A 72,089-nucleotide genomic window follows, 5' to 3' on the forward strand; every position below is an offset into this window, starting at 1 on the left:
AAAGAACCCCTTCTGACTCGATGGACGCAGCCAGGCATAGGAACCCCCCCTGACTCGTTTCACACGGACAGGCAAAGGAACCCTCTCTGACTCGTTCGACGTAGCCAGGCACAGAAACCCCCTGGCTCTCTTGACGCAGCCAGGCACAGGAACTCGGACTGAAAAGGAAACGAGAGAATAAAGCATGACTCTCTCACCCAATGCTCAGGTTACTGTGTGACACCCACCCCCTCCAAGAAGAGGACTCACCGGACTCTTAGGGCCTTGGGACTGTATACTGCAGGAACACTGGAAACTTCGCTGCAGGCACACTTGGGGCTCTCCCACTCTGGACTCTGGAGCAGGAAAGCTGTAGAGGCTGCAAAACAGGGAAAGAATCAAGGATGAGTGAGTGACCGCCTTTGCTTACACAGAGACCTCCATCGCCCCACTTAGGAGATTGAAGAAGAAAAGTAAGAACTCACCAGGCGATGAATCAGCCAGGTGTCACAGGAACACTACTACTACTTAACATTTCTAAAGGCGAAAGAACCCCTTCTGACTCGATGGACGCAGCCAAGCATAGGAACCCCCCCTGACTCGTTTCACACGGACAGGCAAAGGAACCCTCTCTGACTCGTTCGACGTAGCCAGGCACAGAAACCCCCTGGCTCTCTTGACGCAGCCAGGCACAGGAACTCGGACTGAAAAGGAAACAGAGAGAATAAAGCATGACTCTCTCACCCAATGCTCAGGTTACTGTGTGACACCCACCCCCTCCAAGAAGAGGACTCACCGGACTCTTAGGGCCTTGGGACTGTATACTGCAGGAACACTGGAAACTTCGCTGCAGGCACACTTGGGGCTCTCCCACTCTGGACTCTGGAGCAGGAAAGCTGTAGAGGCTGCAAAAGAGGGAAAGAATCAAGGATGAGTGAGTGACCGCCTTTGCTTACACAGAGACCTCCATCGCCCCACTTAGGAGATTGAAGAAGAAAAGTAAGAACTCACCAGGCGATGAATCAGCCAGGTGTCACAGGAACACTACTACTACTTAACATTTCTAAAGGCGAAAGAACCCCTTCTGACTCGATGGACGCAGCCAGGCATAGGAACCCCCCCTGACTCGTTTCACACGGACAGGCAAAGGAACCCTCTCTGACTCGTTCGACGTAGCCAGGCACAGAAACCCCCTGGCTCTCTTGACGCAGCCAGGCACAGGAACTCGGACTGAAAAGGAAACAAGAGAGAATAAAGCATGACTCTCTCACCCAATGCTCAGGTTACTGTGTGACACCCACCCCCTCCAACAAGAGGACTCACCGGGCTCTTAGGGCCTTGGGACCGTATACTGCAGGAACACTGGAAACTTCGCTGCAGGCACACTTGGGGCTCTCCCACTCTGGACTCTGGAGCAGGAAAGCTGTAGAGGCTGCAAAAGAGGGAAAGAATCAAGGATGAGTGAGTGACCGCCTTTGCTTACACAGAGACCTCCATCGCCCCACTTAGGAGATTGAAGAAGAAAAGTAAGAACTCACCAGGCGATGAATCAGCCAGGTGTCACAGGAACACTACTACTACTTAACATTTCTAAAGGCGAAAGAACCCCTTCTGACTCGATGGACGCAGCCAGGCATAGGAACCCCCCCTGACTCGTTTCACACGGACAGGCAAAGGAACCCTCTCTGACTCGTTCGACGTAGCCAGGCACAGAAACCCCCTGGCTCTTTGACGCAGCCAGGCACAGGAACTCGGACTGAAAAGGAAACAAGAGGGAATAAAGCATGACTCTCTCACCCAATGCTCAGGTTACTGTGTGACACCCACCCCCTCCAAGAAGAGGACTCACTGGACTCTTAGGGCCTTGGGACCGTATACTGCAGGAACACTGGAAACTCCGCTGCAGGCACACTTGGGGCTCTCCCACTCTGGACTCTGGAGCAGGAAAGCTGTAGAGGCTGCAAAAGAGGGAAAGAATCAAGGATGAGTGAGTGACCGCCTTTGCTTACACAGAGACCTCCATCGCCCCACTTAGGAGATTGAAGAAGAAAAGTAAGAACTCACCAGGCGATGAATCAGCCAGGTGTCACAGGAACACTACTACTACTTAACATTTCTAAAGGCGAAAGAACCCCTTCTGACTCGATGGACGCAGCCAGGCATAGGAACCCCCCCTGACTCGTTTCACACGGACAGGAAAAGGAACCCTCTCTGACTCGTTCGACGTAGCCAGGCACAGAAACCCCCTGGCTCTCTTGACGCAGCCAGGCACAGGAACTCGGACTGAAAAGGAAACAAGAGAGAATAAAGCATGACTCTCTCACCCAATGCTCAGGTTACTGTGTGACACCCACCCCCTCCAAGAAGAGGACTCACCGGACTCTTAGGGCCTTGGGACTGTATACTGCAGGAACACTGGAAACTTCGCTGCAGGCACACTTGGGGCTCTCCCACTCTGGACTCTGGAGCAGGAAAGCTGTAGAGGCTGCAAAAGAGGGAAAGAATCAAGGATGAGTGAGTGACCGCCTTTGCTTACACAGAGACCTCCATCGCCCCACTTAGGAGATTGAAGAAGAAAAGTAAGAACTCACCAGGCGATGAATCAGCCAGGTGTCACAGGAACACTACTACTACTTAACATTTCTAAAGGCGAAAGAACCCCTTCTGACTCGATGGACGCAGCCAGGCATAGGAACCCCCCCTGACTCGTTTCACACGGACAGGCAAAGGAACCCTCTCTGACTCGTTCGACGTAGCCAGGCACAGAAACCCCCTGGCTCTCTTGACGCAGCCAGGCACAGGAACTCGGACTGAAAAGGAAACAAGAGAGAATAAAGCATGACTCTCTCACCCAATGCTCAGGTTACTGTGTGACACCCACCCCCTCCAAGAAGAGGACTCACCGGACTCTTAGGGCCTTGGGACCGTATACTGCAGGAACACTGGAAACTCCGCTGCAGGCACACTTGGGGCTCTCCCACTCTGGACTCTGGAGCAGGAAAGCTGTAGAGGCTGCAAAACAGGGAAAGAATCAAGGATGAATGAGTGACCGCCTTTGCTTACACAGAGACCTCCATCGCCCCACTTAGGAGATTGAAGAAGAAAAGTAAGAACTCACCAGGCGATGAATCAGCCAGGTGTCACAGGAACACTACTACTACTTAACATTTCTAAAGGCGAAAGAACCCCTTCTGACTCGATGGACGCAGCCAGGCATAGGAACCCCCCCTGACTCGTTTCACACGGACAGGCAAAGGAACCCTCTCTGACTCGTTCGACGTAGCCAGGCACAGAAACCCCCTGGCTCTCTTGACGCAGCCAGGCACAGGAACTCGGACTGAAAAGGAAACGAGAGAATAAAGCATGACTCTCTCACCCAATGCTCAGGTTACTGTGTGACACCCACCCCCTCCAAGAAGAGGACTCACCAGACTCTTAGGGCCTTGGGACTGTATACTGCAGGAACACTGGAAACTTCGCTGCAGGCACACTTGGGGCTCTCCCACTCTGGACTCTGGAGCAGGAAAGCTGTAGAGGCTGCAAAACAGGGAAAGAATCAAGGATGAGTGAGTGACCGCCTTTGCTTACACAGAGACCTCCATCGCCCCACTTAGGAGATTGAAGAAGAAAAGTAAGAACTCACCAGGCGATGAATCAGCCAGGTGTCACAGGAACACTACTACTACTTAACATTTCTAAAGGCGAAAGAACCCCTTCTGACTCGATGGACGCAGCCAAGCATAGGAACCCCCCCTGACTCGTTTCACACGGACAGGCAAAGGAACCCTCTCTGACTCGTTCGACGTAGCCAGGCACAGAAACCCCCTGGCTCTCTTGACGCAGCCAGGCACAGGAACTCGGACTGAAAAGGAAACAGAGAGAATAAAGCATGACTCTCTCACCCAATGCTCAGGTTACTGTGTGACACCCACCCCCTCCAAGAAGAGGACTCACCGGACTCTTAGGGCCTTGGGACTGTATACTGCAGGAACACTGGAAACTTCGCTGCAGGCACACTTGGGGCTCTCCCACTCTGGACTCTGGAGCACGGAAAGCTGTAGAGGCTGCAAAAGAGGGAAAGAATCAAGGATGTGTGAGTGACCGCCTTTGCTTACACAGAGACCTCCATCGCCCCACTTAGGAGATTGAAGAAGAAAAGTAAGAACTCACCAGGCGATGAATCAGCCAGGTGTCACAGGAACACTACTACTACTTAACATTTCTAAAGGCGAAAGAACCCCTTCTGACTCGATGGACGCAGCCAGGCATAGGAACCCCCCCTGACTCGTTTCACACGGACAGGCAAAGGAACCCTCTCTGACTCGTTCGACGTAGCCAGGCACAGAAACCCCCTGGCTCTCTTGACGCAGCCAGGCACAGGAACTCGGACTGAAAAGGAAACAAGAGAGAATAAAGCATGACTCTCTCACCCAATGCTCAGGTTACTGTGTGACACCCACCCCCTCCAAGAAGAGGACTCACCGGACTCTTAGGGCCTTGGGACCGTATACTGCAGGAACACTGGAAACTTCGCTGCAGGCACACTTGGGGCTCTCCCACTCTGGACTCTGGAGCAGGAAAGCTGTAGAGGCTGCAAAAGAGGGAAAGAATCAAGGATGAGTGAGTGACCGCCTTTGCTTACACAGAGACCTCCATCGCCCCACTTAGGAGATTGAAGAAGAAAAGTAAGAACTCACCAGGCGATGAATCAGCCAGGTGTCACAGGAACACTACTACTACTTAACATTTCTAAAGGCGAAAGAACCCCTTCTGACTCGATGGACGCAGCCAGGCATAGGAACCCCCCCTGACTCGTTTCACACGGACAGGCAAAGGAACCCTCTCTGACTCGTTCGACGTAGCCAGGCACAGAAACCCCCTGGCTCTTTTGACGCAGCCAGGCACAGGAACTCGGACTGAAAAGGAAACAAGAGGGAATAAAGCATGACTCTCTCACCCAATGCTCAGGTTACTGTGTGACACCCACCCCCTCCAAGAAGAGGACTCACTGGACTCTTAGGGCCTTGGGACCGTATACTGCAGGAACACTGGAAACTCCGCTGCAGGCACACTTGGGGCTCTCCCACTCTGGACTCTGGAGCAGGAAAGCTGTAGAGGCTGCAAAAGAGGGAAAGAATCAAGGATGAGTGAGTGACCGCCTTTGCTTACACAGAGACCTCCATCGCCCCACTTAGGAGATTGAAGAAGAAAAGTAAGAACTCACCAGGCGATGAATCAGCCAGGTGTCACAGGAACACTACTACTACTTAACATTTCTAAAGGCGAAAGAACCCCTTCTGACTCGATGGACGCAGCCAGGCATAGGAACCCCCCCTGACTCGTTTCACACGGACAGGCAAAGGAACCCTCTCTGACTCGTTCGACGTAGCCAGGCACAGAAACCCCCTGGCTCTTTTGACGCAGCCAGGCACAGGAACTCGGACTGAAAAGGAAACAAGAGGGAATAAAGCATGACTCTCTCACCCAATGCTCAGGTTACTGTGTGACACCCACCCCCTCCAAGAAGAGGACTCACCGGACTCTTAGGGCCTTGGGACTGTATACTGCAGGAACACTGGAAACTCCGCTGCAGGCACACTTGGGGCTCTCCCACTCTGGACTCTGGAGCAGGAAAGCTGTAGAGGCTGCAAAAGAGGGAAAGAATCAAGGATGAGTGAGTGACCGCCTTTGCTTACACAGAGACCTCCATCGCCCCACTTAGGAGATTGAAGAAGAAAAGTAAGAACTCACCAGGCGATGAATCAGCCAGGTGTCACAGGAACACTGAGGCGTAGCAAGCAAGGAGCAAGAACCCCTTCTGACTCGTTCGACGCAGCCAGGCACAGAAACCCCCCGGCTCTCTTGACTCAGCCAGGCACAGGAACTCGGACTGAAAAGGAAACAAGAGGGAATTAAGCATGACTCTCTCACCCAATGCTCAGGTTACTATCTGACACCCACCCCCTCCAAGAAGAGGACTCACCGGGCTCTTACGGCCTGGAAACTCCACTGCAGGAAGGTGCACAATCGTCATCGTCGGGTATCAACATCACGTCATCCTCCTCCTCCTCCTCCTCCTCCTCCTCCTGGGTCTGGCTTGTACTCTCATAAATATCAGACTTGAATAAACTCAGCATCTGATCTGTAGGAACAAACTCATGGCAGCATATGCCTTTACGCCCCATGTAGCTACGAATACGCAACAAGGCTTCCAGAGTGCCTTGTCGCATCCTGTTTCTTAGTTTTGTCTTGATCAGATTCATCTGAGAAAAGGTTCTTTCCACAGCTGCATTGCTGAAAGGCAAAGCCAACATAGATAGGGCAAAATTCCCTAGCAGGAGGAAGTCATGATCTCCTGTAGCATCTGTGTGATTTGCTACAGTCACCCAAAACTGCTCAATCTCATTGTCCCTGTAGGTTGGCCATAACACTGTGCTGATCCGCAGCCACTGTTGCTCCAGATCTCCAATACTACCGTTATACAGAGGTAGAAATGACAACTTCGACAGCTGTGGTTTCAGGGCTCCAAGGACAACAGATGGAGAAAGATCTGACAGAGACTGTAGCAGCTGGACATTTGACGGTAGCCTCTTACGCATTTCCCTCAGCAGTTCAAATAGGTAATCTCTACAGCGTTCTTTAATGTGTTCTGCAGATGCGGGTTCAAGTCCAGAGTCATGCAGCGCCAACTGGAATTCGATACCAAAGTTCATCGCTGCCAGCGGTAGATGCTTAGACCTGTCTTCCAAATCATACGTGATAGTTGCGCCCCACGATGTTAATGTGATCGGTCGCACAAGTTGCAGCAGCATGGTGTGATACAATGTCATCAGGTCGTCAAGCAAACGGACAGGGCTGGCTTTATCAGACTGAAACAGCTTGTTCACTCGGTTGAGTTCCTGCAGTATGGGCCTCAAAAATATCAAGTACAGCTTGTTTTGTGGTGTGTTGTACATCTGGTACAGCTGGTCAGCGATGTAGCTGCGTGTCTCATCCTTCGCTACCTGGAAGTGAAGCTTCAGTTCATCATATTGGTCAAGCACACGCTGAACACAAGCAGCTATGGACAGCCAGCGAGTGTCTGACAACCTCAGGATCTTTAGTGGTTCTTCACCAACATTAATGCATTGATATATCTGTTTGTATTTCTGCTGGCGAACAGTACTATGGCAGAACCAGTTATAGGTCTCAGAAACCATGAATTCAATGTTCCTTGGCAGCACCATCAGCGCATGTGATGAACTCAGCTGAATTGAATGGCAAATACACTTGATATGTACAATGTTGGGGCACACTTCACGGAACCTTGTTATTACTGAATTATTTCTGCCACACATGGTGCTACAGCCATCAGTTGCTAAGCCAATGCATTTGTCTATTTGAAGATGATTTGCTGTAAGAAAATTGGTTATGGCACTGAATATTCCTTCTGCAGTACCAGTCTCAAGGGCTAATATTCCTAGAAATGCGGTGCTAATAGACTTCAAGGAAGTACTGTAGTAGCGCACCATCACACACAGCTGCTTCTCTAGGCCAATATCTGTGCTTTCATCGATGATCAAGGAATAAGACGCGTCATTTGTGCCCAGGTCCGAAATTAATTCTTGATGGAGTGCAGGGCCAAGTACATTCTTGATCAGTGCAGAACATTTTGTGCGGTGTATAGCTATGTCTTTGCCCGAAATGGCTTTGACAACCTGGCCTAGGTGATCGATCGTTGCAATACTGGAATGGCACGCAACGTGTGCCGCCAACTTCAGCTCCGCTATCTTGGTCGATTTGTCAATAGTGGTAGGCTGGCAGCCCATATCAAATAAAGTCCTAACACTTGAAAACGGCGCTGCATTCCTCTTATGTTTGGCTGTATTGGCATGGTTAACTAAGTCAGCATGATGTGGACGTATCTCAGCTTTGCAAAAACGACAATATGCTTTTTTGTCATCTCCTGGCACACTCCTTATCCAGTCTTTTAAGAGTGCCTCTTTCTCCCAGCTCTTGCAGTACTTCTTTGTATATGTTGCCCACTTTCCCATGATGATATTATGAATCGGAACAGTCGGGAAGTAGCAAACGATCAGGACTGTCTTTTTGTCTATATGGTGTACAGCGCTGCGTATGACTTATAGCGCTATAGAAATGATAAGTAGTAGTAGAAAACAAGCTGTAGTAAAGAAATACAGATTTGTTAACCATGTGAACCACAAATATATGCAATAAAGTGCCATACATAACCCCTTCCCCTCCCCTTTTACATTAGCAATCTTATGCAGATGCATGCCTATCAAACATAAAAAAGGCGAGTGACTGACTCACTCGCAAATGCACAGTAGAGACTTCCCTCTCTGTCCCGCTCCCGCGTCAATACATGATAAGGGGGGGAGGGGGCGGGACAGAGAGGGAAACTACGCCGCCGAGGTTGCTACCGCTCCCCCCCCCCCACTCGGAGTCGCCACCGCCACTCCTCCACCCGGCCCAGGCCCTCTCTTCCCTTCTGAACTTACACATCCATTCGCCAAACGCAGCAACGCACATCAGCTGAGCTGCCCCTTCCTTCTCTGCCTGTGTCCCGCCCTCGCTGACGTAACGTCACAGGAGGGCGGGCCCACAGGCAGAGAAGGAAGGGCCCATGGCAGCTGAGCTGATGTGCGTTGCTGCGTTCGGCAAATGGATGTGTAAGTTCAGAAGCGAAGAGAGGGCCCGGGCCGGGTGGAGGGGTGGTGGCGGCGGCGACTCCGAGGGGGGGGGGGAGCGGTGGCCACCTCGCGGGGGGGGGGGGGGTGAGGGGAAGGAAAACCCCCAAAACCAGCCCATTTTTACGGGCTCAACGGCTAGTATAGCAATAAGACAGTATATGACAATCTCTCTTAATGTAATGCATCTTCATTGTGGATATTCTGAAAGCCCAACTGGTTGGGTGTGCCCAGCTCAGTGTACCCCTGTAATCCTCCTGAGTATATTTATTTTAGAAAAAGGGAACACACTTTACAAATAACACGTCAGCAAAAGGCTCTCTTAATAGCTAGTCCTTATGAGGACAGGCCCTAGAGCACCTAAATAACCTGCTATTATGAAACGTCATGTGCAGTACATCTTGCCTTTTCTTTTCCAATGTAGCATTTCATCCTCTCCCTCCGCTTCTTCCATCCATGCCCATTACCATTACCCTCCCCCTCCCTTCTATACATGTGCATTTCCCCCTCTTGGTCTCCCCCTGCCCAATATCTTGCACCTCTGCTGTCTCTCTTTGCTCCTGATGCAGGTTGAAATACTGTAATTGTCCCTAATCGTAATCTTAAGCAGCATCATTATAATTAGCATCAAACAACATATATATCCAGCAGCATAATCATCACAATATGAATATAATCAACATCTGCATCATAATCAAACCTGCAGCATTATCATATATATAATCAAACCAGCAGCAAGAACAAAAACAAGTTCAAAGCAAATGCCCCCTGTGTATTACTTGGTAGCAATAAAGTAATATTCACATTGCGAGAGGCCTGAACCAACAGCTGTTTTCCACTAAACATATGAAGGAATTTGGAAGCCCTTCCCTCATTCAATTTGAACCTGTAGAATAGAGATAAAAAAAAGGGAAGTGCATTTTTACAATATACAAGCAGCCAGTGGCGTACCAAGGGGGGGGGGGGCAGTCCGCCCTGGATGCACACTGCTGGGGGGTGCCACGCGCCAGTCAGCTTCATTAGTTTCCATGTTCCCTTTGCCCCGGAACAGGTTACTTTCTGTTCTGGGGCAGAGGGAGCATGGAAACCAACGAAGCAGACCGGCACAAGGCACCCCCCCCCCCCAGCAGCGTGCGTCTGGGGGAGGGGGGGTTCTTTCGCCGGGGTGGGGGGGGGGCAGGGCGCATCGGCGATCCGCCCCGGGTGTCAGCCACCCTAGGAACGCCACTGCAAGCAGCACTGCAAATTGCAATCCACAAAACAAAATGAGCAAGATCCCACACATACATGCCATCTTTTATTTTGATCTAGGCACAGGAAAAAAGGTTTTAAATGCACCCAGGTTTCAACTTCATTCATGTTTAATATGTGATATAACTGTTATACGCCAATACATGAGCACATGATTCTCATAACATGCCTGTTTTAGTGTCCCTTTTATCAGGAGAAAACAAGAAAATTCACATGCTAGGCTAGGATGTCCCCCCTATTAAACCAGCCAAATCATCACGGACGTACATAAATCTGCACTACCCAAGTTGAAAAGGACTCAAATACAAAACAACCAACGCATCCAGTTTTTCATACATGGGCACACAACTGTGGAACACATTACCAAAAGCCTTGAAAACTATGAATAGCCACCGAAACTTCCAGAAAACACTGAAAACCAACCTGTTTAAAAAGGCATACCTAGCCAACCCAACATAAATGCCCAAACTATGCAACACAAGAAACTAAGTACAGTATGGACATAACACAACTCTCCCGTGACATGATCCCTTACCGTACCACAACATCACTCTATTTGTTTACACCAGAGTCTGCAAACGCTACCCCGGAACTATGTAAGCCACATTGAGCCTACAAATAGGTGGGAAAATGTGGGATACAAATGTAATTAAAATAAATAAGTGAAAATAAATATAAATATTTTATTTCATGAAAAATGCAGATTTGTGTCCCTAGTCATGCATCTAATCTAAAGGTTATATAATCATTTCAAGACAGCCAGTGAATGGTTTTACTTATTAGTAGAACATAACCACAGAGGCATCATTCATAGGGCTGCAATTTCAGCTAAGAAACAGGTTATAACTTATTTTGAGTTAGTCTTCAGTGGGCCAAACTTGCTTTCATTGTGCCATCACCATCCAGCTGGATAGGCAGTGTCTTAAAAGATAGGAGGATAAAGGTATATTTGTTGTACATTTTTTTTGGTCCCACATTATCTCAAGCAAACTCAGGTTCAATGAGGCTTACATTTGAAAATACAGTAAGACAGAATAACAGAATTCAGTTATTATATCATGGCAGCAAGTACATGGATATGTCAAAACATTTAACAAAAGATGAGATTATTACCACATATGCCCAGATGGTCATTTAAAAGTCTGCCCTTTAATGTGTAGAACAAATTAGTAGTACTGTAACCGATGATACCAATACTCCTCTGTGTACATCCATATGCAGCACAAGCCAGCAATGCATGTTTGAAAATATAAGCTGCGGAAGAAATAAAAATGGGTGCGGGGTCCAGCCACCACTGGTGGCGACTCGGAGAGTATGGGAGGGGGTCAGGGGGAGAGGGTGGGAGGGTCCAGCAGTGAGTTGGGACTAGGGAGAGGAGGGGGTGGATCCAGAGAGTATGGGAGGGGGTCAGTGGGAGAGGGTGGGAGGGTCCAGCAGCGAGTCGGGACTAGGGAGAGGAGGGGGTGGATCCAGAGAGTATGGGAGGGGGTCAGTGGGAGAGGGTGGGAGGGTCCAGCAGCGAGTCGGGACTAGGGAGAGGAGGGGGTGGGTCCAGAGAGTATGGGAGGGGGTCAGGGTGGGAGGGTCCAGCAGCGAGTCGGGACTAGGGAGAGGAGGGGGTGGATCCAGAGAGTATGGGAGGGGGTCAGGGGGAGAGGGTGGGAGGGTCCAGCAGTGAGTTGGGACTAGGGAGAGGAGGGGGTGGGTCCAGAGAGTATGGGAGGGGGTCAGGGTGGGAGGGTCCAGCAGCGAGTCGGGACTAGGGAGAGGAGGGGGTGGATCCAGAGAGTATGGGAGGGGGTCAGGGTGGGAGGGTCCAGCAGCGAGTCGGGACTAGGGAGAGGAGGGGGTGGGTCCAGAGAGTATGGGAGGGGGTCAGGGGGAGAGGGTGGGAGGGTCCAGCAGTGAGTTGGGACTAGGGAGAGGAGGGGGTGGATCCAGAGAGTATGGGAGGGGGTCAGTGGGAGAGGGTGGGAGGGTCCAGCAGCGAGTCGGGACTAGGGAGAAGAGGGGGTGGGTCCAGAGAGTATGGGAGGGGGTCAGGGGGAGAGGGTGGGAGGGTCCAGCAGTGAGTTGGGACTAGGGAGAGGAGGGGGTGGATCCAGAGAGTATGGGAGGGGGTCAGTGGGAGAGGGTGGGAGATTCCAGCAGCGAGTCGGGACTAGGGAGAGGAGGGGGTGGATCCAGAGAGTATGGGAGGGGGTCAGGGGGAGAGGGTGGGAGGGTCCAGCAGTGAGTTGGGACTAGGGAGAGGAGGGGGTGGGTCCAGAGAGTATGGGAGGGGGTCAGGGTGGGAGGGTCCAGCAGCGAGTCGGGACTAGGGAGAGGAGGGGGTGGATCCAGAGAGTATGGGAGGGGGTCAGGATGGGAGGGTCCAGCAGCGAGTCGGGACTAGGGAGAGGAGGGGGTGGGTCCAGAGAGTATGGGAGGGGGTCAGGGGGAGAGGGTGGGAGGGTCCAGCAGTGAGTTGGGACTAGGGAGAGGAGGGGGTGGATCCAGAGAGTATGGGAGGGGGTCAGTGGGAGAGGGTGGGAGGGTCCAGCAGCGAGTCGGGACTAGGGAGAGGAGGGGGTGGGTCCAGAGAGTATGGGAGGGGTTCAGGGGGAGAGGGTGGGAGGGTCCAGCAGTGAGTCGGGACTAGGGAGAAGAGGGGGTGGGTCCAGAGAGTATGGGAGGGGGTCAGGGTGGGAGGGTCCAGCAGCAAGTTGGGACTAGGGAGAGGAGGGGGTGGATCCAGAGAGTATGGGAGGGGGTCAGGGGGAGAGGGTGGGAGGGTCCAGCAGTGAGTTGGGACTAGGGAGAGGAGGGGGTGGATCCAGAGAGTATGGGAGGGGGTCAGTGGGAGAGGGTGGGAGGGTCCAGCAGCGAGTCGGGACTAGGGAGAGGAGGGGGTGGATCCAGAGAGTATGGGAGGGGGTCAGTGGGAGAGGGTGGGAGGGTCCAGCAGCGAGTCGGGACTAGGGAGAGGAGGGGGTGGGTCCAGAGAGTATGGGAGGGGGTCAGGGGGAGAGGGTGGGAGGGTCCAGCAGTGAGTCGGGACTAGGGAGAAGAGGGGGTGGGTCCAGAGAGTATGGGAGGGGGTCAGGGTGGGAGGGTCCAGCAGCGAGTTGGGACTAGGGAGAGGAGGGGGTGGATCCAGAGAGTATGGGAGGGGGTCAGGGGGAGAGGGTCCAGCAGTGAGTCGGGACTAGGGAGAAGAGGGGGTGGGTCCAGAGAGTATGGGAGGGGGTCAGGGTGGGAGGGTCCAGCAGCGAGTTGGGACTAGGGAGAGGAGGGGGTGGATCCAGAGAGTATGGGAGGGGGTCAGTGGGAGAGGGTGGGAGGGTCCAGCAGCGAGTCGGGACTAGGGAGAGGAGGGGGTGGGTCCAGAGAGTATGGGAGGGGGTCAGGGGAGAGGGGGGGGGGCTGGGGCGTCCAGCAGAGAGTCAGGACTAGGGAACGGGGGGGGGGGGGAGTGGGTGCAGGGTCCAGGAGGATTTGCATGCAGTGGGGACTGGAGTAGCAGGAAGGTTTGCTTTGCTTGCTTGTTAAATAGTAGTAGTTGTTGCTTTGTTTTGAGTGTACTGCTGTAGCAGCATTACACTCAGAACAAAGCAACAGTGTAGATGAACTGGTGGTGGCTTCAAATTGATGACGTCACGTACATAACCCCGCCCTCCCTGTCGGATCCGGAAAATAAATGAGTGAATATGTGAAGTGAGTCCTGCTGCAGTGCTGCTGGTCTGAGTCGGTCGGAGAGTAGACGACGGTCTCGGGACAAGGGACGGAGTCGGAACTTGGAAGAGAGAGGTTAGAGAAGTGAAGATGAAGGTATGAAGAGAGAGAGTAGAAGACGGACGGACAGTACGGGAGAGCCCTCTAGGAGGTCGGAGACTCACTACGGGAGGGGAAAGAGGGTGGGGGCCCACAACCACATGGCATGGCAGCATCTCGGAGTACTCAGGGGGTGGGGTCTGCCTGGGGGGACTCGGACTCGGAGGTGGTGGGTGGGGGTCTGGGAGATCTGAGTTCCCCAGCCAGCGCAACTCAGAGTAATGGGGTGAGAGCTGGCTGGGGGGGAGTTCAGGTCCTCTTCACGATTCCGGGTGGGTGAGGGTGGGGGGTCCGGATCGGGACCGCTCCGGGATCCAGGCTGGTGTGAATGATGGAGGGGAGGGCGCCAGGGCGGGGGGGGAAGGGTGGAATTTGGGGGATCATCGGAAAGAATCCAGTCCAGATCTCTGGTCACGGACTTGTCTTGGAGTCGGAGGGGGCTCAGGCAAGGATTGGAGGAGAGAAGACTGAGGACTCAAGGAGGACAGTAGGTGGCGGGACGGTCGGTGTCGGCGCGCAGCTACGGCGAGTGAGTGTCCTTCCGGAGGATGGGTGAGGGGTCCGGACCGGAGGGAGGGCTCCAGGCTGGTGTGAGGGAGAGCGGGCAGGGCGGGGGGAATTTGGGGGATCAGATCCTCATTCCTCACTCGGAGGACAACAGCAGGGCAGCGGCGCCGAGGCGACTCGAGTCGGGGGGGAGGGGGTGTCCAGCTGCCGCGAGTGGCGACTCGGGGGTCCAGGGGGCGGCTGCGGCGGGGGTTTAAATTTCACAAACTTGAAAAAAAGTTCTCTTACGCGATTTTGTAGTTGTAGTACAGTGCTGCAGGCACTGGCAGGTTGCAGCGTTTTTTTTCTCTCGTCGTCGTCTCTCAAACAACAAATCTCACGGACGGGACGGGCGGCGAGCGGACAAGTCACTGACAAGTCTGCTCTGTCACAGTCCAGTCGGCGATGGGGGGGCGGCGCCTCAGCTCGGCATTTAATACAGCTGCTCAACCCGCCTCCGCGGGGCTTCTATTAGTCCATTTAGTCTGGTTACCGTGGTACCGCATGTGAAACTGGCCAATCAGCGGCCGCACGAAAACCGCCCAATCCGCACCGCGGCCGCGCGAAAACCGCCCAATAAACCGCACCCCGCATCATTCAAAAATTTCCCGCATCCCCCGCTTTAAAACCGCCCAATTGGGCGGGAAAACCGCCCACCTGGCAACACTGGTGCTTAGATGGTAATGGATGCTCACACCATAGATCCTCAGTTAGGAGAGATCATGAGCTCCATGTGCTGTTCCTAACCCCCACAGGAAGTTGCATGGGTGTGACCTCTCTAGGCAGTTCACATCAGGGGTCACAGAGTAATCACAGAGAAAGAAAAAAAACATTGCTGACAGACAATGCATGTAAAACACAATACATTATTCCAACAAACCCCTTCTCATGCATAACTGTCATGCAATTATTAATTCATACAAACTCCAAGCTTTATTCGCAGATTCTCAAAACGTTCTCTGGGTAACGGTTTGGTCATGATGTCAGCTGTCATCTCACTGGTGTGACAATAGTGTAGACTGATAACCCCTTCTTTCGCCAGCTCTCGCACGTTGTGATATTTCGTTGCGATGTGCTTGGTGCGTGAGTGAACCTTGTCATTCTGTGACAGTCTGATGCAGCTCTGATTATCTTCCATTATCTGGATTGGTCTCTGTTCATCTATTCCAAAATCCAGCAAAAGGTTTTCAATCCACATCAGTTCTCTGCATGCTTCTGATACAGCCACATATTCAGCTTCTGTAGAAGACAGACTCACAATACTTTGTTTATGACTGGCCCAAGAAATTTGTACATTTCCATACATAAACACATATCCACTTGTGGATTTATAATCAGAATGATCCCCTGCCCAATCTGAATCACAGTAACATATTAGTTTTGGATTACTATTGGCTGAAATCTTTAATTTACAATCAATGGTACCTTTTAAATACCTTACCATCCTTTTAACTGCAGTCCAATCTGATTTGGTAGGTGAGCTGACCCTTCTGCTCAAAATTCCTACTGCATTTGCTATATCAGCCCTGTATGTGGTAGTCAGATATAAAAGCTTACCTATGGCTGATCTATATTGGATGTTATCTGGTAAAGGTTCTCTTACTGTTTCATCCTTCAGAAAATCAGTGATCATGGGAGTGCTTACAACTTGGGCATCTTGCATACCTAAACTTTCAATAAGCTCATTTATTTTCTGCTTCTGGCTTAGAAGATAAGAACCATCATTTTGTTTCTCAATTTCTATACCAAGATAGTATGACACATTACCAAGTTCTTTTATCTCAACATTCAGGTTTAAATATTTTACAATGTCCTTGTACTCTTGCTCACTTTCGCTTGCAATGAGCAGATCATCAACAAAAGCTAAAATGTATGCATATTGTCCATTTCTGCACCTAGTGTACAAGCATTTATCTGCTTCACCTTGCTTAAATCCTAAATTTGTCAATATTTCATGCAATTTGTCATTCCAACATTTTGCACTTTGCTTTAATCCATAAAGACCTTTGTTTAATTTACACACTAGCTGTCTTTGTTTTGTATTTATGAAACCTGTTGGCTGTTCCATGTACAAGTCTTCAGTTATATCTCCATGAAGAAATGCTGTTTTCACATCAATGTGGTTGACTTGCATGCCTTTTGAGACTGCAATGCTCAGAAGTGTTCTAATTGTCGTGTGTTTCACTACAGGTGCAAACACTTCATCAAAATCTTCTCCATATTTTTGAAGATATCCCTTTGCGACTAATCTGGCTTTATACCTTTCCACTTTTCCTTGTGCATTCCTTTTTAACTTGAATACCCATTTGCATCCTATAGCTTTCTTGCCAGGAGGTAATTTTGTAAGAATCCAAGTTTTATTTTTATGCAATGCATCAATTTCTTCTTGTGCAGCTTTACGCCATTCAGCAGCTTCTTCTGCTGGCATTTTCTCAATCTCATCCCATGTTAAGGGCTCTTGAGCTTCTGCTGACTTTGTTAGGTAAGACAGTCTTGGGGGTGGAACACCTTTGTTTTCCCTGGATGAGCGTCTGACAACAGGTTGGTCCGACCTTTCCGCATCCTCTAAATCTGAGAGTCCTTCTCCAATTGATTCCCCTTCTCCAACTGTACTGTCTTCTTCAATGATCCTTTCTGTGTCTGCTTCCTCTGCCTGTTCCTCATTAGATACAGATGAGTTGCTTTCAGACATCTGCCTTGGTATGGCATTTATATACACTGGCATGTCTATTATGGTTCTAGTTTCATATTCTGGATGACAAGGCTCATCTGGGATAATCCAGCCTTTATCAACCCTTTTGTTTTCATCAAAATATGTAACATGTCTTATGCCAACAATGCCAGTTTTCAGATTCAAAATTCTATATCCTTTGTGTCCTGGAGCATAGCCAACTAAAATGCCCCTTTCTGTTGTGGAATCCAGCTTATGCCTTCTTTGCTTTGGTACATGAGCATATGCTGTACTTCCAAATGTTCTTATGTGTGACAGATTTGGCTTCCTACCATGCCATGTCTCATGTGGTGTGCGCTCAGCGCCTTTAGTTGGCATTCTGTTTTGTAGGTACACTGCTGTGAGAATGGCTTCCCCCCATAGTCTTTTAGGGAGATTGCTATCTGACAGCATACATCTGGTCATTTCCACAAGTGACCTAAATTTTCTCTCTGCAACAGAATTTTGCTCTGGTGTATAAGCTACTGTTGTGATATGCTGAATGCCTTCTTGTTGTAGAAATGTGCGCATGCTTTGTGAAGTGAACTCACCACCATTGTCGGTCTGAAGAACCTTTGGTTTTCTTTCAAATTTATTGCTCACCATGGCTACGTATTTCTTCAGCATGTCTGTGACTTGACTTTTTTCTTTCAGCAAATAGGCCACACAGTATCTAGAGAAATCATCCAAGAATATTAGCACAAATCTGTTATTTCCCAATGATGGGATATTAAACGGTCCACATAAGTCACTGTGTATTAAGTCCAGTACTTTATTACTCCTATTTCCTGTGTATGCAGGAAATGAGGGTCTCACACCTTTTTGAGTAACACAGTCTATGCATTTCTCCATTTTAACAGTATCTGCACTTATTTGAATGCCTGTGGCAAGTTGCTTACTGTGAAGATCCTGGATCACCTTAAAATCACGATGTCCCAGGCGGCGGTGCCATCATTCTTCCTTACTTGCGCCATATGTGAAGCTTCACCTGAAATGCTCAGTTTATAAATATCATTATGCATAAAAGCTTCAGCATACACTTCATCATTTTTAGAGATTGTGCACTTACTGTTTTCAAAATGAATCACAAATCCCTTCTTATCTAATGTAGATACACTAAGCATATTGCAAACTGCTTGGGGAATATACAAGACATCACTTACAGGAATTTCTTTAACTTCATTAGACACTTTGCATTTTAAGAATCCAATGCCTTTTGCTTGGATCTGAGTAGTCCCTGCGTTTGCAGTATGAAGAACACCTTCTTGTGGACTCATTTCCTGAAAGAAATCCTTACAATTGGTTAAATGGCATGTGCTCCCCGAATCCAAAATCCAAGTACTTTCATTTGAATTATTATTTACCATAGTCAAAGATTTTTCTGCCATTAGAAAGCTCTTATGTTTATCATTGTCCTTTGTACATTTCCTGCTTGGAAAATTCTTTTGTTCCATTGGCTTAGGTGAGCTAGAGGGGGTGTTTTGTGTTTCCTTACACCATTTAGATACATGGTCCTCCTTTCCACATGAGTAGCAAATCAGCTTGCCCTTGGGTGGAGTTTTCCCATAGCTCCGCCTTCCTCTATTCTTTGCCAAGAAATTTGTTTCATTTCTCTCTGACTGTCTTTGAGAACACATCTCCTCAAAATCATTAATTATGCATTCCTGCCTCAGTTTTGATGCTGCCTGTTCAAAAGATTGCCCTTCAATGGCTTCATTTACAGACCTAAAAACATCAAACTTCTTTGATAGTGAGGTAAAAAGAAATGCTCTTTTCAATGCATCACACATGGGAATTCCAGAAAGTTCTAACTTTTGAAATGAAGACATAAGATGCATAATGTGATCATTACACTTACTTTTATCCCCTAATTTGGTTTCATTCAACTCTGCCAACCAAATTGGTTGCTGTTTTGCATATGTAGTTGCATACATAGTTCTCAGTTTATCTAAAATTTCCTTTGCTGTATCTTTTGCCTCCACCAATATGGCTTGTTTCTCTGAGAGAGCTTCAAAAAACATGCACTTCACATAATAGTTTGCATTGTCCCATTCAGCCATATTTTCAGCTGTTCTGTTTTGGTCTAAACATATACTTAATTTCTTTGCTTGAAGGAGACATCTGAATCTTAGCTCCCATTGCTGATAATTATATTCAGTTAATTTAGGCACCTTGAGAGAGTGGAAAAAGGTAAAATTATGTATCATACCTGATAATTTTCTTTCCATTAATCATAGCTGATCAATCCATAGACTGGTGGGTTGTGTCCATCTACCAGCAGGTGGAGATAGAGAGCAAACTTTTGCCTCCCTATATGTGGTCATGTGCTGCCGGAAACTCCTCAGTATGTCGATATCAAAGCTCCATCCGCAGGACTCAGCACTTAGAGAATTACACCCACAAAGGGACACTCTGCCCAGCTCACCACCGCCGAAACGGGGGAGGGGAATCCATCCAGCTCATCCCCGCGGAGCGGGGGAGGGACACCACACCCACCGATGCGGGGGGATCTGGCTTATCCTGCAACCGCAACCGCGGGAGGAGCTGACTGACCCTAACACCGCCGAAGCGGGAGGGGTACAAAGCTGCCCTACAGCCGCACGAAGCGGGAGGGAGTGCCGGCAGAATTTAAATCTCAATCCAGCCCCGTAAAACGGAGGGGAGAGGAATGCAGCAGCTCACTGTAACACAAACTCGTCTCAACTCTTGAAGAATCCAAGTGAAAAAAAGAACTTGAACACGAAGTCCTCCTGAAGGAACTGAAGACTAAACTTGAACCTAAAATTCAACCAGAATATAAACAGTACAGATATCTGGGAGGGGCTATGGATTGATCAGCTATGATTAATGGAAAGAAAATTATCAGGTATGATACATAATTTTACCTTCCATATCATCATGCTGATCAATCCATAGACTGGTGGGATGTACCGAAGCAGTACTCACCCAGGGCGGGACATAGAAATCCCTGACCGCAACACTGAAGCTCCAAACCGGGCCTCCGCCCGAGCAGCCACAGTCAAGCGGTAATGCCTGGAGAAGGTATGGGCCGATGCCCAAGTTGCCGCCTTGCAAATCTCTTCCAAGGAGACGGACCCGGCCTCTGCCATCGAGGCCGCCTGAGCTCTAGTGGAGTGAGCCTTCAGCTGGATAGGTAGCACCTTCCCCGCGGCCACATAAGCCGCTGCAATGGCTTCCTTGACCCATCTTGCCACTGTAGGCTTAGCAGCCTGCAGACCCCTACGAGGACCTGCAAACAGGACAAACAGATGATCCGATTTCCGGAAATCATTGGTCACTTCCAAGTATCTGATGATGACACGTCTCACATCCAGACATTTGAGAGCAGAGTATTCCTCTGGGTAGTCCTCTCTCCGAAAGGAAGGGAGACAGAGCTGCTGATTCACCTGGAAGCGAGAAACAATCTTGGGCAGGAAGGAAGGCACTGTGCGAATAGTCACTCCTGCCTCAGTGAACTGTAGAAAAGGCTCTCGACATGAGAGTGCCTGGAGCTCGGAAACTCTTCTGGCTGAAGTGATAGCCACCAAAAAGACTGCCTTCAACGTCAGGTCTTTCAGAGATGCCCTCGACAAGGGTTCAAAAGGCGGCTTCTGCAATGCTCTTAGCACCAGGTTGACATTCCACGCAGGCACCACTGAGTGCAGAGGAGGGCGCAGGTGATTAACTCCCTTGAGAAAGCGCACCACATCTGGCTGCGAAGCCAGGGAAGCACCCTTCAGGCGGCCCCTGAAGCAAGCCAGGGCCGCTACCTGAACTTTCAGGGAACTGAGCGACAGGCCTTTCTCCAGACCTTCTTGCAGGAACGCCAACACTGAAGAAATTGGAGCAGTGAAGGGAGAAAGTGAGCCTGCTTCACACCACGCTGCAAAGATACGCCAAACCCTGGCGTAAGCAGTAGAAGTAGAGCGCTTCCTCGCTCTCAGCATAGTGGCGATGACCTTGTCTGAGAAGCCCTTCTTTCTCAGACGCTGCCGCTCAATAGCCAGGCCGTAAGACCAAAGGGGGAGGGATCCTCCATCACCACGGGACCCTGATGTAACAGGCCCTGCTCCACTGGCAGCCGCAGAGGATCGTCGACTGAGAGCCTTATCAAGTCCGCATACCAGGGACGTCTGGGCCAATCCGGACCCACCAGGATTATCCGGCCTGGATGCTTTGCCACCCGGTCTAGCACCCTGCCCAACATGGGCCAGGGCGGGAACACATAGAGAAGCTCCTGTGTCGGCCACTGTTGGAGAAGAGCATCTACTCCCAGGGATCGAGGGTCCCGTCCTCTGCTGAAAAAGCGCGGCACTTGGCAATGGGCCGATGATGCCATCAGATCTAGGCTCGGCTGGCCCCAGCGCTTCGTGATGTCCAAGAACGCCTGAGCAGATAGCTGCTACTCTCCGGGCTCCAAGGTATGGCGACTGAGAAAGTCCGCCTTGACATTCAGGACTCCGGCAATGTGGGCCGCTGACAGCTGTTCCAGGTTCGCTTCCGCCCACTGGCATAGATTCATAGCCTCCTTGGCTAGAGGGGCGCTCTTGGTACCTCCCTGGCGGTTGACATAGGCCACAGCCGTGGCATTGTCCGACAGGACCCGTACCGGCTTCAACGCCAGTACCGGGATGAACTCCAAAAGCGCCAACCGAATGGCTCTGAGTTCCAGGAGGATGATAGACCCCTTTGCCTCTGCAGGAGACCAGAGCCCCTGCGCTGTCCTTCCCAAGCAGTGGGCTCCCCAGCCCGACAAAGAGGCGTCCGTCGTGACGACAATCCACTCCGGGGTCACCAGAGGCATTCCCGCAGACAACTTGTCTGTCTGCATCCACCAGCTCAGTGCCTTGCGCACTGCTGGGTCCAAGGGAAGGCGCACAGCATAATCCTCCGACATCGGAGTCCAGCGCTGCAGCAAAGAGTGTTGTAGTGGTCTCATATGAGCCCTGGCCCAGGGCACTACTTCCATCGTGGCCGTCATAGAGCCCAACAGCTGCACATAGTCCCAAGCCTGAAGAGGAGAGGCTACTAGGAACTGGTCCACCTGAGCCTGAAGTTTGACAATCCGATTGTCTGGCAGGAACACTCTGCCCACTTGGGTGTCGAATCGAACTCCCAGATACTCCAGGGACTGAGTCGGGCGCAGCTGGCTCTTCTCCCAGTTGATGATCCATCCCAGGGAGCTCAAAAGAGCAACTACCCGGTCCACAGCTTTGCCGCACTCTGCATAAGAGGGGGCTCGGATCAACCAGTCGTCCAGATAAGGATGGACTTGTACTCCTTCCTTTCGCAGGAAGGCCGCGATGACCACCATTACTTTGGAAAAGGTCCGCGGGGCAGTAGCCAACCCGAACGGGAGGGCTCTGAACTGGAAGTGTCGTCCCAGGACTGCAAAACGCAGAAAGCGTTGATGAGGAGGCCAGATGGGAATATGCAGGTACGCTTCCTTGATGTCCAAGGAAGCCAAGAACTCTCCTGCCTTCACTGCCGCTATAACAGAGCGGAGAGTCTCCATGCGAAAGTGCCGCACTTTCAAGGCCCGATTGACCCCTTTGAGGTCGAGGATAGGCCGGACAGAACCTCCTTTATTTGGTACCACAAAGTAAATGGAGTAACGCCCCTTGCCAAGCTGACTTTCTGGCACCGGAACGACCGCACCCAGGCGGATCAGATTGTCCAAGGTCTGCTGCACTGCCACAGCTTTGACCGGAGACTTGCAGGGAGAGAGTACAAACCCGTCTCTTAAGGGTCGGCAGAACTCTAGCTTGTAGCCGTCTCTGATGACTTCCAGCACCCAAGCGTCTGAAGTTATTGTGGTCCACTCGCCCAGAAACGAGGACAGCCGTCCTCCAATCTGCACTGGGGGGGTGGACCAAGGCCCCGTCATTGGGTACGAGACCCTGGGGGAGGACCGGAGGGAGCACCTCCGGGACGGCGGTCTCTGCGAAAGGAATGCTGCTTGGGGGAGAAATTCCTCTTGAAGGAAGAGGGGGCAGAGGAGCCCGACCTGCCCGGGCGGTACCGACAGGCTTCCTGAAACCGTCCTCTGGAGGTACCGGGACGAGTACTAGCCCGAGCCCTGACCTCTGGTAACTTCTTGCCCTTAGACGTGCCGAGATCGGTCACGATTTTGTCCAGCTCGACCCCAAAGAGCAGCTTGCCTTTAAAAGGCAATCTAGCCAGGCGGGATTTAGAGGCGTGGTCAGCAGACCAATGCTTCAGCCAAAGCCACCGCCGCGCAGAGATTGTCTGAGCCATGCCTTTAGCTGAGGCCCTCAAGACATCATACAGCAAGTCTGCCAAATAGGCTAAGCCCGATTCCAGGGCCGGCCAATCAGCCCCCAAGGAATGATCCAAGGGGGAAGCCCGCTGCACCATAGTCAGGCACGCCCTGGCCACATAGGAGCCGCAAACTGAGGCCTGCAAACTTAAAGCAGCCGCCTCAAAGGACGACCTTAAGGCCGCCTCCAATCTTCTGTCTTGGGCGTCCTTTAGGGCCGTGCCGCCTTCCACCGGCAACGCCATTTTCTTAGTCACCGCAGTGATTAAAGAATCCACGGTAGGCCACAGATAGGCCTCACGTTCACTTTCAGGCAAAGGATAGAGGCGGGACATAGCCCTAGCCACTTTAAGGCTCGCTTCCGGGACATCCCATTGAGCCGAAATCAAGGTGTGCATGGCATCATGCATGTGGAAGGTTCTAGGCGGGCGCTTCGTCCCCAGCATAATGGCAGAGCCAATAGGGGCTGAGGGAGAGACGTCCTCCGGAGAGGAAATCTTCAAAATGCCCATGGCCTGCACTAACAGGTTGGGCAAATCCTCTGAGCTAAAAAGCCGCGCTGCAGAGGGGTCATCCGCTCCAACCGAGCGGGGATCCATCTCCTCCAAGGAATCCGCAAAGGACCGTTGGGAGAACTCAGATACGCTGCCCTCATCTACATCGGAGGAGACAAAGTCCTCCAAGGCCTGGGAATCAACCCGAGGGCGTTTACCTCCGGGAACCTCAACCTCTTTACCAGACGAGGGAGCAGGGGCAGCGTTTTGCATAAGGAAGGCCTGATGCAGCAGCAAAACAAACTCGGGGGAGAAACCCCCCAGACTGTGCACTTCCGCAGCCTGGGCAACAGCCCTAGACGCACCCTCAACCGGCGCTCGCAAGAGCGGGGGAGAGACATGCTGCGCATCCAAAATGGCATTCGGCGCGACACTCCGTGAAGGAGCCGCGCGGGAAGAACGGCGCTTAACTTTAGCCGCTTTTGTGCCGTCGCCCAAATTAAGGGCGTTCATGGCATTAATGTCTCCTACCTCAAGGGCGGCCCAAGAAGAAGCCGTCCGAGCCGCGTGGCCGGCCAAGATGGCGGAGGCGAGCAGCGGGGGATGGGAGTTTATGGCGGGAAAAACCACCACGCCGGAGGAAGGACCGGGACACTCATCGGTCACGAAACTGTCACCCAACAAGGGCGAATCAGGCTTTAAGAACCCCGCATCCCCTCTAGAAGCGCCCAAGCGATCCGGGGAGCGACTCTTTGCGCCCTCGCCCTCCGACGCCATATGCCACGTGGAGATCAATCGGGGAACCCCCTGCCCGCTATAAAAAGGTAAAAATTACCTGCTTTCCGCTCCGAGCTGTAACGACCTGGTGTCCCAGTGAGTAGCTGCAATAAACGTTTAAATAAACGTCGAAATAAACGCCTTTAAGGACGTTCAAAAATTTTTTTTTTTTTTTTAACGGAGCCAGCGGGAGGGGGGAGAAAAGGAGGGACCTGGCGCCACCAGGTTTGCACTTGCTCAAGAAGAGCCCTCAACCCCAGGCACTCAACAAAACCTAAAAATTAGGCTTGGAGGCCTAGCCAGAGCTGCTGCTGTGTGTGACCACCACCTGCTGAGATAGAGAACATACTGAGGAGTTTCCGGCAGCACATGACCACATATAGGGAGGCAAAAGTTTGCTCTCTATCTCCACCTGCTGGTAGATGGACACAACCCACCAGTCTATGGATTGATCAGCATGATGATATGGAATGGTGAATTTCCTCCCTCAGCCATTTCTTAGCCTTGCCTTCTGTTTGGTGTGTGGGGGGGAGAGAGAGAGACAGACTGAATCTTTCTTTTAAAACTTAAGAGAAAAATTTGGCTTTTTCACTGCCTGGTAATATTTCTCTTCTTCCTTTTTCAATTCCTGGGCTGGGCCCATAACCCTTTTGTTGGATTATTTGTAGTAAATAATTAGCAGATTTTTATACACACAGCTTCAGCTTTAGAAATGTTAATTTCTTTTCTTCATTTCTCTCACATACACCCCAGAATAATTCACTGCTGAGTCACTTTAAAGTTGAATTAACAAAACATCTGTTTACTCACAGTTTTAGTTAGATTGATATTCAGGCAGGCTTATTTAACATAATACAATACATTTGGATTTCAGCTCTTTCCATGTGCTTAGATGGTGGATGCTCACACCATAGATCCTCAGTTAGGAGAGATCATGAGCTCCATGTGCTGTTCCTAACTCCCACAGGAAGTTGCATGGGTGTGACCTCTCTAGGCAATTCACATCAGAGGTCACAGAGTAATCACAGAGAAAGAAAAAAAACATTGCTGACAGACAATGCATGTAAAACACAATACATTATTCCAACAGGATTAACCTGGACCACAGGAAACATGACCTAAAATAGCCACTAGTGATTCAATGTGAGACAGCATGGGCATAATTATATATATATATAACAAATTATATTAAGTGTTAATTCTGTTTAAAGTTTGGTGGTCAAATACTATTTCAACTTTTCACCCTGCAAGTAAAGTGAAGGAATGCCAGATGGTTTAGATTCTCAAATGTCTAACTTTGCTGGGCTACAGGTCAAAAAGGTCAGAGAGAGAAACTTTCTTTGACCCTTTGTGAGTGATGGATTGCTAATGCTACCACATCTGTATACCATTATAAACAAGGCATGAGCCAGACATACTGTAGTTTAAAAGTAGGCTGAATACTGTTTAAATGATTCTAGATATTCTTGATATGTAGATTTTGTTATAAGGAATTCTGATTTCTTGATATTTAGAATATGTTTTATAGGGAATTTTGATTTCTGCTTATTTTAGAATATGTTTTTCTGTGTAATCAATAAGTTTTGTTTCTGTGTAGAATGTCTGTTCAACTCAGTGTTGCTTTTCAAGTGGGACTGCAGTTGAAAAGGTCAGCATATGGTTTGAATTTATACAGTCCTAGCTAGTTCCGTGTATGAGGGTAAGAGGTCAGAGAAGTCAACTCTCTTCTCCTTGATTAATTATAGGTAAATGTAGGAATGGTCCTGAAAGTAATAACAAACTATATCTGTATGCTATTAAGTAAGAATATCCCTTAGCCCTTAAATGAACCCAGTTTAAGCTATAGCTGAGAAATTAATCATAATGAAATGCCAAGAGTTCTGGTGCCTAATTGTCTGGTGTGAGAGGCCCCAGGTCATAGGTCAGTTTGAGAAATATTAAACCTATGTAACTGATATTTTTTAAGTAATGTATAGAGATGATTGGTTGAGACAGGGTAATTAATTTATTCTTTACCATCTGGAGAGTAAGGGGGGCTAGAGAGGGGGATAGAATTGTATATAAGTGGGAGCAGAAGCAGCTTACGTCAGAAGGGACAGACAGAAGAAAGAGAGCTGAAGGAAGACAGACAGCAGAAGAAGAGAAGGAGCTGAGACAGAAGCCATCAGACAAAGAGAGCTGAGAAAGAGAAGAAGAGAGCTAGAACTGATGTCCTACTTTGTTTGCTGGCAAATAAAGAAGATTTCTCCCTCATTCTGGTGTGTGCTGTTTGACTCCTGAAGTACCACAAATTCTGCTAACAATAGTGGTAATTCCTGCATCAATTCCTGCAACAAATGGTTCTCATTTCCAACAGTCCTCTGATTTCTACTCTGTTCAAAAGAGCCACCATTGTTTTTAGGACTTTGGTTCACCTATAATTTCCCAAGGTTTCCCTCTAATTCATTGTTCAACTCATTTTCTCATTTGCCCACTGTCTAACTCATTAAAACAGCAATTTTAGGGAAGAAAACTGAGATACTGCTGTTCAGTAATTTCAGAGCTTCTGTTTAGCTGTCACACCATTCTGAATAGGAAGGTGAGAATGTCTTTAAATGAAGTTTGTTGAACAAAATGCCAACGATAGGAAGTCACCAATCTGAATGAACAAACCTCCTTTAAAGACAAACTGGTCAGAATTAGGCCTCGATATTCAATACCAAGCCATGTCTGGGGCCATACAGGTCATGTGCTGACCACCAGATTTTATGTGGATCCCAGCATAAGGAAAGCAGTTGCCCTCGCTCTCTCCAAATCTCCCCTCCCTCCCCCTTATTCTAATCTAAAAGATAAGAAGTCCCTGACCAGGCCCCCACCGCTCAACCCCACCATCTGTTGGACTCCACATGCCTATGTTTGCTAGCCCTGATAGTCTAGGGGGCCCAATCGCTCCTGCTCTTCACAGCTCTGGCCCCAAATGCCCACCATGACCTCTAACGAAAGTCTTGTGGTACTGATGTTAAAGGTTATGGCAGCCATTTTGAGGCTAGAACCGCAATGGAGAGGAGTGGGCATTGCTCCTGTCCTTAGGACTCCCTACTAGGGGATATCAAAGGATGGCCCAGGGTGGCCTACAGAGGGTGGAGGGGTGGGGGCCTGGTTGGGTGTGTTGTCTTCAGGGGGGAGAGGGGAGGTGGGCGCCAGAAACCCTTTATGCCACTACCCGGAAATTAACCAGCACCAATCCATATTCAGACCAGTGCCAGGTTAGCTCAGTGGCTACAGTTAGGACAGTCTTTTTGCTGTCCCAATTTTAGCCTCTTACTTATCTGGTTTTGTAAGTACCAGCTCTGCTCAGGCACTACCCACGTTCCACCCATAGACCGCCTGACACTAACCATGCGGTTAGTACTTATATTCAGCGGCATTTGTCTGGTTAGGTGAATATTGGGCCAAATGTTCAATGATGACAAAATCTGTCGTGGATCCACTGGAAAACCACTGTGAACTCAATATTCAAAATATTTATGTGGTTCAAATCAATTTTTAATTACAGAAATCAATATAAATGGTTATATCACCTGTGTCCACACAAGTGGCTGTCCTAAATCTAACTGTGCAAATTTGTGTGATTATAATGGGGTGCCTATTTAATAAACATAGGTGCCTATGTGCCTGTATAAAATAAGCCCTCAGAACCAGCAGGTGTAAATGTGTACGTGGACTCCTGTGTTTTATAAAATATGCAGGGATGTGGCAACCGTGCCCCTGCTGTGTCCAGACTATAATTGCTGGAATATCTAATATAATAATTTGCTGCTCCAAAGTTCCAATGTGTCTCACTGGGATCGTAACCATCTCCTGTCATCAGCCAGCCAGTGTTCCATTCCCCCTCACTGCCCCACCCTCCCGTCAAAATGCAATGACGTCAGAGGGCGGGGCAGTGAGAAGGAAGGGAACGCTGGAGGCTGGCTGACTTGAGGAGATGTTACGAACGGAAGCCAGCCAGAGCTTTCAGGTACAAATCAGCAAGTTGACTCCCGCTTCCTCCTCCCAGGCATTTTGCTGTCAAGAGCTGCCTTACCCCGTGCCGCAGTCCACCACACAAGCTGGCAGCCTACCCACCATCGTAGCCGTGTCCTCCTTCTCCTGCCAGCAGAACACGACAAACGCACACAATGAGACTGCGGAAGGCATTCCCCCCTTTCCCAGCAACAGCGCTATCTAACCATTCAAAGGCGGAACCGCAGCCTTGGAGCTCTCCCGGCCTGCCAAATTTCCACTTCCGCGCCGACACACAAGGCGGAGGAAGAGAGAGGGAGGACCGAAGGACAAGCTGGCCACGCACTTGCTCCCCGCCCAAAGCAATCGACGGCCGCTATCACCTGTCAATCACGCCATGCCTCAGCGAACTCCGCCCCTTCCCTGCACAGCTGAGTGAGCTGCGCCGCTACTAGAGGAGTGGAGGAGGGAAGAAAAAGGCTTACTGGTTTAATGACTGCGTGGTGCGCGAGCCATGAGAGGATGAGATTTGTTTAAAGACTTATTTTATCATTACTCTCTCTCTGACACACAAACACTCTCTTTTTCTGACTCACTCACACACACACTCTGTCTCTTACACAGACTGTTTCTCTCACACACACAGACACTGTCTCTCTCAAACACACACACAGATTGTGTCTCTCTTTCACACACACAAACAATGTGTCTTGGTCTCACACACTCTCTAAGGGGAGGTCATCCCCGATTCCCTCCGGTGGTCATCTGGTCATTTAGGGCACATTTTTGTGGCTTGGTCATAAGGAAAAAAGGACCAGGTAAAGTCATTCAAGTGTTCATCAGGGATGCCCTTCTTTTTTCCATTATCAGTCAAGGACGCCCAGGGCCGTGCCTAGGGTCTCTGGCGCCCCCCCTGCAGACTATCAGTTGCCCCCCCCCCCCCCCCGTGAAAATGATCAGGCCCCCCCCCCCCCCGGTGAAAATGATCGCTCACTACTTGCCACACTGACAGGAATTGTCAGCAATATTCTTAGAAACAAATTGCTATACATTGCAAAATAAGATAGCAGATGTAAATTCTCAAAGTGGACATATTCCAAACGCTAAAATGAAAATAAAATGATTTTTTTCTACCTTTGTTGTCTGGTGACTTTCTTTTTCCGATCATGCTGGCCCAGTATCTGAGTCTGCTGCTATCTGTCCTCTTAACTCCATTTCCAGGGCTTCCTTTCCATTTATTTCTTTACTTTCCTCCTTTCTTCTTCATTTCTTGATTTATATCCATTTCCAGCAATTTCTTCTCTCTCCCTGGGTCCTGTCCTCCCATCCATGTCCATCCTTGTCCCTCTCTGCCCTTCCCTCCTCCATCCATAGCCAGCAATCCTCCTCTCTCCCCTCCCCTCCATTTCCAGCAATTTGTCCTCTCCCTGGGCCCCCATGTCCATCCTTGTCCCTCTCTGCCCTTCCCTGCTGCATCCATAGCTAGCAATCCTCCTCTCTCCCCTCCCCTTCCAGCAATTTGTCCTCTCCCTGGGCCCTGCTGCTGCCCTCCCATCCATGCCTCTCTGCCCTCCCATCCATGCCTGTCTCTCTGCCCTCCCATCCATGCCTCCATAGGCGGTCGGTGGCCCAACTGTTTGGGGAGGCTAAAGGGGGCGGGGTTAGGGGTGGGCCAGGGGCGGAGCTTACCTCCATAAGTGTTTGACAACACACAGAAAAAAAATAAGTAAAAATAAAAGTCACAGTTAATACCTTTTATTAAATTTAGATATTAGATATGTATCATATGTCAAAGAATAAAGTGGTTGCTCAAAGCATATACTAAACACAATCGCTCAACTGCAAAACACTATGCACAACTTTGTGCAAAAACACACTCAGAACCTTACTGTACCATAAATATTACACTGGGAAGACCCTAATACACCAATATACCACCATACGGAACATGCAGACCGTCAACAATATGAAACAAGGGATCATAATATCATGATACGTGTAGAACCAAAAAAACACCCTTTTAGGGTGGCTAGTGTTCACAATGTAGATCCTTCAAGAGGTAGTGTGTCATGATAGGGTATGATACATACCTGTAGCAGTTGTTCTCCGAGGACAGCAGGCTGATTGTTCTCACGACTGGGTTGACGTCCGCGGCAGCCCCCACCAACCGGAAAAGCTTCGCGGGACGGTCGGCACGCAGGGCACGCCCACCGCGCATGCGCGGCCGTCTTCCCGCCCGTGCGCGACCGCTCCCGCCAGTTGAATGACTAGCAAAAATATGAAACACACAACTCCAAAGGGGAGGAGGGAGGGTAGGTGAGAACAATCAGCCTGCTGTCCTCGGAGAACAACTGCTACAGGTATGTATCATACCCTTTCTCCGAGGACAAGCAGGCTGCTTGTTCTCACGACTGGGGTATCCCTAGCTCTCAGGCTCACTCAAAACAAGAACCCAGGTCAATTGAACCTCGCAACGGCGAGGGTACAACAGAAATTGACCTACGAAGAACAACTAACTGAGAGTGCAGCCTGACCAGAATAAATTCGGGTCCTGGAGGGTGGAGTTGGATTTACACCCCAAACAGATTCTGCAGCACCGACTGCCCGAACCGACTGTCGCGTCGGGTATCCTGCTGGAGGCAGTAATGAGATGTGAATGTGTGGACAGATGACCACGTCGCAGCCTTGCAGATCTCTTCAATAGTGGCTGACTTCAAGTGGGCCACCGACGCTGCCATGGCTCTGACACTATGAGCCGTGACATGACCCTCAAGAGTCAGCCCAGCCTGGGCGTAAGTGAAGGAAATGCAATCTGCTAGCCAATTGGAGATGGTGCGTTTCCCGACAGCGACCCCTAGCCTGTTAGGGTCGAAAGAAATAAACAATTGGGCGGACTGTCTGTTGGGCTGTGTCCGCTCCAAGTAGAAGGCCAATGCTCTCTTGCAGTCCAATGTGTGCAACTGACGTTCAGCAGGGCGGGTATGCGGCCTGGGGAAGAATGTTGGCAAGACAATTGACTGGTTAAGATGGAACTCCGACACCACCTTCGGCAGGAACTTTGGGTGGGTGCGGAGCACTACTCTGTTGTGATGAAATTTGGTATATGGAGCATGAGCTACCAGGGCTTGAAGCTCACTGACCCTACGAGCTGAAGTAACTGCCACCAAGAAAATGACCTTCCAGGTCAAATACTTCAGATGGCAGGTATTCAGTGGCTCAAAAGGAGGTTTCATCAGCTGGGTGAGGACGACGTTGAGATCCCATGACACAGCAGGAGGCTTGATAGGGGGCTTTGACAAAAGCAAGCCTCTCATGAATCGAACGACTAAAGGCTCTCCAGAGATGGCTTTACCTTCCACACGGTAATGGTAAGCACTAATCGCACTAAGGTGATTCCTTACTGAGTTGGTCTTGAGGCCAGACTCCGATAAGTGCAGAAGGTATTCAAGCAGGTTCTGTGCAGGGCAAGAACGAGGTTCTAGGGCCATGCTCTCACACCACACGACAAACCTCCTCCACTTGAAAAAGTAACTCTTTTTAGTGGAATCCTTCCTAGAGGCAAGCAAGACCCGGGAGACACCCTCAGACAGACCCAACGCAGTGAAGTCTACGCCCTCAACATCCAGGCCGTGAGAGCCAGAGACTGAAGGTTGGGGTGCAGCAACGCTCCGTCGTTCTGCGAAATGAGAGTCGGAAAACACTCCAATCTCCACGGTTCTTCGGAGGACAACTCCAGAAGAAGAGGGAACCAGATCTGACGGGGCCAAAAGGGCGCGATCAGAATCATGGTGCCGCGGTCTTGCTTGAGCTTCAGTAAGGTCTTCCCCACCAAAGGTATGGGAGGATAAGCATACAGGAGGCCGGTCCCCCAATGGAGGAGAAAGGCGTCCGACGCTAGCCTGCCGTGTGCCTGAAGTCTGGAACAGAACAGAGGCAGCTTGTGGTTGTTCTGAGAGGCGAAAAGATCCACCGAGGGGGTGCCCCACGCTCGGAAGATCTTGCGTACCACTCTGGCATGGAGCGACCACTCGTGCGGTTGCATGACTCTGCTCAGTCTGTCGGCCAGACTGTTGTTTACGCCTGCCAGGTACGTGGCTTGGAGGAGCATGCCGAACCGACACGCCCAACGCCACATCCCGACGGCCTCCTGGCACAGGGGGCGAGATCCGGTGCCCCCCTGCTTGTTGACGTAATACATTGCAACCTGATTGTCTGTCCGAATTTGGATAATTTGGCAGGACAGCCGATCTCTGAAAGCCTTCAGTGCGTTCCAGATCGCTCGGAGCTCCAGGAGGTTGATCTGCAGATCCTTTTCCTGGAGGGACCACAGACCCTGGGTGTGAAGCCCATCGACATGGGCTCCCCACCCCAGGCGAGATGCATCCGTTGTCAGCACTTTCGTGGGCTGCGGAATTTGGAATGGACGTCCCAGGGTCAAATTGGTCCGGATGGTCCACCAGAGCAGTGAAGTGCGGCAACTGGTGGAGAGGCGGATGGCATCTTCTAGATTCCCGGTGGCTTGGAACCACTGGGAAGCTAGGGTCCATTGAGCAGATCTCATGTGAAGACGAGCCATGGGAGTCACATGAACTGTGGAGGCCATATGACCCAGAAGTCTCAACATCTGCCGAGCTGTGATCTGCTGAGACGCTCTGGTCTGCGAGGCCAGGGTCAAGAGATTGGTGGCCCTCGCTTCGGGAAGGTAGGCCTGAGCCGTCTGGGAATTCAGCAGCGCTCCTATGAATTCCAGAGACTGAGTTGGCTGGAGATGGGACTTTGGGTAATTTATCACAAACCCCAGCAGCTCCAGAAGTTGAATAGTGCACTGCATGGACCGGAGGGCTCCTGCCTCCGAGGTGTTCTTGACCAGCCAATCGTCGAGATATGGGAACACGTGCACTCCCAGCTTGCGTAGGTAGGCCGCTACCACCACGAGGCACTTTGTAAACACTCGTGGGGCAGAGGCGAGCCCAAAGGGCAGCACACAATACTGAAAGTGCCGTGCGCCCAGGCGGAATCTGAGATACTGTCTGTGAGCTGGCAGTATCGGGATGTGAGTGTATGCGTCCTTTAAATCCAGGGAACATAGCCAATCGTTTTTCTGAATCATTGGCAGAAGGGTGCCCAAGGAAAGCATCCTGAACTTTTCTTTGACCAGGAATTTGTTCAGGCCTCTCAGGTCTAGGATGGGACGCATCCCCCCTGTTTTCTTTTCCACAAGGAAGTACCTGGAATAGAATCCCTGCCCTTCCTGCCCGGGTGGTACGGGCTCGACCGCATTGGCGCTGAGAAGGGCGGAGAGTTCCTCTGCAAGTACCTGCTTGTGATGGGAGCTGAAAGACTGAGCTCCCGGAGGACAATTTGGAGGCAGGGAGGCCAAATTCAGGGCGTATCCGCACCGCACTATTTGGAGAACCCACTGGTCGGAGGTTATGAGAGGCCACCTTAGGTGAAAGAATTTTAACCTCCCTCCGACCGGTAGATCGTCCGGTACGGACACTTGTAGGGCGGCTATGTTCCCATGGATCCAGTCAAAAGCCCGTCCCCGGCTTTTGCTGTGGAGGCGCAGGGGGCTGCTTAGGCGCACGCTGTTGACGAGAACGAGCGCGCTGGGGCTGTCCCTGTGCCTGACGAGGCCTTCGGGCCGGCTGGTTGTACCTACGCTTTGCAAAAGAATAGGGTGCAGCCTGCCGGGCCCGGGAAAAATGCCCGCCCGTGGGGGCGGGTGCTGAAGGCGCCCGGTGGGAGAGCTTGTCGAGAGCGGTTTCCCGCTGATGCAGTTGGTCAACCATCTGCTCGACCTTCTCGCCAAAAATATTATCCCCCCGGCAAGGGACGTCAGCCAGTCTCTGCTGGGTGCGGTTGTCCAGGTCAGAGGCACGCAGCCATGAGAGCCTGCGCATCACTATACCCTGGGCCGCAGCACGAGATGCCACGTCGCAGGTGTCAAAAATCCCCCTGGACAGGAACTTTCTGCACGCCTTCAGCTGCCTGACCACCTCCTGATAAGGCCTGGACTGCTCCGGCGGGAGCTTATCGACCAGGTCCGCCAGCTGTTGCACATTGGTCCGCATGTGAATGCTCATATAGAGCAGGTAAGATTGGATGCGGGTCACGAGCATGGAGGATTGGTAGGCCTTCCTCCCAAATGAGTCCAGAGTGCGAGCCTCCCGCCCCGGGGGCGCCGAGGCGGTATCCCTCGAACTCCGTGCCCTCTTGAGAGCAGAATCCACGACCGCTGAGTCATGGGGCAACTGGGGCCGCATGAGCTCTGGGTCAGAGTGGATCCTGTACTGGGACTCTGCTTTCTTAGGAATGGTGGGGTTAGTTAGTGGTCGCACCCAGTTCCGGAGCAGCGTCTCCTTCAGGACATTGTGCAGCGGTACCGTGGAGGACTCTCTAGGTGGTGATGGATAGTCGAGGACCTCGAGCATCTCGGCCCTCGGCTCTTCCACAGAGACCACGGGAAAGGGAATGCTTATAGACATATCCCGCACAAAGGAGGCAAAGGAGAGACTCTCAGGAGGTGAGAGTTTCCTCTCCGGTGACGGCGTGGGGTCCGAGGGAAGGCCCGTAGACTCCTCTGAGGAGAAATATCTCGGATCCTCCTCTTCCCCCCACGAGTCCTCATCCTCGGTGTCGGACATTAGCTCATGTAGCTGCGTCCGGTACCGGGCCCGGCTCGACGTCGAGGCACCGAGGTCTCGGTGTCGTCGAGCGGTGGACTCCCGCGCCGGCGGGGACGGAGCTCCCTCCATCGACGTCGACGGGGACTCCACCTGCGTGGCTGTCGAGACCGGCACCGCAAGCGGCGGCGGTGTCGACGTCCCCGGCGCCGGGCTAGAGCTCGCCGGCGCCACAGTCATCGGCGCCGAGGGCGCAAGCACCCCCGGCGCCGGCACAGCCTGGCGCATCAGCCCTTCCAGGATCCCCGGAAGGATGGCTCTGAGGCACTCGTCCAGGCCCGCTGCCGGGAAAGGCGGTGGGGCCGGTAAGGGTGTCGGTGCCAGAAGCTGCTGGGGGCCAGGAGACGGCACCGAGGTGCCGGAACCCCGACGCGTCGGTACCTCCACAACCGACGGAGACCTCTCCTCTCGATGATGACGCTTCGGCGTCGACTCCTCTTCAGGATGCACCGAGGGCTCCCGGTGACGGCGCTTCTTATCTTTTTTCCGGTGCACGTCACCGGCGCCGGAGGGCATGGAGGAGGAGGTCGATCCCCCTCGGTCTCGAGGTACCGGGTCCGACAGGGTTCGGTCCCGTGGCTCACGAGCTGAGGGAGTGACCGGGGCCGACTGCCCACACGGCCTCTCAACCCCACTCTCACCGGCGGACCGGCGGGCCGACGGGACCTGTTCTCCTGGGGTCGCTGCCATCGGTGCCGATGTCTCGGGCATCGATACCGGTACCGAAGAACCGGCCTTCGATACCGATGCCGTCGAGGTCGACGTCGAGGGGCCGGCGCAAGTTCCAAAAAGACGGTCCCGTAGAACTTGCCTCGCAACCTGAGTCCGTTTCCGGAGACCGAGACACAAAGCGCACGACTTGAGATTGTGCTCCGGCCCGAGGCACTGGAGGCACCAAGCGTGGGTGTCGGTCTGCGAGATCGGCCGGCCGCAGCGACCACACTTTTTAAATCCACTCGGGACCTTCGAGGACATCGACGGAAAAATCGCGTCGGCGAAGTCAAAGTCGGCAATGGTGGCTAAAATCACACCACGAAAATTTAAACCGACCGAGCGGCCACTAGGCCGCAACGTGGCGTCCCCGCTAGTAAGCGAGGGAAAAAGGGGAGCGCGTGCTCCACACGCGCGAAAATCTTTTTTTTTTTTTTTTTTTTTTTGCTTTACAACAAAGAAAAGAAAATAGGGAACCGAACGGTCCAAAAGCGACGACCCGCGTAAACGCGGTCGAAAATCCGGCGGCTGAAACAGAGAGAGAGGCAATTGCACACCTCTCTCCAGTCGCGGAAAAAAAGTAACTGGCGGGAGCGGTCGCGCACGGGCGGGAAGACGGCCGCGCATGCGCGGTGGGCGTGCCCTGCGTGCCGACCGTCCCGCGAAGCTTTTCCGGTTGGTGGGGGCTGCCGCGGACGTCAACCCAGTCGTGAGAACAAGCAGCCTGCTTGTCCTCGGAGAATTACGCTGTACACCCTTTCTGGTGTTTTGGTGCCACCTCAGTAAGGCCAACACACAATCTCTCCACTGCAAAACACTATATACAAACTTGTGCAAAACACACTCATAGCCTTACCAAACCATAACAGCACTAATTCCAAGGACAGGACGAGCTACAACCTTTATGTGTGGAAAGGCAGCACTATAATTACACCGGGCTCTAAAACACCAGTACACAACCTAGTGAAACCAAAATAAAACAAAAAGGGCTGCAAATACTTCACGCTAGCAGAATACTGCATCTTGATCACACGTGAAAAACACATGGCTTAACAGATATGAAGGCAAAATACAAGAAGTCGGACTCAGCATGCAGCAATACTAGAAACATTGAAACTTACAAGCAAAATATCACAGATGTACATTCCAAAAGCTGACATATTCCAATTAATAAATTTTGAATAAAAAATGTTTTCTACCTTTGCTGTCAGAGCATTTAGTTTTTCTATTAGCTTTGGTCCCAGTGTCTTCTTTCCATTTGATATTTTTTTTCTCTCACCATGTCCACCATCTTTCTGTGTCCTTATGCATCCTGTCTACCACCCTATCCTTTCTCCAGTTTCAACATCTGCCCTCAAAGTGTTCCAATCCAGCCTTTAAATTCAGCAATTTTCCCTCCATCCATATAAAGCATTTCTCCTCACTCCCCTCCCCTCCATCCATGTGCATCTACAACCTTTGTCTTCTCTCCCCTCCATCCATGTCCAGCATTTCTCCTCTCTCCCTTCCACTCCATCCGTGTGCATCTCCTTCATCTTTCCTTCCCCCCCATCCTTGTCCAACATTTCTCCTCTCTTCCCTGCCCTCCACTCCATCCATGTCCAGCATTTCTCCTCTCTTCCCTCCCCTCCATCCATGTGCATCTCCTTCCTGACGTCCCTCCCCTCCATCCATCCATGTCCAACAACTCTCCATTCTCCCCTTCCCTCTCCTCCATCCATCCACCCATATCCTGCAAATTTCCTCTCTCCCCTGTCCCCATTCATCCATCCATGTCCAGAATTCTCCTCTCTCCCTTGCCCTCCCCTCCATCCATCCATCCATGTCCAGGAACTCTCCGTTCTCCCCTGCCCTCTCCTCCATCCATCTCCAGAAAATTTCCTCTCTCCCCTGTCCCCATTCATCCATCCATGTCCAGAATTCTCCTCTCTCCCTTGCCCTCCCCTCCATCCATCCATCGATGTCCAGGAACTCTCCGTTCTCCCCTGCCCTCTCCTCCATCTATCTCCAGATAATTTCCTCTCTCCCCTGTCCCCTCGATCTATGCCCAGCAATTCTCCTCTCTTCCCTGCCCTCCCCTCCATCCATGTCAGCAATTCTCTCCCCTGCTCTGCCCTCTCCCCTCCTGTCCAGTGATTTCTTCTCTCTCCCTGCCCTGCATCCATACATGGCCAACAATTCTCCTCTCCCCTGCCCTCCCCCCTACATGTGGCAGGCTGCAGCGTTTTTGTGAGGCAGCTCTGGCTCTCCCTCCTTCCTTCCTTGGTTCCCGCTCTGGCTCCCCGATCAGCAGCCCCCCCCCCCCCTGCGTGTTTTTACCTTTACTCTCCGACGTGGCAGCGATGTCAATCAATGAAGAACGCACAACAGACTCGCTTCCAGCTTCTCTCTTCACACAGTGTCCCGCCCTCACGGGAACAGGAAATGTATCATCGCTGACGCTGAAGGCGGGACACTGTGTGAAGAGAGAAGCTGGAAACGAGTCTGTTGTGCGTTCTTCATTGATTGACATCGCTGCCACGTTGGAGAGTAAAGGTTAAAACACGCGGGGGGCGGGGGGGGGCTGCTGATCGGGGAGCCAGAGCAGGAACCAAGGAAGGAAGGAGGGAGAGCCAGAGCTGCCTCGCAAAAGCGCTGCGCTTGTGAGGGCAGCAGGGAAGTCCGAAGTCCACGATTGGGCTGGGGAGGCTTAGCCTCTCCAAGCCTCTTATACGGGGCGCCTATGCATGCCTCGCTGCTCTTTCCTCCGCGCCCTGGGGCCTTTAAATCTTTTACTTCCGGTCGCAGCAGTGTCAGTGAAAGTGGAGCGCTGCCGACGTCTCCCTTCCCTTCGCGCTCTTGGTTCCCTCAGTGTCCGCCTTCTTCTGACATCAGAAGAAGGCGGGACACTGAGGGAACCAATGAGTGCAAGGGAAGGGAGACGTCGGCAGCGCTTTCACTGACGCTGCTGCGACCGAGGTAAAAGATTTAAAGTCCTCGGCGGTGCGGGGCGAGGGTAAGCACCGCGGTGGCGCCCTCCAGAGGTGGGCGCCCCCCTGCGGCGCTTACCTGGCTTACTGCATCGGCACGGCCCTGAGGACGCCCATGTGTTAGGCACACCCCAGCCCCGCCTTTGCTATGCCTCCGACACGCCCCCGTGAACTCTGGTCGTCCCCGCGACGGAAAGCAGTTCAGGACGCCCAAAATCAGCTTTTGATTATGCCGATTTGGGCGACCCTGTGAGAAGGACGCCCATCATGCGATGTGTGTCGAAAGATGGGCGCCCTTCTCTTTCGAAAACAAGACTGACAATCAAACAGTTACACAAATTATAGATCACTACAGAATCCTGAGAAGAGGAGATTATCAGGCTCATTTTCAAAAGAGAAAAATGTCCAAAAAGTGGACATTTTTCTCACAAAAATGTCCAAATCAGCATTTTCATAACCTATTTTTAGACGTTTTTCTCTGAAGTCCATCAGAAGTGCATCCAAATCTCAAGGGGAGTGCCAGGGGCGTGTTCAGGGCGGAACTTGGGCATTCTTAAGACTTAGATGTTTTTCAGTCATAATGGAACAAAACAAAAACGTCCAGGACTAAGATGTTCTGAGCTAGACCTGTTTTTATAATAAATAAGGCACAAAAAGGTGCCCTAAATAACCAGATGACCACTGGAGGGAATCAGGAATGACCTCCCCTTATTCCCCAAGTGGTCACTAACCCCCTCCCACCCCCAAAAAAGTGATGAAAAACATTACTTGACAGCCTCTGTGCCACCCTCAGATGTTATACTCAGGTCCATCAGAATAGCATGCAGATCTCTGAAGTAGTCTAGTGGTGGGTGCAGTGCACTGCAGGCAGGTGGACCCAGGCTCCTACCTCCCCTTACCTGTTACACTTGTGGAGGAAACTGTGAGCCCTCCAAAACTCACCAGAAACCCACTGTACCCGTAAGGGCTATGATAGTGGTGTACAGTTGGGGGTAGTGGGTTTTGGGGGGGCTTAGCAGACAAGGTAAGGGAGCAATGGTCAGATGTGTACCTGGGAGCATTTTATGAAGTCCAGTGCCCCCCTAGGATGCCTGTACAAAATCCACAGTTGTACTAAATCCAATTATCCAAAACTCAGTTCATTCAGTTCATAGTATATAAAAAAAAAATATGGAAACAAAAGGTACCAAGGAAATAATTTTTATTCAACTGCCAATGCCATGACAGAGCTATGCAACATTATATTGCATAGGAAGCAAGTATTCAAGAACAATCTCATCAGCTACAAAGCTACAGTTGCTTGCTAATACATTTCACCTCTAGTTTATATACAGTTTTTTTCTTTTCATCACACAATGCTTTATTCTTTTCATGTGAATCATGATTCTCACAAAAGCCATCTGGCGTCTAGGTTCCTTTCACTCCTTTTTTCCTTATCTGCAAAAGTTACAGCCACAAGTTTAGTTCTCTTGCCAATCGTTGTTCTCTGTTATTTTTTCTTTATGACTCATATGCACATGTTCATTCTGCAGGCCTCTGTACATTCTGTACAAGGTCAATTATATTTCAACTGCTGCTCGTCCTGCAAGCAACCATTTTCTTTCTGCTTGACTCCATTTTGTATTGCCAATTATTTACATACCTCCCTTGAACACTGATGACAGTGTTCACAATATTATGCACTAATAGTTTCACTAGCATGTTTGAGCTTGCTTAAGATGTAGAATGTCACATTACTCTTTTTCACAAGGCCGTCGTCACTAGGAAACAGTTTCTGTCAAGTGCTATTTTTTCATTACAGATGCTTTAGCATACACATTGTGTATTTCTTTTTTCTCAATCAATTCCTGATTGATCTGGGTTATGTTTACATTTTGTTTTTGAGAGATCATGGTTGTGGTTGTTACTTTTGTCAATATATTTCCACACATTTTCATACAGCAAGGAATTAGACAAGCCAGTAGCAATAAAACTATTATAAGTACAATTGCAAATGTTACAAGACCTTTTAACCATGGGCCCAGTCCTCCAAACCATCCTTTTACTGATTCCCACCATGAGGTATCCAATATACCTTCATAATCTTTACTTGATAATTTTACTAAGTCAACAATACGCTTCATTGCATTTCTCACAATTATTGATTGATTTCTAATAACTGAACAACAGGATGTATCATTCACTATGCCGCACACTCCTCCAGATTGGGCCAACATAAAATCAACTGCCATGCGTGTGTGCATTGCATATCTCGCTGTATCATCAATTTCCTCTTGAAGTGCTGTTATAGCTATATCTAGTTCATGTGTTACAACATGTAATAGTGATTGTAAGCGTCTGATTGACATACCCATTTCAGCTGCAATGGCAGATCCTGCAAATGGAATCCATCCAGTGGCTGACAAGGCATCTAAACGTTTCTTAGTCATAGGATAGGTACTGTTAATATAATCTAATGCTAATTGTAAAGCTTGATCATCTCCTGTTAAAGCACTAAAGGAGGTACTGGAAACATCTCTTTTACGTCGTCTCTGACTATTAGAACTATGTGGTGTGGCATTTAATGGAATAATCAAATCAAATAAATTTAGTTGAACAAGAGTGCAGAACTTATAACATGAAGGAAGATAAGTGTACAGGATATTATCACATAACAAACAATCCCCTAATCGTAAAGACTGTAAAGAAGTTAGGTTATGATATAAAGCATAGGTTTGAGAAAAAGGAAAAATAGGATTATTTAGTTCCTTAACTGAAGAACAAGCGGTAGGCATAGCAGTGATAGCTTGCATAGAAGAGGCATTGAATTGACATAATGAAAAGAAGAAAGTCAAATTTGTGAGAGTAAGGTTAGTAGAGGTCACATAAGAGGTTGTCAGTGTCCGGTTACAGGTCATTTTGTTAGCACAAGCTATAGATGTTGCAGTCTGATTTATGACATAGGATCCCTGTAACACAGTCCAATTCCGGGATTGTATGTCATAAGTATAATTACATAAAGCATTAGGCATCTTACCCTGAAGTGAACTAGAGTTTATCAGACACCAATAGTTTAGTGCAGGAATAGTATGAGCAAACAAAGAAGGCAGGCGTTGAGTAGTAACATTGGTCCAATATTGCCTGTGCTCATGACCCAGACCCAAATAGCAGGTACCATTACTGAAACAGTTATGAATACCTTGCAACTTAATCATAGAATAAGGGTGAATATGTGCTGGAATGGTAGTTACAGAAGTGACAAGTGGAGTGCAAACAATACAGTTAGTCAGATTAAGAGTCTTTGAGGCATGTTGAATTCTTTCAACATATGTATTGAGTCCATAAGTAAGTCCTACCAGCAACCAAATTGCAAAAACCTTCATAATTCCTCTGCACTGATGATGTTATTAATCAATGCCTTCAGGGGGTACAATGGTGGTTTCTATCTGCACAGGTGGTCCTGGATCAGGAGCCTTGCGTAAATCAGATAGATGTATCCAGGTGGTATGGTCTGACAATCTTGCTGCTGTGTGAGTTAGCTCTTTTATTTCAAATGGTCCCACGTAAATTGGGTCCTTCCAGGTCTTATGTGTGAAGTTCTTTCGAAGGACCTTTTGACCTACTGAAAAAGATGAAGAAAAAGTCAGATTAGGAGCTTCCTTCGATTTACAAATTGCCATGTCTCTAGTTAAATTTATTATTGGATTTATTTGTTTCCAATAATTAGTTATACCGTCAAAGCCGGTATCAATTTCTTTTACAGGTACCCCTCTAGGGTCTCGTCCTGTATGTAATTGAAAAGGTGAGATCTGCAATTTTGTACTTGGATGACACCTTAACTGTAGCACAGCCATGGGCAATAAGTCCAACCAGGTATATCTCTTTTCTGAGCCCTGATTTAATGAAGCTAGTAAGACTCTAAGTCTTGTTTTTAATAGGCCATTATAGCGTTCCACTAGGCCATTAGAAGTAGGGCGATAGACTGCCACCCGTCTATGCAGTATTCCACATAAATCAGTCATATCTTTGACCAGTGAGTTTACAAAATGACTTCCATTGTCCGTTACCAATTTTTGTGGACATCCATGGGCTGGTAATATATATTTCAAAAAGGTGTCTATTACCACCTGAGCAGTTTCCTTTGAACACGGAAACGCTTCCACCCATTTTGTAAATGCGTCGACCCACACTAAAAGATACCTTTTACCTTTTACTGGTATTACCATATCTGTAAAGTCCAAATGCCACTCTACTCCGGGTCCCGTTGGAATTGGAATGGATCCAGGAGAAATAACTGGACCTCGATGTACTATATTTTTGGAACAAACTAAACAGTTTAGTACAATTCTCGTGGCATAAGAAAGCATATTAGGATGCCAAAACGAGACCTCCATAGCTTTACTCATGTCAGAAGCTGGTAAATGTAATGTCACATGCCAATTATAAACATTATTTATCAATTCAGAAGTAGATCAGGAATGGTAGACAGCAGGCCTTAACACAGACTGGTGCCATCAGTGATCACAGTCAAATGATGTCACGTCCTGCCTGCCAACTAAGGTGAGAGGACAATTTGATGAACCTGAAAAACAAGAGAGAGGACTCCAAACGATAAATCAGAACAGGGCCTCTATGTAGGCCTCAGGGCATAAATGATAATAATTCACTCAATATCTGGTCAAACCCTTAACAAAATGCCATTAGCTTAATTCTATACTCAAATTTCATGCTTCTTTTGATAGGTAATACAGAATAAAATGAATTCCTATTCTGGCCTATCCCCAAACAGTATAGTCCTGTTGAAACACTTCCACATATATCCACTTCCACAACCCTTCTATCTAACTTACAAGTGTACTTTCGTAGCACATAATCATGTACTCCTGCCATGTGGTTATTCACACTATTCACACAACTTGCACATTGGCAGTATATCTTTTACAAGCTTCAAACATCTCAGTAACCTTTCAATGAATGGGAACTTGCTTCCATCTTCTTCACAATGTAATTCCCTATGATTTAAAACTTACATTTATCTTTATCATGGTACACCTCACCTCTCTGGACAACCAGGTTTAAGCGTCCAGCTAAAATCATGAGACATATGATTTATGGAGAAAAGTTAGAACAAGGATGATGTCAGCAAAGTAGGCAGGTGCCTAGAAATGTTCTATAGCAGCACAAAGCATTCTCATTCAAGGTACATTAACAACTTCTTAATCTGAGCATTCAGCTAAATTCCTTTACCCTGGAGGGGGCAATATCTCTGGAGTCCCAATTGCCCAAGGTAAAGTAACACAGATATATATGTATCACAAGCATGATGAATTAAACACATTAAGTAGTTTAGTAGACAAACGGTTCCTTGCATAAATCACATTATTAAAACAAAAGTCTGTAATTGTGAGTCTTGTCTGTCTGCCCTGGTTTAGACCGCAAGCTCCTTTGGGCAGGGACTGTCTCTTTTTTTTTTTTTTCTTTCTTTTCCCAAAGCAACTTGTGCATGTAATACACACAAAGATCAGCAGAGGGAGCAAGTCATCAATAAAAGAAAGAAGAGTGACATCATAAGCAAACAACTGAACACTGAAACAACGAAACTCCACATGAAACCTAAAACTTATCTCTCTGAAATCTCAATTACCTGGGGTACAGAACATACATACACGTGGGATATTTCACTAGACATTTATTGTACAAATCCTACTGAGGTAGGTACAGAGAATAGGCAAGAAATAGTCTGCAAATCTCATGAATAACTTAGGAATTTGCATCCCTCCCCTGCAGTGGAGGAAAACAAATTTAGTGCAATACAATTAAGCAGCTGTGATTTGCACTGCCTACGAGACTCATAAGGTTTGCATAAAAGGCAAATGAATCATGGCTACAGGCAGCTGATATGTCCCTGAAGAAAAGCACAAACTGGACCCTTTTTTTTTTTTCCGAATGCAGGGTTTGTTTAATGTATCTGTGCAGAAGCGGGGAGGAAACAAGCTGCAACAAGCTGTCTCGGTAACTTTGACATAAGCTACAAATCTGAGTTTTAAAATCCAATGTTTTAGCTTTTGGGGTGTGGGATACCTTCTGTGGTTTTCTTTACATTCTTTAGGGACTATGGTCAGTAAATGAACACGATACCATAAATCTCACAGTAAATTACAACAGATGCACCGTGCTTTGAACCCAAGTGCAGCATGGAGCTATAAGAATACAAATATTAAATCTAATGTAATAAAAGAGAAACAAAGTGAGGCAACCCAGGCAGTTGCCTAGAAGGGCACTGGGATAGCACAAAATCCTGGTATACAAGGTATATAAAATTTGTAATAACTACACAACCCAAAACTCAGCTAAATAATTCCTATTTATTTCCCTTTTTTTTTTCTTATAAGCCTCAGAAAATGCCGTCATGCACCTTTCAGTAACTCACAAAGTTGAAAGTTAACATAGCGTGACAAAAACAGCTGGAGGAAAATCAAGGCTGCATTCCTGAAGGGAGGCTTTATATTTAACCTCCGTAATACTATACCCATAAGACTTAAAGAAAAGCATGAATTGTCATACCCTTTTTAACAACCAGATTCAAGAAAGATAAACAACATTATCCCCAGCAACGAAATCCTGGTGCTGCATATACAAAGCTTGCACCGTCTGCTGTAGAAGAGACAGGAACCTCAATATCAATATTAATATTAGCCATTTTACATATAGTACAATAGTATTGCAAATAATAGCAAAGAACAAAAAGTGCAAGAAATAAAAAATATAAAAAAGAAGGATTGCAAGCAGCGTAATGAAATATAATACAGAAGAGAGAATGACGTCAAAAGAAAAAGCTAATACTCACAAAAACCAAGCAGTCCCCGTCTACTAATCAGAAGATTGCAGAGCACCTCTCACGAGCTGATCAGTATCGTAAGACCGATGCACCGTTGATCAATCAAAAAAACCAAGCAGTCCCCGTCTACGAATCAGAAGATTGCAGAGCACCTCTCACGAGCTGGCCAGTATCGTAAGACCGATGCACCGTAGATCAATCAACCAAAAACAAATAACTTGTCAGCAGTCCCGCCGCTGGCTCCTCACACGGGGCACCAATTGTTGAAATTCTTTCAACAAATCCCAATAAAGTTATAAGTCCCAATAAAGATATATACAGAGAAACAAAAATTAGAGAAACAAAAATTGTAGAATTTTTTCTTTTTATTCAACTGCCAATGCCATGACAGAGCTATGTAAAGAACATCTACATAGGAAGCAAGTATATAGGAACAATCTCATCCAGTACAGAGATAAAGTTGCTTGCTAAGACAGTTCTCATCTAACTTATATACACTTTTTTTCTTTTCCTCCTCTCCTTTGCACACAATGCTTTATTCTTTATGTAATTCTTTAATGTTACAGAAGCCATCTGGCGTCTAGGTTCCTTTCACTCCTTTTTTCCCTTATCTGTTAAATTTAGTTCTCTTGCCAATCTTTGTTCTCTGTAAATCTTTTTCTTATGAGTCATGCTCACACATTCATTCTGCATGCCCTGTACTTTCTGTACAAGGTCAGTTATAATTGTAACTTACTTTTCCAGCAACCATTTTCTTTTCTTTTTCTCCATTTTGTATTGCCAATTATATACACCATTCACCTTCAGGCAGAGGATAGAGGCGGGACATATCCCTAGCCACTTTAAGGCTCGCTTCTGGGAAATCCCATTGAGCCAAAATCAAGGTGTGCATGGCTTCATGCACGTGGAAGGTTCTAGGCGGGCGCTTAGTCCCCCACATAATGGCAGAGCCAACAGAGGCTGAGAGAGAGACGTCCTCCGGAGAGGAAATCTTCAAAATGCTCATGGCCTGCACTAACAGGTTGGGCAAATCCTCTGAGCGAAAGATCCGTGCTGCAGAGGGGTCATCCGCTCCATCCGAGCGGGAATCTGTCTCCTCCAAGGAATCCCCAAAGGACCATTGGGAGAACTCAGATACGCTGCCCTCATCTACATCAGAGGAGACCGAGTCCTCTAGGGCCTGGAAGTCCACCCGAGGGCATTTGCTTCCGGAGGCCTCAGCCCCTTGATCAGAGGGGGGAGCCGGGGCAGCGTTTATCATAAGAAAAGCCTGATGCAGCAGCAAAATGAACTCAGGGGAGAAACCCCCTAGACTGTGCACTTCTGCCGCCTGGGTCACGGCCCTAGACGCACCCTCAACCGGCGCTCGCAAGAGCGGGGGAGAAACATGCTGCGCATTCAAAATGGCGTCCGGCGCGAAACTCCGAGAAGGAGCCGCGCGGGAAGAACGGCGCTTAACTTTGGCCGCTTTCTTGCTGTCGCCCGAATCAAGGGCGACCATAGCATTAACGACTCCCAGCTTGAGAGCGGCCCAAGAAGAAGCCGTCCGAGCAGAGTGGCCGGCCAACATAGAGTGGGCGAGCAGCGGGGGATGGGCGCTTATGGCGGGGAAAACCGCCGCACCGGAGGAAGAACTGGGACACTGACCGGCAGTGGCGTAGCCAGACAGCCAATTTTGGGTGGGCCTGAGCCTAAAGTGGGTGGGCACAAAATTATCTCTGCTCCGCCATACCTCCACCTCAAAATATAAATACTTTAGCTAATGAGGATCCTCAAGCTTTGTTAGCTGAAGACTTTCTCCAAAGGCAATTAATACCAATCGGTCCAGCACTTTTCTCCCTTCCCCGCCTCCAGTCTACGGTCTGGCACCTCTCCCTAGCTCCACCCCATTGACAATTAATACCTTTAATTAAATTTAGATATTAGATATGTAGCATATGTCAAAGAATTTTAGATATTAGATATGTATCATATGTCAAAGAATAAAGTGGTTGCTCAAAGCATCAATCAAAGCGACAATCACTCAACTGCAAAACACTATGCACAAATTTGTGCAAAAACACACTCAGAATCTTACTGTACCATAAATATTACACTGGGCAGACCCTAATACACCAATATACCGATACGGAAAATGCAGACCGTCAACAATATGAAACAAGGGATCATATCACAATTCTCATGTAGAGCCACAAAACACCTTTTTAGGGTGGATAGTGTTCACAATGAGCTCCTTTTATTAACGACCATATATAGATCCTTCAAGAGGTAGTGTGTCATGATTTAGGCTCTACACCCTTTCTGATGTTTTGGTGCCACCTCAGTAAGGCCAATACACAAATTCTCCACTGCAAAACACTATACACAAACTTGTGAAAAAACACACGTATAACCTTACCAAACCATAGCAGCACTAATTCCAAGGACAGGACGAGCTACAACCTTATGCGTGAAAAGGCAGCACTATAATTACACCGAGCTCTAAAACACCAGTACACAACCTAGTGAAACAAAAACAAAACAAAACAAAAAAGGCTGCAAATACTACACGCTAGCAGAATACTGCACCTTGATCACACATGAAAAACACATGACACAACAGATATGAAGGCAAATTTCTGAACTGGAAAGTTACCTCAAGAAGTCAGACTCAGCATGCAGCATGCAGCAATACTAGAAAAACTGAAACTTACATGCAAAATATCACAGATGCACATTTCCAAAAGCTCACATATTCCAATTAATAAATTCTGAATTAAAAAATGTTTTCTACCTTTGTTGTCTGATCATTTAGTTTTTCTATTCGCGTTGGTCCCAGTGTCCTCTGTTTTATGCAGTGTCTTCTTTCTATTTGATATTTTTTCACTCACCATGTCCACCATCCTCCTGTGTCCTTATGTTTTCTCCCCCTGCCCTCCCCTCTCCTCTCCTCTCCTCATCCATGTCCAGCAATTTCCTCTCTTCCCCTCCATCCATCCATGTCCTGATGTCCAGCAATTTCCTCTGTCCCCTTCCCTCCAGCAATCTGTTCTCTCCCCCCCCCCCCCCCGCCCTCCTCTCCATGTCCAGTGAGTCTCCCTGCCCTCCCTCAGCTCCCCAAAAGCCCTCCGAGTCCTCTACGGTCCCCCCTCCCTCCCACCCATGGCCAGCGAGTCTCCCTGCCCTCCCTCAGTTCCCCAAAAGCCCTCCCCATTCCCGCCTCCCCTCCCACCCATGTCCAGCGAGTCTCCTTGCCCTCCCTCAGCTCCCCAAAAGCCCTCCGAGTCCTCTCCGTTCCCCCCTCCCCTCCCCTCCCACCCATGGCCAGCGAGTCTCCCTGCTATCCCTCAGCTCCTCAAAAGCCCTCCGAGTCCTCTCCGTTCCCCCCTCCCCTCCCACCCATGGCCAGCGAGTCTCCCTGCCCTCCCTCAGTTCCCCAAAAGCCCTCCGAGTCCTCTCCGTCCCCCCACCTCCCGCGCACACGAACCTGTCCTTTTTCTTTCAGTAGCAGCGAGCGACGTGAAGGCACTGCAACGCTCGCCAGCTTCAAGTTCTCCCTTTCCTGTTCACACAGTGTTCGTCCCGCCTTCGCGGAAACAGGAAATACGTCATCGTAAAGGCGGGACGGACACTGAAGAGGAAAGGGAGAACTTGAAGCAGTGTCTTCATGACCACTCGCTGCTACTGAAACAAAAAGGACAGGTTAAACATTTGCGTGGAGGGGGGGGGGACAGACGGAACTGAGGGGGGAATGGAGGGGGAACGGAGGAGGGCTGACGGTCGGGCGAGGGAGGGAAGGAGGAATGCCACGCGGGGGCTCTTAGTGCGACTCGGGGTGCACCATTCCTGGGTGGGCCTTGGGCTTAAGTGGGTGGGCCTGGGCCCACCCAGGCCCACCCGTACCTACGCCCCTGCTGACCGGACTCCAAACTGATGCCCAACAAAGGCGATTCAGGCTTTGAAACCCCCCGCATCCCCGCTAGACGCACACACGCGGTCCGGGGAGCGAATCCTCGCGCCCTCGCCCTCCGACGCCATAAGCCACGTGGAGACCGAACGGGGAACCCCCTGTCGCTATAAAAAGGTAAAATTACCTGCTTATCGCTCCGAGCTGTAATGAACTGGTGTCCCAGTGAGCAGCTGCAATAAACGCTGATATAAAAGTTGAAATAAACGCCCTTAAAGGACGTCCAAAAAAAATTTTTTTTTTAATGGAGCCAGCGGGAGGGGGGAGAAAAGGAGGGACCTGGCACCACCAGGTTTGCACTTGCTCAAGATGAGCCCTCAACCCCAGGTACTCAACAAAACCTAAGAATTAGGCTTGGAGACCTAGCCAGAGCTGCTGCTGTGTGTGACCACCACCTGCTGAGATAGAGAACATACTGAGGAGTTTCCGGCAGCACATGACCACATATAGGGAGGCAAAAGGATTGCTCTCTATCTCCACCTGCTGGTAGATGGACACAACCCACCAGTCTATGGATTGATCAGCATGATGATATGGAAACATTGTTGGCTACTCTGTTGGAAACTTATGCCCACCCAAGTAATTAAATTCCATAGATTCCACTGGCTATTCCAAGACATTTTCAACAGTACACCTTAGGGATGATTCATTTTGTTTAAAACTTTTACAAGCACAACTCACTGTTCGGTGATTCAGCAATGCCGTCACCCCTCTGATCATTTCTCGGAGCTTCCTCTACAAGGAAAGGAGGCAAAGGGACAGTGTGACAGGAGAAATACACAGACTATCAGGGAGGCTGATAGGAGGGGGCTAGACAGATGGGATAAAAATAGCCTATAGAATTGCTTAGAAGACTGCCTGTGATTTTCTCAGAGTGAAAACTAAGCAAATAGAAGACTGTGAAAAAACTTTATTTAGAGAAATGGAATTACAAATCCCAGAAAGCTCTGGTATATTAGCAGGATTGAACAAATCTGCACCAAAGGGAGAAGGGGAGAGGGGACTGGGACACTCTCTTCCTCTATCCTTACCTCAATCATCCGATTCCTTCGCTCAATCATCTTTTTCTCATAGTCCACTTTTTTAAGATGTTTCTGCAAAGGAAGAAAAGGGCAAGGAGAGAAAAAAATAGTTAAACATGACCTGACCAGTGACATTCTGCAATGGATCTCCTATATCCAGTCCATGATGTCATCATCAGTACATTTATTCCTTTTGAAACCATAGAAGTCAACTTTTCAAACTGTTCGGTGATTCAGCAATGCCGTCACCCCTCTGATCATTTCTCGGAGCTTCCTCTACAAGGAAAGGAGGCAAAGGGACAGTGTGACAGGAGAAATACACAGACTATCAGGGAGGCTGATAGGAGGGGGCTAGACAGATGGGATAAAAATAGCCTATAGAATTGCTTAGAAGACTGCCTGTGATTTTCTCAGAGTGAAAACTAAGCAAATAGAAGACTGTGAAAAAACTTTATTTAGAGAAATGGAATTACAAATCCCAGAAAGCCAGCGGGAGGGGGGAGAAAAGGAGGGACCTGGCACCACCAGGTTTGCACTTGCTCAAGATGAGCCCTCAACCCCAGGTACTCAACAAAACCTAAGAATTAGGCTTGGAGACCTAGCCAGAGCTGCTGCTGTGTGTGACCTGCTGAGACTGAACAAATCTGCACCAAAGGGAGAAGGGGAGAGGGGACTGGGACACTCTCTTCCTCTATCCTTACCTCAATCATCCGATTCCTTCGCTCAATCATCTTTTTCTCATAGTCCACTTTTTTAAGATGTTTCTGCAAAGGAAGAAAAGGGCAAGGAGAGAAAAAAATAGTTAAACATGACCTGACCAGTGACATTCTGCAATGGATCTCCTATATCCAGTCCATGATGTCATCATCAGTACATTTATTCCTTTTGAAACCATAGAAGTCAACTTTTCAAACTGTTCGGTGATTCAGCAATGCCGTCACCCCTCTGATCATTTCTCGGAGCTTCCTCTACAAGGAAAGGAGGCAAAGGGACAGTGTGACAGGAGAAATACACAGACTATCAGGGAGGCTGATAGGAGGGGGCTAGACAGATGGGATAAAAATAGCCTATAGAATTGCTTAGAAGACTGCCTGTGATTTTCTCAGAGTGAAAACTAAGCAAATAGAAGACTGTGAAAAAACTTTATTTAGAGAAATGGAATTACAAATCCCAGAAAGCTCTGGTATATTAGCAGGACTGAACAAATCTGCACCAAAGGGAGAAGGGGAGAGGGGACTGGGACACTCTCTTCCTCTATCCTTACCTCAATCATCCGATTCCTTCGCTGACCAGTGACATTCTGCAATGGATCTCCTATATCCAGTCCATGATGTCATCATCAGTACATTTATTCCTTTTGAAACCATAGAAGTCAACTTTTCAAAATTATTGGGTTGCTAAACCCAATGGAAACTACTACTTCCTGGATACAGTCAAGGAGTGTTTCAACATTGGAGATGCTCAAGCACCCACAGAGCTGTTGGTGGTGTTGGGAGCTCTAGAGAAGAAGGGAATTTACAGTATTTGAAATCACCTACAAACCATAAAAATGACAAGGTCCAAGGAAAGAGTGTTAAACTGCAATCTTGGAGAACTACGAACAAGTCATGTTTTCAGGATTTTCCTAATGAATATTCAGCTTATTTGATTAATCATAAATGTAAATTCTAACACCATAAACGTCACAATACAAATCTTTATTGATACAAAAGTAAATACATGAAATGAAAACAATTGTTCTAAGCTGTTCCCTGTTTCACTGACATAACACAAACTCGGTGTATCACATATTTGAGTAACTGCATCATTCAATCAACAGTCCAATAAATCTTCAACTCTGTGGATACTAGACTGGTCGAGGATACATCCAAAATTCCATTATAGGCTTCTATACATATAAATATAATCACTCACAGCAGGAGTCCTGCTTTCTCTTAAAGTCTTCCCCTTCATCAAATTGAAGCATTCCAGTATCTTTTTATAAAATAATCATCTAATAGCTGACTGATAGCTTGCATTCGTGGACAAATCCCCACAGTCTTCTTATGGTGCTCTTGCACAATGATCATATGACTCACACAACCAAGGGGAAACAAGAAAAGTGGAAGTAATATATTTCAAGAAAAATCATTCAAAAAATGAAGTCCAAGTTTCTAAGGTGAAATTAGATCTTACCTGCTAATTTTCTTTCCTCTAGACCCTCCAGACCGGTCAAGACGCGTGGGTTATGTCCTCCTACCAGCAGAGGGAGACTGAGAAACACTGAGCTTTGAATACTGTATATATAACCTGTGCAGTACATCCACTAGCCAGTATAACCCTGACAAAGCAGAGAAACCAAAACAGCAACTACAACTAACAACCCTGTACGTGGTCACTGCCAACTGGACACTTTCTTCATATCTTTCATTGTGCCCTTTTTATTGTGTGTGCTTCCACAGGTGGACTCTCAAACACGGTCACACCTAACCAGACTCAGACCAACAAAAGTCTGAAACATAGAAACCACACTCAACAGCTGCCAAGATAGAACAACAAATAGAGACCAGACCAAACAAAACCTCCTGGCCTAAAGTACAGACAGGGCGGGCCTTGACCGGTCTGGAGGGTCTAGAGGAAAGAAAATTAGCAGGTAAGATCTAATTTCACCTTCCTCTACGACCCTCCAGACCGGTCAAGACGCGTGGGAAGTACCAAAGCAGTAAACATCCTAAGGGCGGGAACCACGAAGGCCAGAGGTCAACACTGCAGCCCCAAAGCCTGCCTCGTCCTTGGCATGCACATCAATCCTGTAATGCTTAACAAACGAATGCAATGACGACCAAACCGCCGCTCGACAAATATCTAACGGCGGAATCATACTACTCTCCGCCCAGGAGGTCGCCATTCCCCTGGTAGAATGAGCCGAAAATTCCTTAGGGACCACGCGGCCCTTCAGCAAATACGCCGACGCAATTGACTCTTTCAACCACCTAGCTATTGTAGCTTTGGAAGCTGCCGCACCCTTTCTTGCACCACCATGGAGAACGAACAAGCGATCAGACAGTCTATAGTGCCGAGTTCTGGAGATATAACAGCGCAAGACTCTTCGCACATCTAACTTGGCCAGTCGACGCTGTTCCGCATCCCCCGCAGAATCACCCAAGACTGGCAAGGAAATAACTTGATTCACATGGAACTCTGAAACCACCTTGGGCACAAAGGACGGCACCGGGCGCAACGAAACCTTCTCCTTGGAAAAGGACAAAAAGGGTTCTCTACAAGACAAAGCCTGAAGTTCTGACACCCGCCGGGCTGAAGTAATAGCCACCAAGAACACAGTCTTTAGGGACAGATCCTTATCCGAAACAGAAACCAAGGGCTCAAACGGCGGCCTCACCAAAGCATCCAGTACGAGATTCAAATCCCACGGAGGCACCATCCGCCGCCGGGGCGGCCGCAGTAACTTAACACCCTTCAAAAATCGAACCACATCCGGACTAGAAGCTAACGACTTCCCCTGGATCTTTCCACGAAAACACGACAAAGCTGCCACCTGTACCTTCAAAGAAGACAAGGCCAGACCCCTGTCCATACCATCCTGCTACATCACTAAAAGCACCTTCAGAGCCTACAGGAGAGAATCCCTCCTCGTCGTCCCACTCAAAACGAGGCCTCTTAGACACTGCCGAACTAGGCCCCTCCCCTAAAGGAGTGGGTCCCGCCTTCCAGGCTTGATAGAGGGTCCAAACGAAATCCGGCGGAAAACCAACGCCTCCTGTACCCTCAGGCCCCCCTTTTGGAGCCGATCCGGGAGCAGCAGGGCCAAAAACAGCTGATTCCGCGGGACGCGCGGAATCCAAAATGGCGGCCGTTCCCGCCAAAACTAAATTCGCCGAAACCGTCCCTGCCGACGCTCCTGCCGCCCCCAACACCCCCGAACTCGCCGGGAGCTCCGCGCTCAATACCGGGGGTGCCGCCATCGGCGAGGCCTGCTTCGGTTCGCCGCACAACCGGCACTGACCTCCCGGAGCTTCTACTCCTCGGCGCGAGCACGCGCGACAGCGAAGGAGTTTGCCTGCCATAACCCCGAAGCTCCCAACACGCTGTGCAAAACGGCGCCAAAAGAAACTTTTCACTCACCGCTTCCCCAGCACAAGCACTCGCACTGCTCTCACTCGCTACAAACAGGGAACGGACCTGCCGTCCGTTCCTATGCCGAAACAGCTTCAGATAGCTCTTAAAGAGACATCACCCAAATTTTGGCAGCTGAGAAGTGAGGGGCTCTCAAGGCTACAATATTAGAAAAGCAGCCGAGGCACAAAGCTGCCAGGGTCTCCAAGGAGAGCAGCACAGGGGGAGGGACCTGAACACAGGTGTGACACCCCAGGGGGGAAAAACTGGGCCCCACTGGACCCAGGGCCCCGAAGCACTTACTTTTTTTTTTTTTTTTTTTTTTTTTTTTTTAAACCACGTACAGGGAATAGTGAAAACACATTAAATTTGGCAATCAGAGAATAAATCCCTTAACCGTATAATCCAGCTACCTCACCAGACTATTGAAGACTGCACAGGCTGTCCATCTACCTCTGCTGAGACTGAGAAAATACTGGCTAGTGGATGTACTGCACAGGTTATATATACAGTATTCAAAGCTCAGTGTTTCTCAGTCTCCCTCTGCTGGTAGGAGGACATAACCCACGCGTCTTGACCGGTCTGGAGGGTCGTAGAGGAAGAATCAATTTATTCTTCAATGGTTGTTCAAATAAATGTACAATCTTGACCCACAGGCGTAAGTGAACCTCACCCAACACGGGCCATGTTTCGGCATAAAGCCTTCCTTAGGGGTCTATTGTGGAAGCTTTGTGTCCCCCCTTTTTCTGCTGTCTCACACAACCAAAGCCCAACTCAGAGACACAGAGAATCCATTGTCAAAAGGCTTCAAATTTAATCTCTTAGTCTCAACACAAGCTCATGTTTCACTCCATTAGCCACTTCAGGAGACGAACTAGGATAAATCCCAATGAACATCCAATCACTCAAACCATGAATTAATACCCAAACTCATTAAAAACAATAACAACAATATTTTACCAATAAATGTAACAAAAACACTTCCACTGTATCCACCGGGTTAGCAACTCCAACCCCAGGGTGCCAAACCTGTTATGTTGCTTCCTTAAGCAAACAGCAGGGAGGGAAATAAGCCGTCTCTATGACTCTGGCCTCTGCCCCCTCACATTCAGTATCTCATCCTCTTTCTCTGCCAGTCCTGCCCTCTGATGTGCATTTCCTGCTGCTGAAGGGATGGGACCAATGAAGTCTTGCAGAGTGCTTCAACGTAAGGCTCTGTTTCATTCTGCTTCATTTTACTGTAGATACTTGTGACTGCAACAAGAGTAAATGAGGTTTGAGGGAGGGAGTGAACTAGGGGAAGGCAAGAGGGGGAGAAGAAGAGAGAGACAGCAGATTTTGGAATACTGGGGGAGGGGGAGGAGAGGAAAAATGCTGGACCATGTTGGGGAGGGACAGAGAAAATAGAGAGATGCTGGATAGAAAGCAGTAATAGGAGACAGGATGGGAGATGCTAGACTGGGATGGCAGAGAGTCAAGGAGGCTGGAGAATGGGGCAATTGAACAGATAGCGGGGATCAGAATTGGAGTCAAGAGGTACCATGTTAAAAGAAGGGTCTGATGCTGGAGCTGGAAGAAGCGGGCTAATTGTCAGATGTAGAAATGAGAAAAGGGGGCTGACTGGCAGATGCTGGGGGGTTGAGTTGGGAGAAGGTGTACTGATGTTCTAGAATATTTGCAGTGGGCACGTCTCATGGCTTACTATGGTACAGTTTTAGTTCTTGGACTTGGTGTTGGTATGGTATGGTAAGCTTCTGAGTGTCCATAAAGTGCTGGTATACATCTGCACATGAACTGGAATGTTGTTCTGTGCATAAATATTAGCCTCACAAACATTTTTGACACATATGGAAACATGAGACTCACAAACAACGCCAACTCCTTTGAAGTGAAGGATGGATCTGAATGAACTGTCCCGCTCTGGAACCACAAAATAGAAGAAGTAGTATCCCTGGCCCTGCTTCTCCCCTGGAATTGGGGCCACTGCCGCCAGCTAAAGAAACCTTGTAAATATCACCTCCACTACTTGGCACTTGAGCGCCGGGCCACAAGGGGGCACTAAAGTACACTCCAGGGAATAGCCTTTGCAGATTACTCCATGGTTACCAAGCTGGAGAAAACAAATGGAGGATCCCTCTCCACCATGGGTATTGCCCAGCATGAACCTGCTGTATCTCATTGGAATATATGGGCTCCTCCTCAAATAGGAATCCCACCATTCCTTATCTTCTTAGATCCATGAAAGGGTTGAGCCTTTCTCCCAGAATCAACCAGACTGAAAGGAAGGCTGGTACAGTTGTTGCTTTCTTGGCTTACATGATCATGTGTTTTTAAGATTAGACCGCTGTTTGATCTGTTGATCTGGTCCTGTCTTCAGGCAGCCACTAAAGGTTAGCCTCCTCTGGATCCTTGACAAGCTTTTCTAGGTCTTTGCCAAACAAAATCTTCCCCTTAAATGGGAGCTTCCTGAGAGGAGATTTTGAACTGGTGGCTGCTGCCCAAGAATGTAGCCACAACTAATGCCTTACTACCACCATTGAGGCCACGAACCATAATGACAAACACAGCAGATCATATGGTGTATCTAACAGGAAGGTGATAACCTACTCCAAATGTGTAACCTCTGGACTTCTGGAAGCTGCTGAACCCACGGCAATAATCTGACATAGCCCCCCCCCCCCCCAACAGATACCTGGATGCCAACAGCACACAAAGCAGAGGATTGCTTTAGAAGATTTCCACCTTCTTGTCCTGAATGACCTTGAGGCTGCTCTATTTTTAACAAGAATTGTTGTCCTTTGAGTCTCAGCTGTGTCCAAGGCATCCACTTTGTCAAGCCTGAACAGACTCTCTACAGAAAGGGATAAAGCTTGGCCATGATCGTAGGAGTCTTAAGCACTGCTTCTGGAGGTTCCTACTCCACAAGGACCATCTTTGAGAGGACTTGGTGAAGTGAAGGGTCATCTAATGCCCTTGAAGATTGGCACTGGGGGACTCAATTTCTCAGGTGCAATTCATTTCCCTCAGTGGGAATAGTTGCTCTTCCTCTGGAGTCAGGCTACCCAAAGAGCTGTCAACATATAGGTCCTCCTCATCAGGCAGGTCATCCATCAGAGGGAATAGGAACTGTAGATCCCTGGCCCAGTCTGAAATCTTCCCCTCCCAATGTCCTCTTGGGATTTAAGGGGCCAAGAAGTTTCCAGGCCCCAGTACACTCCTCTAGCTCCCTGCCTCAAGTCATGAACAGAACAGGAAGGCTAAGTAGTCCAGGTGGGGGAAAGAGGATGCCATGGGAGAAGCCTACTTGATACTAGGGTCTTTTCTAAATACAGAGAGCAGACGAAGGAAAAGGTGCAGCAAAGGGCGACTAAAATGATAGCGGGGATGGGACGACTTCCCTATGAAGAAGTCTAAGGAGGCTAGGGCTTTTCAGCTTGGAGAAGAGACGGCTGAGGGGAGACTTGATAGAGGTATATAAAATAATGAGTGGAGTGGAACAGGTGGATGTGAAGCGTCTGTTCACGCTTTCCAAAAATACTAGGACTAGGGGGCATGCGATGAAACTACAGTGTAGTAAATTTAAAACAAATCGGAGAAAAGATTTCTTCACCCAACGCGTAATTAAACTCTGGAAGTCACTGCCAGAGAACATGGTGAAGGCGGTTAGCTTGGCAGAGTTTAAAAAGGGGTTAAACAGTTTCCTAAAGAACAAGTCCATAAACCACTACTAAATGGACTTGGGTTGAGCCCCCAGGTTCGGACGGCCAAAGGGATTTGGAGGAGGAGGAGCAGCAGAGAGACCAGTAGGCAAGGGCTGAGGCATGGGAAGTAGAGCTGAATAAGGAGTGGATGAAGTGAGTCACACTATCTACTGAGCAGGATAAGGATGATGCCCAGGCAGGGTCCAAAGCAGAGAATAGGATAGGTCAGTTTTGGTATCCAGGAAGATCCAAGGTGGGCAGAAAGGCAGGCCTGTATCGGTATCCAGTCAAGGTTCAAGGCGGGCAGCAAAGCAGGTCAGCACCGGTATCCAATCAAGGTCCAAGGAGGGCATCAATGCAGGTCAACGTTGGTATCCACTCAGTTAAGATAGCACACCTACTATAACTACCTTAATCATTCCTTTCCTTCCTCTTTCTACCCTTATTTAACCTCTGCACAATGTTAAATGTATCTGTCACCCTGTAATGACAATGTTAACAAAACTATGTACGCCACATTGAGCCTGCAAATAGGTGGGATAATGTGGGATACAAATGCAATAAATAAATAAATATCCGGTCAAGGTCCAAGGCGGGTAGCAGGGCAGGTCAGCGTTGGTGTCCAGTCAAGGTTCATGTCAAGTAGTAAGGCAGATGGAGAACAGTGCACTAGGAACTACAGAGATGGGTAGTAGCTGAAGCTCTGGGCAATGCGCCAAGGCCGCAGATAAGGTTGAGGGCGTCTGACATCATCCAGTACAGTGGCAGACAGCACGGTTTGGGCTAGCGTGAAGAGCACGCTTGCAATACATCAAGAGCTGCCCAATCTGCAGGAGGAAAGCGTGGGTGCACCACTCATGGCTGGGATGGCATCACGGCTCGCGCTGCTCTGGTAAAGTGCCATGACAATAGCCAATAGAGTGGATACCCCAGAGGGAGCAGAAATAAGGAAATCGCAGAGGAGTTCAGGCGATTTTATGAATCACTGTAGAAATCAGAAAGTGAAACCACCCAGTCTATGATCGATGCTTATTTAGACAAGATGTCCTTGTTGACTATCTCAGAGCAGGATCAACTATGGCTTTAACAGGAATATAGATTCCCAGGAAGTTGCGACAGCTATAAAGTATCTAAAAACAGGGAAGACTGCAGAGGAGGATGGATTTCCATCAGAATTTTAAAAGGGCATAGTGGATTAAGTTGCCCCCTTTTTAGCCTGTTTGTTTATTGACCTCCTCCAAGATAGTTCTTTACCTGTTAGTATGTATAGAGTGCACGTGATGGTTCTTCCCAAACCAGGGAAAGATCCATTGCTCTTTGCTAGTTACAGGCCAATTGCATTACTAAACACTGCATGAAAATCTTTGCCAAGGTATTGGTGACAAGGCTGGAAATTTTGCTTCCGAAAATTGTACATTGGGATCAAACAGGGTTTGTGAAGCGAGGATATTGGGAGCCAATATAAGAAGAGAGATTAGATCAAATCCAGAGGGATAAAACAAAAGTTAAGTGTGTTGCAATCAATGCTGAAAAAGCATTCAATAGGGTGGAATGTTTAGAAGATGGAAATCTGAGTTTAAGGACATCATGGCAATTATGAAGCCCACCTTGAGCAAAGAAATGAACCTGATAATATAATGGCTGGGAACAGTCGGCTGAGTGTGTGCAGGGATTACCAGATGCATATTTGCACGACCCCTCCAGAGGATTGAAAGAAATGTGGGAGAGACTGCTATGGCAGTCCAGGAGCTATCCAACAGGCATTGATGAAGAGAATAAGGGATTTCCTAAAGGTCACAAATAAAGATAATTACTAGTTACAGGGATTAGAAAATCTCCTCCAGAAACTAGAAGCACTCAAAGCTGAGCCGAACCTTCCTGGCCTGTACTACTTAGATACAGCTTCGGGCATCAGTGAGATTATATCAAAGCAGCTGTATGACATAAGAGAAAAATGGTCATTAGTAGGTGCCAAGTATTAAGAGGGCCACCAAAAGAAGTTTTCTCCCTTCACAGTCTTTGTGAAATTTATTTGAAATTTGGCCAAGAGGAGAAATGACCCTAGCTTCATGTTTGATGTACCTGAAGCGGGCAAGACAGGCTACTTCCTGAATGAAAGGTCAGTCAAGAAGTATTGCAAAATACCAGGAAGCCTTTAGCTGTACACATGACAGATGTGTCACCAACAACCACCCCACCAACTGATCGTTCTCCTACTACAGAGAAAGTAGAGGATCCAGACAACAGTGTCGTATATATAAGAAACTTCATCCTCTCAAGGAATGCCAAAGGTTTAGAGAGAAACCCTTGAGAGAACATAAAGAACTGTTGAGAAAGAACAGAATTTGTTACAAATGTTGCTCTTCACCCAAGCATATGGCTAAAGACTATAAAGAAGCCATCAAGTGTAGGGAGTGCAATAGTGACCACTATATCAGTGCCTTACATCCTGACAAGAATAAGCCTACTTCTACGTGGGAGAAGAAGGAAGAGCAAGCTTCACCACCGAATGTTACTCCAAACTGTACACAGGTGTGTGGAGGAGGCTGCAGTGGACAGTTATGCACCAAGATATGTGTAGCTAAAGTATATCCAAAGGAGCAACCAGAAAAGGTAGTAAAGATATATGTCATCATAGATGAGCAGAGTAATCAGTCAACAGAATTCTTTGACTTATTCAACATCTATGGAAATTGCTATCCCTACCACCTTAGGACCTGTACAGGGATGACAAAGAGGACAGGAAGAAGAGCAAGTGGATACGTGAAAGAAGTGATGGATAACAGCAGCAAGACCCATCTATCGACTCTTACTGAGTGTAATCAAATACCTGATAACAAGGAGGAAATTCCCACACCAGAGACTGCACAACACCATCATCATTTCCAACCTATAGCTGAGTATCTGCAGCCATTGGACCCAAATACAAAGATCTTACTCTTGTTGGGAAGAGACGCACCAACATTGATCAGAGTTTGTGGGTCACATGCAGGTCCACCTGATGCCCCATATTCCTACCAAAATGCCATTGGGTAGGTGATAGTAGGTGACGTCTGATGGGGGGCAGCATATCAGCATGGGGTTGGGAGCAGCATCTCAACCTGGGGGGAGGGGCGGCATCCTAGCTCAGGCGGCATCTTGCCTTGGGCTGACCCTGGAACTAGAGGACGTGTTAGGTTGGGGGGAGGGGTGTCGACTTAGGAATAATATCAGGAAGTACTTTTTCATGGAGAGGGTGGTAGATACCTGGAATTCCCTCCCATGGGAGGTGGTAGAGATGAAAAGAGTAATGGAATTAAAAAATGCATGGGGTAAACACAAAGGAATCCTGTATAGAAGGCATGGAACCAAAGAAGATTAGCAATGATTAGATAGCAACACCAAAGCCAGTGCTGGGCAGACTTCTATGGTCTGTGCCCTGATTGTGGTTGGACAGCTTCAGCTTCAGTAGCTGGAGAACAAGGCCAGTACTGGGCAGACTTCTACAGTCTGTGCCCTGATCGTGGCTATACAGATTTGGATGGGCTTGAGTAGGCCTTCGATTACAATTTCCAAAGTTGGAGAACAAGGCTAGTGCCAGGCAGACTTCTATGGTATGTGCCCTGAAAATGGCAAGGACAAATCAAGATCAAGTATACATATGTAGTATCACATCATACCTTATGCTATTAGTTTATCTTGGGCTGTCATGTCCCCTAAACGGCGTCCTCGGGCTGCGTGGGGTTGCGTTGACAAGCACACTTGTTACGATTCTGCCCATGTTTCAGGCTCTCAGTCATCTCGCCACCTGGTGGCCAGACCTTGTGGTTGCAATGGACTGTCTGGTTACTATCACCCGTTCCAGATTTCAGCCCAGTCCGGTCCGGATCTTCCAGACTGCCAGACTTGCTCTTTTGTTTGAACCTGCACAGCTCCCGTAGTTGCCTGGTGATTGCTGCAGCTAAGCCTCAGCTGCTGCTGGGCTTATTAGCCATTCTGATATCTTTATGCTTTGCCTTTGCATCGCCTAAGGCCCTGAGGTTTGTCGGTGTGCTGTGTGCACGTCTGCCTGGTCTGGTTTTATTGTATTGATTCTTGCCTGAGATTCTTGTCTGTGTGTAGTTTTGATTAGGTAGTTGCTTGTTCTCTAGTCCTGTCTCTGGGTTGTAGTTTTGTGTCTAGTCCTTGTCCGTTTGTGTCTTTAGTGGCTGTTCTGCAGCTTTCAGTTCTGTGTCTTGTTTATCAGTGTTTTGTTCCCTGTTCTAGTGGCTGCTTGCAGCTTTCAGTCTTGTCCTTTAGCTTTTCCCTTCATTGCCCTGCTGCCTCTGTATGTTCCTTTCCCCTCTGACCCTCAGTCCTGGTTCAGCCTAGTGGGTATCCGGTCCTGCTTTGCCCAGTAAGTCCTGCCGGCCACTTGCAGCCAGGGGCTCAACTCTTGGAGAAAGGTGGCCATGTGCAGGTGAAGTCTCACTGTTTGTCAGAGTTCTGCCTTGCCTCTGGTGTGAGGTGGTTTTGCCTGCCGCTGCCATTCCTCGGCAGTGGCCCAAGGTCTCACAAACTTAGTTTCAGCTTTGAAAATGTAACAACACTTGACTGGCACAGCCCTGAGCCATGTGTGTGTAGGCTCCTTGATTGGTTTGCTTCCATGCACCTGGGTCTGCTCTCTCTCTGCCTGGCTTCCCTTGCTTCTCTCCTATTGGTCTTCTGGTTCCTCCTTCCCCTGCTCTTGTCCTATGGCTGTGCTCCTTCTCCCTGCTGGTCCCTGCTGATGTCAGATGCCAGCACTTTATCACCTGAGCTCATCCTGGACTCCATGCTTCGGCTTCTACTTTGGTAGGTGTTACTTGCTCAGTAGTGTACTTCTTCTCTACTTTGTCCCTCATTGCTGACTTTGCCTGTGCCTGGATTATTCTCTTGCCTGCTGTCTGCCTACTGACCTTGCCTGTACTTGGATTACTCTCTTGACCTACTGACTTTGCCTGTACCTGGATTATTCTCTTGCCTGCTGCCTGCCTACTAACTTTGCCTGTACCTGGATTTCTCTCTTGACCTGCTGCCTGCCTATTGACTTTCCCTGTACCTGGTTCACTCTCTTGCCTGCTGCCTGTCTGGCCATTACGTTCACCACCCCGCTCCCTGCTCCATCTCATAAGTCCTGCAGGCCGCCCACACCTAGGGGCTCAACCTCTAGGGAACGGCGGTCAGCGCAGGTGAAACCCGGGGTTGTCCGGCCGCCAAGCAGAACCTGGTCCGAGTACCGGACTCAGCAGCGCTCTACTTGGTACAAGAACTCACAACATGGGCAGACTGGATGGATCGTACAGATCTTTATCTGCCGTCATCTGCTATGTTACTATTAATGTTTCTATGTAAGTCTCTCTTTGCCTTCCTTATCATTGCTTTGCATTTGACTTGCTATTCCTTATACTGTTTCCTATTATTTTCAGTTGGAGCCTTCTTCCATTTTCTGAAGGATTTTCTTTTAGCTCTAATAGCTTCCTTCACCTCACTTTTTAACCATGCTGTCGTTTGGCCTTTCTTCCTCCTTTTTTAATACATGGAATATATCTAGTCTGGGCTTCCAGGATGGTATTTTGGAATGGCATCTATGTCTGATTTTTGACCTTTGAAGCAACAACTTTGTTGACCTTTCTCCTCATTTTATCATAGTCTCCTTTTAGAAAGTTAAATGCTAACAAATTGGATTTCCTGTGATTATTTACTCCAGAGATTATATCAAATCTGATCATGTTATGATCACTGATGTCAAGTGGCCCCAACACCATTACCTCCTGCACCAGATCATGTGCTCCATTAAGGACTAGGTCTAAAACTATTCCGCCTCTTCTTGGTTCCTGAACCAGCTACTCCATAAAACAGTCCTTGATTTCATCAAAGAATTTTACCTCCCTAGCATGTCTTGATGTTAAATTTACCCAGTCAATATCGGGGTAATTTAAATCACCCATTATTATCGTGTTACCCGATTTGTTAGCCTTCCTAATTTCTGATAGCATTTCTGCATCTATCTGTTCATCCTGGCTTGGTGCATGATAGTCCACTCCTATTACTATCATTTTCCCCTTTTCTTGAGGAATTTCTAGTCAGAGCCCGCAGGAGGGTGTCAGCCTGGAAGTTTGTCACCAAGCACTGGATGAGGTAGAGGCAGTGCAGATTGCGCTGAAGGCTCCTAGGGTGGTTACTCTGGACGCCATCTGGGTTCTTCAGCAGCTTCAAGCTGTAGTTTCCAAGTCCTCAACAGAGGTAACATCTTTGGTTGTGTAAGTAGATCAGTTATCTAAAGATGTGGAAGAATTTAGAAAGACTTCTCTGCTCTGAATTTAGTAGATAGCATTCTCTGCTCAGAATTTAGTAGATAGCACTGTTAATGATTTCCAGGAATTTAAAAGTATTGTTGCATGTGATAAAATGGCAGTGCATAGATTAGAACAAATAGAAAATTTCAATAGAAGGTTTAATCTGCAAATTTTGAATTTTCCAAAATTGTCTGGTGTTTTACCTATGGAACTTTTTAAGAAATATCTGGTTGAGATGTTAGGTTATTTCTCAACATTTTCCTCTTGTTAATAAGATATATTATTTGCCAGTTGCCACTGAGAAAACCCAGGGAGAGATGGATTTAAATGCAGCTCAAGAATCTTCTATGGATTTAAGGACTATTTCAGCAATTTTGGAGGAGTCTACCATGGAAGTCTCCTATAGAGCAACTTTACTGGTGTTGTATGTTTTTGAGCAAGACCTGAATGCAACACTGAGACTTTATTTTAGATAGTCTCAGGAAAATTAAATTTTTGTGGTCAAAAATTGTGTTTTTTTTCCTGCTGTAACCAAAATTACTCAGGATCGGAGGAAAGAAAAAGGAGGTTAAATATTTGGGAACTACTTTCCTTTTGTCATATCCCTATAAACGTGTTATGAGACTTGGCAGAACAAAATATGTATTTTTTCTTCCTGAGCAGTTGCATTCATTCTTAGATGTGAAGAAGATTGTCTAACTTTAATTGTGTGGCTAATTGGGAAACAGAGATAGGTCTTCCTGTTATTGCCTTTTCTTATTATTTGATTATTCCTTTATTTTCCTGTAATATCTAGTCTCCACACCTCTATTATGGTGGTCTAAGGAAGATTCTAATATTTCTTGATGCATAATATGTATTTATGCTTTTATTATTTGCCTTCTGTGTTTCTTGTTCAAGAGTTTATCTTGTAAATTGTATTGAAATTCATAAGTAAATGATTTTTAAAAATCTGTCTGCTCTTTATTTAAACATTCAAACTATAAAAGACCGTTTGTCTAGAAAAAACACAAAATATTGCTATAACCCCCAAAATAGAGAAAATTGTTTCACAGATTAATTTAATATGAACATAGTAACATAGTAGATGACGGCAGAAAAAGACCTGCATGGTCCATCCAGTCTGCCCAACAAGATAAATTCATATGTGTATACCTTACTTTGATTTGTACCTGTCTTTTCAGGGCACAGACCGTATAAGTCTGCCCTCCACTATCCTCGCCTCCCAACCACCAACCCCTCTTCCCCCCACCTGCTCCGCCACCCAATTTCGGCTAAGCTTCTGATGATCCATTCCTTCTGCACAGGATTCCTTTATGTATATCCCACGCATGTTTGAATTCCGTTACTGTTTTCATCTCCACCACCTCCCGCGGGAGGGCATTCCAAGCATCCACCACCCTCTCTGTGAAAAAATACTTCCTGACATCTTTCCTGAGTCTGCCCCCCTTCAATCTCATTTCATGTCCTCGCGTTCTACCGCCTTCCCATCTCCGGAAAAGATGTGAAGCCCACCCTTGGCTATGCCACTGTCTCACACACTCTCTCTCACACACACTCTCTCAAACATACACACTCCAAGGAAAACCTTGCTAGCGCCCGCTTCATTTGTGTCTGAAATGGGCCTTTTCTACTAGTGTTAAATAAAAGTGGGGGGGAAAGAACAGAACCTCGGAGGACACCACAGTGCAAGGGTCTGGGAGTGGAGGTGGAAGGTACAATAGAAACCAAAAAACTCCTAACAGCAAGAAAGGAAGTGAACCAGCTAAGAACAGTACCAGAAATCTCAATTGGCTGAAGCTGAGACAAAAGAAGAGAATGATCCACAAGATCGAATGTCACAGAAAAATCAAGAGATACTAGAAGGACAACCATCCCAGTATCCGGAAATGAGTGGGGCTCACTGTTCAAAGCTATTACTATGGTTTCAGTGCTTCGTTTAGCATGGAACTCTGTCTATCTGGGATGAAGAACCCAATGCTGATCGGTAAACTGTAGCAACAGAGTAAAAACCACTATCTCTGTGATTTTAGAAAGAACATTACTGTTAGAAATAGGTTGTAGTGTTCAGGAAGTGAAGGATCAAGTGTAGAATTTTTAGGATAGGCTTAACAACTGCTTTTTTGCACAGTAAATAGACCAGACCAGAAGAAAAACTAAGGTTAACCAAATGTAAGATCAGCAGAAGAAGGCCATGCCTAATCGATCTTAATCCAAGACGATGGAAAAGGATCAAGTAGAGAAGTGGTAAGATGCATAGCTCCCTATCCGTTTCCGTATACAGTTCAAGCTGCTCTTATTAACCTATAAGTGCATTCACTCTGCTGCCCCTCACTACCTCTCCACCCTCATCTCTCCCTACACTCCTTCCCAGGAACTCCGTTCACTAGGCAAATCTCTCCTAATTGCACCCTTCTCCTCCATCGCTAACTCCAGACTCCGTTCCTTTTATCTCGCCGCACCTTAGCCTGAAATAGACTTCCTGAGCCATTATGCCAAGCTCCATCCCTGGCCGCCTTCAAATCCGGGCTAAAGGCCTACCTGTTTGATGCTGCTTTTAATTCCTAACTTGTCACCTGCTCGTAACCTTTCTTGTCTTCCTCTCTTCAATAGTCCCTTTTCCCTATGTGTCCTATCTGTCTGTCCTACCCTTATCCCTTATTTGTCCTGTCTCTCTGTCCTGATTTAGATTGTAAGCTCTTTTGAGCAGGGACTGTCTTTTCTTCATGTTCAGTTGTGAAGCGCTGCGTACGACTGGTAGCGCTATAGAAATGATTTGTAGTAGTAGTGAGAGAAGAAAGACCAGGTATTGGTTACGGGTACACAAGGGGAGCAATGCGAAGAGACAGAAATTAGAGGCTGAGAGAGAGTTGAGGCCCAAAGGGTGGAAACTTTATCAGAAAAATAAGAGGCTAATCGGTCTGCATCAGACGAAGTCAAGGACTGTGCTGGAGAACCAGAGCTAGTAAGTCGTGACACAATAGAAAACAAAGACCTAGTACAGTTATTAAATTTGACCAGTTGCTTGGAGAAGTATGATTTTTTTTGCAGGTTTAACTTGAGATGAATAATAGGATCAAGCGGACTTATACACTGTCAGAGATTGGGGGGGGGGGGGGGGGGGGAGGATGAAATTTATGGCCAGTGGCGCACCGCGGTGGGGGCGGTCCATCCCGGGTGCACGCCGCTGGGGGGTGCCGTGGCGCGTGCCTGTGGGTTCCGAGTTCGCTACGCTAACTTCGCTGGTTCGCTGCAGCTCCCTCCCTCTGCCCCGGAACAGGTTACTTCCTGTTCCAGGGCAGAGGGAGCTGCAGCGAACCAGCGAAGTTAGCGTAGCGAACTCGGAGCCCACAGGCGCGAACCGCGGCACCCCCCCAGCGACGTGCATCAGCGATCCGCCCCAGGTGTCATCGAGGGTAGGAACGCCATTGTTTATGGCAAATGTGTTCTGCATGGCACATTTGGTGCCATAAAAGGAAGAGACCCTTATGATGCCAGGGATTATGAGCTTTATTGCTGGTAGAAAATGGTCGAGAAGAGGCTTTAAAAGAGCAAAAATCCAACCAACAGTTGTGCTCTCAAAGTCCATATCCAAGAACTTACCCGACAGAATGTAGATAACAGGGGATGAGAGGTCGGGTAATATCTGGAAAAATGGGTAGAGAGGTTTGTTAGCCGTGTTAGTCCACTTTTAAAGGTAATCAATAGAAATAAAACAAAATAAAACATGGAAAAGAAAATTAGATGATACCTTTTTTATTGGACATAACTTAATACATTTCTTGATTAGCTTTCGAAGGTTGCCCTTCTTCGTCAGATCAGAAATAACCAAATGTTGGTAGATGACAGTATATATAAGTGAAACATCAAAGCATTCATTTATAAACCATAAAATTGTACTGCTTTGTCACCCTCCTATCTCCATGCATATCTCCCTGTCCCTCATCCACCCAACTCTTCCTGTCTCTCACCTATCCACCCCCATCCTGTTAGACTGTCACTGGCTAAACAGTAAGATAAAGGAAATCATTAGAGCCAAAAAACAATCCTTCAGAAAGTGGAGAAGAGAACCAACTGAAAGTAACAGGATAGATCATAAGGAATGCCAAGCCAAATGCAAAGCGGAGATAAGGAGGGCAAAAAAGGACTTTGAGAAGAAATTAGCGTTGGAAGCAAAAATACATAGTAAAAATTTTTTTAGATACATTAAAAGCAGGAAACCGGCCAAAGAGTCGGTTGGGCCGCTGGACGAAAATGGTGTTAAAGGGGCGATCAAGGAGGACAAAGCCGTAGCGGAGAAATTAAATGAATTCTTTGCTTCGGTCTTCACCGAGGAGGATTTGGGGGGGACACCGGTGCCGGAAAGAATATTTGAAGCGGGGGAGTCGGAGAAACTAAACAAATTCTCTGTAACCTTGGAGGATGTAATGGGTCAGTTCAGCAAGCTGAAGAGTAGTAAATCACCGGGACCTGATGGTATTCATCCCAGAGTATTAATAGAACTAAAAAATGAACTTGCGGAGCTACTGTTAGAAATATGCAATCTGTCCCTAAAATCGAGTGTAATACCGGAAGACTGGAGGGTAGCCAATGTTACTCCGATTTTTAAGAAGGGTTCCAGAGGAGATCCGGGAAATTATAGACCGGTGAGTCTGACGTCGGTGCCGGGCAAGATGGTGGAGGCTATTATTAAGAATAAAATTGCAGAGCATATACAAAAACATGGACTGATGAGACAAAGTCAGCACGGATTTAGTGAAGGGAAGTCTTGCCTCACCAATCTAATGCATTTTTTTGAGGGGGTAAGCAAACATGTGGACAATGGGGAGCCGGTTGATATTGTATATCTGGATTTTCAGAAGGCGTTTGACAAAGTGCCGCACGAAAGACTCCTGAAGAAATTGCAGAGTCATGGAATCGGAGGTAGAGTACTATTATGGATTAAGAACTGGTTGAAAGATAGGAAGCAGAGAGTAGGATTGCGTGGCCAGTATTCTCAGTGGAGGAGGGTAGTTAGTGGGGTCCCGCAGGGGTCTGTGCTGGGTCCGTTGCTTTTTAATGTATTTATAAATGACCTAGAGATGGGAATAACTAGTGAGGTAATTAAATTCGCCGATGACACAAAATTATTCAGGGTCGTCAAGTCGCAGGAGGAATGTGAACGATTACAGGAGGACCTTGCGAGACTGGGAGAATGGGCGTGCAAGTGGCAGATGAAGTTCAATGTTGACAAGTGCAAAGTGATGCATGTGGGTAAGAGGAACCCGAATTATAGCTACGTCTTGCAAGGTTCCACGTTAGGAGTTACGGATCAAGAAAGGGATCTGGGTGTCGTCGTCGATGATACGCTGAAACCTTCTGCTCAGTGTGCTGCTGCGGCTAGGAAAGCGAATAGAATGTTGGGTGTTATTAGGAAGGGTATGGAGTCCAGGTGTGCGGATGTTATAATGCCGTTGTATCGCTCCATGGTGCGACCACACCTGGAGTATTGTGTTCAATACTGGTCTCCGTATCTCAAAAAAGATATAGTAGAATTGGAAAAGGTACAGCGAAGGGCGACGAAAATGATAGTGGGGATGGGACGACTTTCCTATGAAGAGAGGCTGAGAAGGCTAGGGCTTTTCAGCTTGGAGAAGAGACGGCTGAGGGGAGATATGATAGAAGTGTATAAAATAATGAGTGGAATGGATCGGGTGGATGTGAAGCGACTGTTCACGCTATCCAAAAATACTAGGACTAGAGGGCATGAGTTGAAGCTACAGTGTGGTAAATTTAAAACGAATCGGAGAAAATTTTTCTTCACCCAACGTGTAATTAGACTCTGGAATTCGTTGCCGGAGAACGTGGTACGGGCGGTTAGCTTGACGGAGTTTAAAAAGGGGTTAGATAGATTCCTAAAGGACAAGTCCATAGACCGCTATTAAATGGACTTAGAAAAATTCCGCATTTTTAAGTATAACTTGTCTGGAATGTTTTTACGTTTAGGGAGCGTGCCAGGTGCCCTTGACCTGGATTGGCCACTGTCGGTGACAGGATGCTGGGCTAGATGGACCTTTGGTCTTTCCCAGTATGGCACTACTTATGTACTTATGTACTTATGCTTACCTGGAAAAATGGGGAAGCTGCGATGGACAGAGGAAAAGATGATCCGACCCTGTTAAGGCTAGGGGAGACAAAAACCTAAGTGAAGCAGAATGAATACTAGCGTAAGCTGGAAAATATGCGCCTATAAGTTAGGCATGTGCTGATAGTAAGTGCTTGTGCCTAAATGCTGGAAAGAAGCACGTAACTCATAGCATTTTATAAGTTATGCATGTGTGACTTTCGCCCCTATGTATGCCTACCTGTAAAGTATGTGCTATGTACGATATGGGCGTATTTACAGAATAGCGCTTTGGTAGGGTTTTTGGCATTTATGCGCATATGTGTGTATGTTGGTATTTATGTTAGTGCCTTCTTTACAGAATTCCCCCCTCCCCACCCCCGGAGGCCTTACTGCCTGGTAGGTTGTATAGTATTTGCAGAAGCTCAAAGAAACCAACTTTTACTTGCAGAGCACAGCCAGAGTTTCCTTACCATTACTAGTATGAAGGGCCCTTGCAAAGCAAACAAAATGGAAAATAAACCTTAATAACAGTTATCAGAAAGCCGATTCCTCTTCTGTATTGTTCAATATTTCAAAAGAAAGACAGGCACCAACTCTGCTAGTTCTATAAATGTAAACAACTGTTTCAGAGCTGTCAAGGGGTCTCAATTTTTGAGAGGGAGATTTTAGTACATGCCCCCCGCCCACTTTGTCTTTGTTCCACCCACTCTACATGGCTGCACCCCTTGGCACACCTCAAACCCACAGCCATTTCAGAAAATACTTTATTTAATAGCCTAATACTTTTTTCAGTCAGTTTCAGAAACCAAAACCTCCTTCCTCAGGTCAGGTAGCTGTATTAATAAAGGTTAATAAATGCAAATAAAACACAAAATAGAAAATAAGGTGATACCTTCACTAATTTTAAAACATTTTTGATTAGCTTTCAGAGACTTGCACTTCCTTCCTCAGGTCAGGTCAGTATAATGGTGTTATGGTATCCCCTCCTGACCTGAGGAAGGAAGTGCAAGTCTCTGAAAGCTAATCAAAAATGTTTTAAAATTAGTGAAGGTATCACCTTATTTTCTATTTTGTGTTTTATTTGCATTTATTAACCTTTATTAATACAGTGTATAATTATAGTACAGCAAGAGGCCCTCACTGGATGCCCACCGGAAGGGTGGAAGGCCAGATTTTAGGACTCAGGCTGTAAAAATACCAG

The sequence above is a fragment of the Microcaecilia unicolor genome, unplaced genomic scaffold (assembly GCF_901765095.1).
Source record: "Microcaecilia unicolor unplaced genomic scaffold, aMicUni1.1, whole genome shotgun sequence".
Taxonomy (NCBI): domain Eukaryota; kingdom Metazoa; phylum Chordata; class Amphibia; order Gymnophiona; family Siphonopidae; genus Microcaecilia; species Microcaecilia unicolor.